We start from the raw sequence: 72,089 nt of genomic DNA, 5'->3' as shown, positions 1-72,089 counted from the left end.
TGGTATGGTGGGCTGGCAAGATTAGTCCTTGAGGTGTCTCAGCCTTTGAGTTTTCCCCTTTTTTGGCAGCTCTCTTGGTTCAATCAGCTTCGATGATCTTCTGCAGCTCTTCAGGTTGCAGCTCCTCAGGGTAGAGGTTCTTGTCTCATACCCAGGAAGAATGAGGGACACAGATATTTGGAAAGTGAGAAAGCAGGATTTATTGAGAGGACAGAGAAGCTCCCACAGTGGGAGGGGACCTGAAGATATTGCCCATCTCGAGGGTTGAAACCTGGTGCTTATATCACCCTAAGTTCAAGTCAATTGGCTAGCACTACCTGTGAACTGTAGCTGTTCTGATTGGTCAGTGTTAAGGTAGGGACCTAACCGTGAGCTGATTGGTTGCTTTTTGATCCCAGCAGTGAGTACCTAAGCTCTGGCTTGAGAGGTTTGCAGGGAGCTTGTGTAGGAATGCAGAGCCTGAGAGGCCTGCCAGGAGTTCACTACATTGCTACCAGAGGATGCGCCTGTCTGCCTAGCCTTTCTCTAGCTATATCCTGTCTCATTCCCCCTTCTGTAGTTGTAACCCTAACTGCTGTTAGGGAGTGAGGATGATGACCGGTCTGGCTACTTCCTGCTGATCATGAGTGTCTTATGGGGATGGCAGCTAGGTATCCCCAGCTTCCATACAATGTTCCATCTGCATCACCATTTGGAGTTTGATAGCCTCTAGGTGAGAAAAAACAAACCTTACTAGAAGGCAAACTATTCATGGACCAAACACAAGCAATACAACAAAAGGAGATATTAAGGGGAAAAAAAAACATGTCTATGTATTGGAAATCCCTGGAGTATAAAAAAGATTGTAACCAACTGGGTCCTGAAACTCCCTGTTCTTGTAAAGAGTCAATATTTTTACTGTTTTGTAACCTATAAAGTCTCTTCTATTTGGGAGGAAGTGTTAATACAGAAACAAGTTTCATTTAATAACATGCATATTCTTCCTCATTTAATAACATGCATGTTCCTCCACATTCCTCCGTGAGCATATCCAAGGTTTGAATAATTACCCTGCTAAGTTATGTATGTAATGGAGGGTTTTATAAGAAGCTAGTACTAATGATACTAAAAACAGGAAGCAAAATAGAGTAGGCATTTTGCTTGTTCCTGAGGGAAACTTCTAGGAAAGAAAACAATCCCATGGATGCTTAAGATTAAGGGATCCTGGGCAGAGACATTTAATGGTAAAAATCAAGATGAAAAGAAAGGCAGCAAGTATAGAGAGAACCATTAGGAGAAAATTCATAGGCAGTAAGTAGTGGTACTTATCTTTTATAATAGTTCGATTATGTATGCTCTTCCAGGTCAGCTGAGGCAACTTCTCCTGGACTCTGCTTTCACTCTAGTATGATGGACCCATGAGTCAATACCTGTAAACTTTATTGTTGATGGGGTGGAAAGAAGAACAGTGTAGGGTCCTTTCCAATCTGGGTTCAAAGAAGTGGATAGAGAAGAAAATACCAATACCAATACCAAGTCTACTGGACTGAACAGGGGTGGCTCTGAGTCCCGGGGCTGGGCTTCTGTTAGTTGTCTTAATACTTGTTGAAAGTAGGCCAAAGAAGTAACATACTTAGTTAAGTCTAAGGTCTCTTGGTCCAGCAGGAGATCAGTGATTAAGAAATGTCATCCATATATCATTTCAAAGGGGCTTAGCCCTAGTTTTGATGGAGTATTTCTAATAAGTAGTAGGGAATTGGGAAGAAGAGTGAACCAAGGTAGATGAGTCTCCTGTGACAGTTTTTGAGGTGCCTTTTGATAATGTCATTCATCTTCTCTACTTTCCTTGAGGACTGTGGTCTCTAAGAACTGTGCAGATTGTACTGTATGCTCAATGGCTTTGAGTCTCCCTGGGTGACAGTTGCTTTGAAGGAGGGACCATTGTCATTCTAGAGGTACTTAGGTAATCCAAAGTGAGGTATTATTTCATTGAGCAATCCTTTTATTATCTCAGAAGACTTCTCCATCTGACATGGAAATGCTTCTACCCAGTTAGTGAAAGTATGTACTCATACAAGGAGATACTGGATGCCTCTTACTTTTGGCGTATGTGTAAAGTCTATTTGCCAGTCCTACCCTGGGTAACGTCCTTTTCTTTGCATTTTAGGAGGAATAATTTGTCTACTGAGGGAGTTGTTTGCAAGGCAAATTTCATAAGCATTAACAACCTGTTTGACTATTTCTCATAGATTTTTTTCCTGAGAACTAACCTTTGAGTCAGTTGGAAAGTTTTATCTCTTCCAAGGTGAAAGGTCTGATGGAGGGTTTTAAGAACTTTCCGTTGGCAGAAGAAGCTTGCCATCCTCTGATTGCTGCCATTCTGAAGACTGAAAAATGTATCCCTGAGATGTATCTCATTCTATCTCTGCAGGAGAATTTTGGGGTTTTATATCTTTCAAGGGGCTCTTGCAAATTAGAGGGGCCTCAAAGGATCAGAAATCTGGGTTTTCCTTGCTGCTAACTTGGCTGTTCGATCCACTAGTCTATTTCCTCCAGCTATTTCATCTGTTCCCTTTTGATGGCCTTTACAATGTATTACTGCCTCTTCCTGAGGGAGGAAGACTGAAGACAATAGTTTGTTAATCTCCCATTGTTAGCTTGATAGTTCCTGGCACCAACAACACTACTGCTGCTATTGATTTTAGGCAGGCTGGTCATCCTTTAGACAGCAGATTAAGTTCCTTGTTTAAGTAGCCCACAGTTTGTTGGTCTGGACCCTGTGTCTGGGTCAGAATTTCCAGGGCCGTTCCTTTTTTCTCAGACACATAAAGGTTAAATGTCTTTCCCGTGGAAAGATTAAGAGCTGGTGCTGCAATTAAGGCTTGTTTTAATTGGTCAAAGGCTTTCTCAGTCTCTAATGTCCAAATTAGAAAGTGAGTTTTAGCTGATTAAGTCTCCTAAATTCCATATACCACTCTATGACATACCATTTTTCAGTATGCATGAATCCCCCCCTTTTTTGTCCTATACTTTCCTTCCTTTAAGTGACCATCCATTTTTATTGTAGGATAAAAATTTGCCTTAAAAGTTTCCTTCCTATACAAAACATTCTGTTCTTTGTATTCTTCCTAACCAAAAACACACAACCATGCTAACTTGAATTTTCTTTACATCTTTTCTGTGCTTTTCTGGCTTTTGCTTTTCAATATAACCTATATTTACTTTGAATTACCCTTAGCAACTTGAATTGCAACAAGGCTATATTCCAACAAGGATGGTCAGGACCAAATGGCTGGCATCTTTGTTAATCCAGTTATTAATTTGGGTTCCAGTGCCCTAATATTCACCTGGAGATGGTTGGGATGATGGTGAGCTATGCTAGGCACTGTAGCAGGTTTCCAGGTCTTCTCAGTGGCCATCATTCCTGAACTAGGTATTCTCTCCTCCCTTCAAAGAGAGCGTACCTGCTTTCCAGTGGCTTTCTTGCCTGTACAGTGGACAAGATCCTGGAGGTTTAGGCCTCTTTGAGGCAACCAGCCTTCTAGTGCCCCCACAGATTTTACTGTGACTATAGACTACATCCCTATAGCATGTCCTTTGTTACCAGGTCTCTGATTGGCTGCTGGAGTCTTGTCACTAAAGGTGACTACCAATTGAGATGCCTCTTTTGTCCCTCTGGTTCTGCAGCCTTCCATGTTGGCATCCTGTTACTTCTTTAATGTTTTGGCTTGCTGCATCTGTAACAGTTAGCAGTAAACCTTGGGAATTCTGGGTTGTATACACCTATAGGGTAGTTACTAGAGCTCTTGCCTTTTGTTTTGTGTCTCCTCTCTTTTTCCCATGCTGTCTCCTGAACCTGTTATAGACTGAGATGGCCATCAGGAGATTCTCTAAAGTACTATCTGGTCCTTTGGCTTGTTTTTGCAGCTTCCTCCTGATATCTGGAGCTGCCTGAGTAATGAACTTGTCTTTTAAAATTAGTTGTGCCTCAACTTACTCAGGGTCTAGGGATGTGTGTTTAATCAAAGTCTCTTTCAGTCTTTCCAGAAAATCTGAGGGATTCTCATTGACCCCTTGGTCTATCATGGCTAACTTGGAACAAATCAAAGGTTTAGTTCTCAAGCTTTCCATTATGCATATCAGGAAATGTTTCTTCCTCAATTCTTCCAAATTGCTATCAGGGTCCTATTTAGGGTCTCCCAATGGCACTGCAGACAAGCTATTGGATAGGGCTCCTTCCCTTCTCTGGCACAATATGAAATGCCAAGCTCATCTCCAAAGTTCTCTGCCACTTGCAGAGCTGCTTGTTTCTCAGTGGTCATTAGGATCTGGCCTAAGAGCAACATAACATCCTTCCACGAGAGCTCAAATACTTGTATTAAATTCTGGAGAGTATCTATATACTTGTCAGGGTCATCTGAGAATAATCCAAGATCTGCCTTGATCCATTTCACATCCCATAGGGAAAAGGGTACCTGTACCTTACTAGAGTCATATTCACCAAGCATCTCTTGTAAGGGCATAAGTAATGCTGGAGTTCTAGAATGGGGGGTTTAGAATGGGAATGGTTTTGAAGTACAAGGAGGACCTGAATAAGGAGGGCAAGATGGATCAGGTGGAGTGACCCTGTGAGATGATGCTTTCCCCAGTGGCACTTTTGGGGTCAGCATCCCTGGTCCATTGGGACCATCCCTTGAGATGACTGCTAGGAGGGCTAAATCAATCCTGCAGTGTTGACAAAGTCTGGATTTTCTCATAATGTGAAGAAAGCCTGTACATATGGGACCTCGGAGCATTTGCCCTGGCATCTACAGAAACTGTTTAGCTGCATGATTGAATTATGATTGATTCTTTCCTCTGGAGGTCAGGTTTCTCTATTCTGCAATTTATTAGCCACACTTGGGTGCAGAAGAATTTAAGATGCTGTTTTAAAGTCTGAGGATCAAAGGAGTCCCATGTCCCAGGATGCACTCTTGAGTGCACACTGCAGATAGCCAGATGGCCTGTTACCCAGCTGAATAAGAGAGAGGTGAAAAAAGGTGTCCCTAAGTTTTCCCTCCTCCAACCAGTTCACATTATGAATAACAATCGGAGAAAGAAGAGTGTCCCCTCACTTTTCTGTCCTTCTTTGCTCATGGTGTCCCCTTGGATGCATGCATGACCTCCACTCAAGTATAGCAGTAGCGACCCAGTTGGTAGGAATAGTCATACTCACCTATGCATTAATACCTGTCCTGCATGCTGTCCACTGTGCCTCTGAATTCCTCAAACCTAGTGTACCTCCTTACCAGACTAGGTTTTCAAAAAAACCTTGGAATGATTGGGTTTAGGAGCAGAATTCTGATAAAAGGAAGAGGGTTGACCTGGGACTTTCCATGAATCCCTGACCAGGAAACCCACAGTTTGAGCCAGGTTACAACATTCACATTCCTTTCCTAACAAGGCCCACAAATATGGAGACATGAAAGTACCAGTACAGAATCTTGAGACAGTCCCTGACAATCTCCTGAAAAGCCTAAGCCCACCATCAACCAAGTATTTCAACAAAAAGTCTGCACAATCATTTGATATTTGTTTACCCATAGTGTCCCCAAATGTAGGGACCTAATTTCATAGGACTTAAATTCCTTATATAATGCAGTTTCTCATTCTTGCCAATTACAATGCCGCCCAACATGATGAAAAAAGCGAAACCAAAGCTTCCTACTTTTTGTTTCATGGACCAGTGAACACACCTTGTCTTGATCTTTTATTTAACAAGGATCAACCTGGTTACCAACACTGCTCATAACACCAGTTCCCTAAGCTACAAAAATACCCACATCACCAAGCACTAAGTGGGGACAGTACCCATGGCAATCCCGAAGAGAAGAAAATGTGATAGGAAAGACTGAAAAAGTGTTATAGGAGACACTGGAAGCCTTCTGCTGACACCCTGTTGGGCTGTCGGGAATCGGGGCCAGTCAGGAAGTCTTTGGGCAACATCAAGGTGTAGCCTTGGCCAGATGCCCTCAATTACTCCCAAACTTCTTCCAATTCTATGTGATGGCTAGACGTCCATGAAAAGAAACTGGATTGGAACAGGGCCAATATTCCCAACACTTGAGAGTGATGGGGGATTAACCAAGTCCTCTCCAGTAAGCCTGACCTCTATGTATTATAGAACAGCAGCTGTGCTATTCACTTTTAAATGGCTAGCAGAATCCTGGTAATTTTTTCTTTAGATAGAGTAAAAAAAAAACTTGAGGATGAGAGTATCAGAAATGAAAATAAAGTGATAGGTCCGCTTTAACTCACCCTTCTGTCGAGCCCCATGTTGGGTGCCAAAACTGATGCAGATTTTTCAAGTCAGCCTGGGCTTTGAGAGTGACAGTTCAATGGGTCGGCTGGCCAAACCCCAAAGAGGGTCATCAAGGGGCTAGTAAGCTTAGCCCCAGAAGTGTCAGCTCTAATGGGTTGGCAAGCCAAGCCCTGAAAGTGTTGTGATTTGGTAGGCTGGCAAGTCTAACCCCTGGAGTGTCGGTCGGCTCTAATGGGCTCACAAGTCAAGCCCTGAGAATGTTGCTGGTATGGTAAGATGGCAAGCCTAACCCATGAGTTGTCTCAGTTTTGGAGTTTCACTTTCTTCTGGCAACTCTCCTGGTTCAGCCAGCTCTGACAGTCTTCTCCAGTTCTTCAGGTTGCAACTCTTCAGGGTCGAGGTTCTTGTCTCTTGCCCAGGAAGAAAGAGGGACATGGACAGTTGTAAAGTGAAAAAGCAGGATTTATTAAAAGGACAGAGACCCTTCCATAGTGGGAGGGGTCTGAAGAGTTTCCTGGTGCTTATATAGCCCTAAGTACAAGCCAATTGGCTAGCACTAGCTGTGAGCTGTATTTGTTCTGACTGGTCAGTATTAAGGTAAGGATGTAATGGTGAGCTGATTGGTTGCTTTTTGATCCTAGCCGTGAGTACCTAAGCTCTAGCTTGAGAGGCTCACAAAGAGCTTGTTTAGGAATGCTGAACCTGAGAGGCCTGCCAGTAGTTCACTACATTGTTACCAGAGGACTTGTCTGTCTGTCTGCCTAGCCTTTCTCCAGTTATCTTCTGTCTCATTAGCACAGGCTGATAGGGTTACTCTCAATGCATACTGATATGCTCACACCTTGGGTCAGATGCCCCAGGTCTACTGTGGGAGGAGGGTGGATCAGGTCTGGACTCACTTGGTTTGCAACTTGTCAAGTCTGCCATTCAAATCTGGCCTGTGTTTGATCCAGCATAGAGGAGGGCCTTCTGTCTCTCCCAGTATGATGAGATTATCTTAGGTCCCAAGTTGTAGGCTGGGTAGTGCTGGCCGGAACTGGGCAGAGCAATGCAGTTCTCTGTCTGGTCCTGGGACAGAGAAAATGGCTGCAGTTAGTGTCTCCTCACTGGGCAGGGGCTCCTCTCCATCTCTCACTGATCCTCTTTCTCCACTGATCAGATCCAGGGCTCCAGCTGTTTCACTATACCAGATGATGGGGTGGACCTGGCACCAGGTGATCTGAATCAGCTGCCTTTGGCAGGCTTTTCTCAGGAGTATCCCACACGAATAATAGCAGATGATCTTGTGCCCCGTGCTCCAATTTCAGGGTGGTGAGGGCTTGCAGTCACCCTTAAAGGGGTTCCCAGGTGCTTCAACCCAAGTCTTCCCTTAGATGGACTTTCAGTCTCCCACCAGTGCATACCTACCCACACAGAGAGTCTTTATGGACACTTGCTTTTGTGGAGACTCTCACAGTTTGACCTGTCCAGTTGTCATCTTAAGCTCTGCCCCCTCCATCTACTATTATTTTTGTCGATCTGCTTTTGAAGTATTATTTTACCCTTTGGTTTTTAGACTTTTACTGATGATATTCCTAAGCATGTTTTATTTATATTTACCTTTCTCAGGATTTACTGAACTTCTTAAATCTAAGAATTAATGTAACTTATTAAATTTGCAAAGATTTTTGCTATTATGTAATTTTTGTTTATTATTTTTCTACTTCATTTTTAGACTCAAATTACATGTCATGGCTTATCTCATATTGTCCCATTGGCCACTAAGGCTCTATTTAATTTTTTATAACCAGTTTTTTCTCTTCTTCAGTTTGTGTGACTCTATCTTCAAGTTTAATCAATAACTCTTTCTATCATTTGCATTTTGCATTTAAGCTCTCAAATAATTTATTTCAAATATTGCATTTTTAGTTCCAAAATTTATATTCAGAATGTTCACAGTTTTTATTTATTTGTTGAAATTTTCTATTATTTTCTTCATTGAAAACATATTTCTACCACCTCATTCAAAAAATAATAGCTGATACGTAATACTTGACTGCTTATTCCAATATATGGTTTACTGTGGAGTTGATCTCTATTAATTATACTTTTTTCTGAAAGTCATATTTCTCTGGCAGTCTGGTAGGTCATGTTTTACTATGTTTTGAATATTAAGTAATTGTGAATTGTGTCTTGAAATTGTGAATATTATTTTACAGAAATACTGTATTCTGTTACAGAACCTAAATAATTTTGATGTTTTCACATTAGCTGGCAATATATTCTAGCTGCAAACTCTGTTTTTTGATTAGAAAATCAAATAGAAGTTCATTTGTTTACTCCAGTTGTACTTCTTTGATTCACTGTATATTAATGGTTAAGGAGTTAGTAGTAAATTTGGCCTAATTTTGCATGCATAATTTGAGCTCCTCCACTCTAGCTTTGTTTTTTCCAGGATTTCTCTTTAAATTTCAACCATCTGCTGTTGTCTTGACATTTCTTCTGTGGTTTTCCAGATCATAAAGACTGAAGTTTTCTATCAGACTTTTGCAAACCATGTGTTGCCTAATAAACCTGTCCAGAGGCTAAAAGTCATAAATCAGTTACACTCTATGGTGATCCCTTTTTACAAGGGTTAACTTTGGGGCCAAAATAGGTCTACTTCTTCATTCTTTAGCACCTTAGAGTTTTGCTTGTTTGTTTGCTTCCTTTTTATTGAAAATATATAGTTATTATTTGAAAATGTCTGTTTTAGTTTGAACTTGCTAAGTCATCCTAGTGATAAAACCTTTTATAGAATTTATACTTCCTGAATTCAAGTTGTACTACAAACTCTACAGTAATGAGTATAATAATGAAATAAGAATAGGAAACATATCAAATAGAACACAATATAGTAACATAACCACAAATACATGATAAGTTGCTTGTCAACAAAGGATACACCTAATTCAGTATGAGAGTAGATTTTTCAACAAATAGTGCTGCAAAAACTAATATCCATACAGATAAAATTGGACATTTTGATCTACACTGCACTTTATACACCAAATAATTTGTGATTTGTTATTGATTAACATGTATAGCTAAAACTATACAGCTTTAGATTCATATTTTTATAAGTATAAATTGGCAAAAAATTTACTAGAGAAGACAAAGAAAACAGTAAAGACAAAAAAATTATAATTGCAATTTAATCAAAATGAAAAGCTTCTACCCATATCACTATGGCAATTAATAAGCTAGCCATAGGCAGAGATAAAGTATTTATTATACATATAGCTGACAAAGGACTTATATCCAGAATGCATAATGAACTCCTAACTCTCAATATTGAAAAAGACAACTATCTACAAAAAGGTAAAACAACTTGTGCTGACACTGCAAAAAGAATGATACACAAATGTTTATTATGCATATGAAAAATAATAAATATCATTATCTTTAGTCATCAGGGAAGTAAAAAAAATTAATGCAGAAAGAATTTAGACCTAGAAGAGTTGCTAAAATTAAAAATTCTTACTATGCCAAATTTGGCAAGTGAAGCAACTGGAACTCTTATACATTTCCACTGAGAGTATAAAACAACCCATCCACTTTGGAATATTGCCTAGCCACTTCTTATAAAGTTAAATATACTTAAACCCTAAGAACTAGCAATGCATTTCTAAGCAATTGCTAATAATATATTTTAAAATGTATGTTCATAACAAGACTTATTAAAAAAGTAATCATAGCAATTTCATCTATAATACAAATTTGGAAAACCCTAAATTTCCACCTATAGAAAGTGGATAAATAAACTGTGGTATATTCAAACAATGTGTCACTACTCAGGAAATAACTATCTTCTGAGTTATGTAACAATAGAAATAAATCACAAGAGCATAACTGACAGTGAACAATGCTAAGAACCAAAGAGTATATATGATTACATTGATATAGTATTCTAGAACAGGCAAAGTTATTCTATTATAAAAAAAAATCGTAAGAGGGGTATCATCTGTTTTTTAGAGGGAACCTCTAAAAAACTAGAATTTTCTTTTGAAGGGTGGGCTTCTTTAGTACAGGCTTTCCCTGTTGGAGAAATGTTCTAGGAACCCATAAGCATTAATGTACCAGCTAGCCTTGTTGCAAGATGAAGTGTTCAGCTCCAGTGATTGGTTTGTTCTTTTCTTTTCTTTTTCCTTTTTTTGAGATTCTTTCTACTCATTTGCTCATTTCACAATAGGTGATTTACGAACACACCTGCCCACAACTGCCCACACTGGTCAGCAGAATTTGACAAAAAATGGCGTGACCCCTATCCCCTACCCTTGCTATTCACCCATCACACCCTGAGCAACTTTTTTTTTCCTCTGATGAAAAAAATCTTTAAAGTGAAATGATTTGTCCATGTGCAAAAAATGGTAGAAGCACTAAAAAGCATCAGAATTTATAAATTCTAAAACTGTTTTAAGCAGTGGAAAAAGCATTTTGACAGCTGTATTGCATCAAATGGAGAGTACTTTGAAGGTGACAAGTTAAAACACGTAAGAATAAATAAGTTTTGTTTTAGATTAGGAAATATAGTTTATTTAGAAAGTAAATGAGAGAGAGAGAGAGAGAGAGAGAGAGGTGATTAACCTCCCCATACACAATGAAAAAAAAAATCAGCATACCCATATATTTTTTGAAGAATTCAGTTATAGCCTTCCAAGTCTTGTGTGATGCTGTCTGTTCCTCACTTCTTGCACACTTTGTTCTTTCAATTATATTTCAACAGTCATATGGTTCTTTCAATATTCTAAAATTGCAAAGCTCTTATTGCTTCAAGGAACACATGAAGTTGATTTCAGTCACTTTTTAAAAATTTTATTATTATGCATTCATAATAATTTAGTTGTACATATGGTGCATGTAATGTTTTCATGTAGGCATACAATGTAAAATGATCAAATAAGGGTAATTGGGGATCCATTATCTTAAGTATTTATAATTTTTTTGTCAGAAGCATTTCAATTCTACTGTTTTAGATATTTTAAAACATACAATAGGTTATTGTTAACAATACAGAGTGGATAGCTAGGCTAATGGGTACAAGCATATAGTTAGATAGGATTAATGAGATTTAGTGTTCAGCAGCACAATAGGGTGTTTTCTGTCTTTGAAATGCAATACTCTGAAACCCTAAGCCATGCCATGGCTAGGTTATATATCCTCAGACAAATGTGTGACCATCTTATTTAAGCTAAGTATCACATCTTTTTGATATCACATCTTTATTTGTTGCTTTTAAATGGATTTTTAGAAATAACTTGGGACCTACAAATTGCAACTTACAAGTACAAAAAATAGGTTTTATTTTATTTACATAATGAGTGTCATACTACTCTTAACCTATTAACTGGATGGCCATCATGGTGGTCATGGACAAAATCCTGTTTACAATTAAATAAAACCTAACTTATTTGCAAAAGCATGAAATAGAACTATATATATGTATGTGTATATATATATATAATATATAACACATATAATATATAAGGAATCCTGAAATGCATGCATTTTTACTATGAATTAAAGATGGCAGAGTAAACATATTTTAAAATTTCACCTCCTCCCTTTAAAACCTATTCAAAACAATACAAAGAATTAAACATGTAGAAAAAAGATTCCATTATTAAATCATGACAACAGCTAAACCCCCAAAGTACTGGCAATATTAATTAAATATTATGAAATATGAGGGAAAAATGAGACAGGTAAGATCTGACACTTGACTCACTAGAATTTGATGAAAATGGATTATTTTTCTGGAAGTAAAGTTCACAACTCCTGAAGTGCAAACCAGAGACACATTGGTAAATGCTATAAGATTGAGGGATATTCAGGCAATGAAGGTTGTGAAAAATATGGCCATACAGAACCACTTTTTTTTTCTGGTAGAATGAGCAGTGTATTTGAGTTGAAAGAAAAGTCAAGTGGGAGTCGCATTCAGTGTAATAAAACAAGAACAACAGGCATGTAGTTTGAAAATAAAGAAATAAGCCTCTCTATTTACAAACGGCATGAAAGTCTATGTAGAAAATCCCAAGGAATCAAATTTTGAACATCCTCATAGAAATGACATGGTAAGCAAAGTCGTGGTATATAATGCCAATACACCATAATCAGTTTTTCTCCTATATGCTAGCAATGAGCAACTGAAAACTGAATTTTTAAGTACAATTTATACTAGCTTTAAATCTGAGAGTTGCTCAAATATAAATCTAATATAATATGAGTTTCAGTGCAAGTCTTAGCCTAGAAAAGATCAGAGAATTATGTCATTTTGCTTGTTATCCCTTTTCACTACATGATTGTGCTTTTGTGAGAGTGATCTTCCTGTAGCATTACTATAATCTTTTTTCTTCCCTACTATAGAACAAATAAATTTGCCTTTCACATGAAGATTGATTTATTCAAATTCTTTCCCTTTGTGCTTTTATCTCTCCACAGTAGGGCACCAATTAATTTTTCTGCAGGATGATGTATGAGTGTTTCCACTTACAGTCTCTTCCTAACAGAAAGTGGCACCCATGCTTTGAGACAGGTTATGTCCTCTGCTTGGAATCTCATTATTACCACTTACTTGACTTAATGTAAATCTTTATAGGCAAGAAAAATATTAAAAATATTTGGCAAATATTACTTCAAAAGTATATTCTAATAAAAATGAGCAAAAGCCAGAATACTGGAGCAGGATCATAAAAGTATATCCTTTCCAGGCATAACAATTTCATTGATAGATCTTGGAAAATTTTAGAGTTTCATAGGTTAATTCAAGGCAGCTCGATGGCTGGTAAAAGGTATAATATGAGGGCTCAAGGCTACAGATTTTTGTCAAATGCAATTTCACTGTTTTGACATTGGATGGAAACTTGTGTTCATATCCTGGCTGGAGAATATTCCTCCTTGAAGGAGAAGCTGACATTCTATCAGATCTGTAAAATATACCCTTATTTTTAAAGAAGAGTGTTCTGCCTTCCTCTCATACTACATAGCATTTGATCTCTCATATGTGCAACATTTCATATAATGCCTCATATCACAGCTATTTCTGTAATGAGGACCAATCTCAGATTTAGGGAATAATGAAATAGAGGAGGATAAACCCCATGAGTACAGGGATGAAAACTTTATGCATTTTTTAAACTTCCTGTGTTCTCATAACGAAGCCTAAAACAGAAATAGGTAATAAACATTTTTGACATTGATATGACATTTATATATTGACATTATTTTGTGAGAAACTTGATTTTCCTCCTAAATTTTATGTGCTGATCTCGTTAATAATTGAATATGCATTATTTATTTATCCACTTTGAGTGCTATCCTCAGGCTACTCATGGAATTATATACTTGTGTCTAACACCTGAAAAATGTTGATATGCCTGTTATTTTTCCTAACAGACAAAATCAAGCAATCTTCTAGTTATCTCACCTTGACATGCGGTTTAAAGTCAAAATTCAAAGTATTGATAATGTCAATAGGACAACTGCCAGCCACACTAACAGAAAGTGTTATTCTCATAGTCACCTCCATTTTGACAAAAAAGACTTAACATGTTATAATCATTTCAAATATGACAATCTGTAAGTAGTATGTTAGGTTGAGATAAAGTTGTTCTTTGACTCAAAACTACCTACAGAGCAGAACACAATATGCTATTGTTTGAAAGGTACACTATATTCATATTCTCAGAGGAATTGTTTTTCTTTAAAATTTGTATTTCCAGAGAAGTAAACAGGTAAATCTCTTCTGGTTCCTAATTTCTCTTTTCATGTTTGTTCTCTTTACTACTAACTTTATGCATCTCTCGCTCTAATTCAAATTCTTACATATAATATGTTATTATATGAAAATTTATATTCAGAGTATCATAGGTGTTCATTTGATACTGGGGAAATTTGAAAAATTTTATGTAACAGAAAGCAAGCAATATTCTGTGCAATTGTGTGGTACTGTGTGTGGAAATTAGGCCTATGTAATGAGATACACATATTTTTTGTTTTTGCTTTCTTTAGAGTTGTGAGTACATGTGAGGATTTGTTACATAAGTAAATTGCATGTAAGTGAAGTTTAGGTTTTTAGCAAACTCTATCTCTCCCTGGTAGTGAGCATGATACTCAATGGTTGGTTGTGTGCCCCTTATTCCCACTCCATTCCTTCTTCTTCCAGCAGTGCCCAGCATCAATTGTTCCTATCTTTGTGCCCAATGTACACATATCTTAATTGTACATTTTTACTAGACTTGACAAATGCATGCTTTTGAACTTCTTGTTATCAACACTCGAATTATGATATACAACTTTTCCATTAATAAAGAAAATTCCCTGTGCCCCAATCTATACTTGAATTACAATATCAAAAAACTTGAAAAACAGATACTTAGAAAACATTCCATCCATCAAGAGAAGAATGCAGGTTCTATTTAAACAGCTTCATTGAAGTATAATTGATCTACAAAGAACAATATATACTTAATATGTAAATTTGATGAGTTTGGACGTATGCAAACGCCTGCAATACCCAATGTCTCTCAAAGTTTTCTTGTGTCCTTTTGATTTGCTTTTCTTTTTATATATGTGTGTCTTAAGAATATTAACATGAAATCTATCCTCTTAATTTTGAAGTGCACAATATTGTTAACTGTAGGCAGAACATTATACTGTTTAGCAGACTGCCATATTTCAATCACCTAGCATAACAGAAACTTATATCCATTGAACAACTTTCTGTTTCTTCTAATACCTAGCCTCTGGAAATCACTATGAGTGTTATAGGTAACTAATATAAGTATAATCATGAGGTATTTTTCCTTCTGTGACCAGTTTATTTTACTCAGCATGATGTTTTCTAGGTCCATCTATGTTGTAGCAAATGGCAGAATTTTATTTTAAGGCCAAATAAGATATATATGTAAATGAATGAAAGAAGACCCTCAAAAAATGGAATTATATTTTTTGAAAGTGGACCTTTTGTAGTACAGTCTTTCCCACTAGGTAAGTGTTCTAGGAACCCATTGGCATCAGGATACCAAATAGCATTGTTGTGAGAGACTGCATCTGACCTCAGTGAATTATTTTTGGAGATTCTTTCAGGTAGTTTGCCCAATTCATGATGGGTAATTGAGGAGCGCACCTACCCACATTGCATTTAGTACTCAGCAGTTTTTGTTCAAAAAATGGCATGACCCCCATACCTCACTCTCCCTAGTCACCCAGTCTTACCCTAAGAAATTTTTTTGACTCCCCAGTTAAAAAAGGTTCTCAAAGAAAAATGTATTGCTGATGTGGAAGAGTTGAAACAAAAAATGGCAGAAACACTAAAAGGAATAAAAAAAATTGATTAGTTGAAAAAAGGTCAATATCCTTGATGAACATAGATGTTAAATTCTCAGCAAGATCCTATCAAACCAAATTCAACAACACATCTCAAAAATCACCCACCATTACCAAGTAGGTTTCATCCCTGGGATGCAAGACTGGTTCAACATTCTTAAGACCATAAATGTAATTAAATACATCAGGATACATAAAAACAAAAGCCAGATGATTATATCATTAAATGGAGAAAAAGCTTTTGATAAAATCCAACACCTCTTCTTGATAAACCCTTGAACATCTAGGAATAGATGGAGCATGGCTCAAAATAGTGAGAGTCATCTATGAGAAACTCACAGCCAGCATACTGCTAAACAGACAGAAATTGGAACCATTTCTACTGAAAACTGGAACAAGACAAGGCTGCCCACTCTCACCCCTCCTGTTCAACATAGTTTTGAAAGTTCTACCTAGAGCAATCAGAGAAAAGAAGGCGATCAGGGGTATCCAAAGAGGAAAGCAAATTATTCCTCTTTGCAGATGACATGATTCTATACATCAAAACCTAAGAGAACCTGTCAAAAATCTCCTTGCGCTGATAAAGAATATTGGCAAAGTCTCAGGTATAAAATAAATGTGCAAACGATGATTGCCTTTCTATACATCAATAATAAACAAACAGAAACCCAAATAAAGGCACAATCCTATTCACAATGTTACAAAAAAATGAAATACCTTGACATCCTCCTAACTAGAGACATAAAAGACCTTTACAATGAAAATTACAAAATACTGCTCAAAGAAATCAAAGATGACAAACAAGTGGAAAAATGTTTCATGCTCATGGATTGGAAGAATCAACATTGTTAAGATGTCCATTCTACCTAAAGCAATCTACAGATTTAGTGCAATATCCATCAAATTACCAGCAGCATTCTTCTCAGACCTAGAAACAGCAATACAGGAATTCATATGGAAACATAAATTACCACGAATAGCCAAAACAATCCTCAGAAGAAAAAAAAATCACATTCCCAGATTTTAAACTTTATTAGAAAGCTAAAATAATAAAAACAGCCTGGTATTGGTACAAGAACAGGCCTATAGACCAACGGAATAGAATTGAGATTCCAGAAGCAAAACCTTAATTTCTCAACCAACTCCTCTTTGACAAAGCCTCCACCACCAACCACTGGGGAGAGGGGAACCTATTAAGTAAATGGTATGGGGAAAACTGGTTGATCACATGCAGAAGATTAAAACAAAGCCCTTACCTATCACCATACACAAAAATTAATTCTAAATGAATCAATGACCTAAATGTAAAACCTCAAACTATAAGAACCTTAGAAAATGCAGGCAATACCATTATGGAAATTGGTACTGACAACCAATTCCAGATCAAAACCCCAAGTGCCCATGCCGTAAGAGATAAGATATAAAAGCGGGACCTCATCAAACTGACAAACTTCTACAAAGCCAAAGAAATCATTAAGAGAGCAGGAAGACAGCTCACAGACTGGGAAAAAAATATTTGCCAACTGCATGTCTGACAAAGGACTGACATCTGAGATCTACAGGGAACTCAAACATGCTGAAAATAAAAATAAAAAAAACAGCCCCATTACAAAGTGGGCAAACGATATGAATAGACAGTTCTCAAAAGAAGACTTATAAGCTTCAGATATATGAATAAATGTTCAGTTTCACTAGTCATAAATGCAAATTAAAACTACACTAAGATGCCACCTAACTCCAGTCAGAATGGCCATTATCAATAACTCAAAAAATAACAGATGTTGGAGAGGATGTGGCAAAAAGGGAATACTTTTACACTGTTAGTGGGCATGTAAACTAGTACAGCCTCTGTGGAAAACAGTGTGATGATTCCTAAATGTTCTAAAAATTGACCTTCCATATTACCTCACAATCCCCCTACTGGGAATATACCCAGAAGAACTCAAATCACTCTGTAAAAAAGACACTTGCACACATATGTTTATTGCAGCATTGTTCACAGTAGCAAGAACAAGGAACCAATCGTGCTGCCCATTAAAAGAAGACTGGATTTTTAAAATGTGGTACATATACCAGTGAAATATTATGCAGCCATAAAGAAGAACAAAATCATGAACTTCACAGCAACCTGGATGGACGTAGAGTCTATAATACTGAGTGATCTTTCACAGAAACAAAGAACTGGGTATCACATGTTCTTACTCCTAAGTGGACCTTGAACAACTATCGTAATACTGTAACAAAAGGATTGACAGTAGTGGGAAATGTGGGGGTGGAGGGTGAGGAGGGTATGGAGGTGGAATTGGCAGTAGTTGGAATCTGCCTGGGGAAGAGGGCATGCACCTCATCAATAAGGGTATCTGCATAATGAATATTTGTATACCTAAACCTGAATTGTATCCCATAATTTTAAAATATAAAAGTTAAAAAAAGAAGAGAAACTGTTTTGAGCAGTGGAAAGGGTGTTTCCATAAATGAATTGCATCAAATGAAGAGTACTTTGAAGGTGACTGAAGTTTAAACATATAGGAAAAGATACATAATATTTTTATAAACGAATTTTGTCTTTCAGAAGATCCCCCCCATGTGTGTGTGTGTGTGTGTGTGTGTGTGTGTGTGTGTGTGTGTATGTAGCCCATATTTTATGTATCTAATTATCTTTCAGTATGCACAGGCATTGTTTTCATATCCCAGCTATTGTGAATAATACTGCAATGAATATGAGAGTGCAGATATCTCTTCAAAATATGAATTTTATTTTTTTGGGATATATATCTAGAAGTAACATTACTAGATCACTTAGTAGTTCTCTTTTAATTTTTTTGCGGACTCTCCATACTGTTTTCTATAGAAACTATACCATTTTATGTTCCCACCAACAGGGTACAACTGTTTGAATTTATCTAGAACCTCACTAACACTTGCTATATTTTGATTTTATTTTGTATAATAGAAAGCCTAGAAGATGTGAGGTGCTGTCTCATCACAGAAAAAATAAAATAAACATTAGAGCAAACATCAATGAAATATGAAATAAAAACAATAGAGAAAAATCAATAAGAGATTTGCTAAATCTTTTCCTAAGCTAACCAAGAAAAAATAAACATAGGCAAAATACAAAAAATGTGAAGTTAAACAAAGGGACACCACAAGCAACCCTACAAAAATTAAATAGATTACAAAATAATATGAAGAACATTTTGACAACATATTATGCAAATAAAATGAAATGGATAAAGTCCAGGAAAGTCATAGACTTACAAAAATCAGTTTTAAAAACCTATGCAAAGTAAATATATTGAATCTGTACTTTAAATACATTTCTCTCATAAAAAAGCCATTCCAAGATTATTTCATAGGTAAATCCTATCAAATATTTAAACAGCAAGGAATAACAGTCCTATACAAACCCTTTCAGAATGAAAAAATAAAATGAGAGAGTGAAGCACTTTTCACAAACCCTTTCAAAATAAAAAAAAATGAGAGAGCATTTCTCAATTTATAAAAAGAGATCAGTATTATCCTGATAAAAAAGCCAGTCAAATTGCAGACCGATGTCCTCATGAGTGTAGATGCATAATTCTTAACAAAATAATAACAAATACAATACCAAAACAAAATATAAAATTATAAGCAAGTAAGATGTATAGCAGGAAAACCAGATAAAGTGACCATCCCCCACTCAATCTGTGTAATACACTATATTAATACAATAAAGGATGAAACAACACAGTGAGCTCAGTAAATGCAAAAAAAAAAAAAAAATAGAAAGAAAAATTTTTTACCAAATCTTACATCTCTCACAATAAATTGAGAATGAGGAAAACTTCCTTACTATGATAAAGAACAAATATGAAAACACTACAACTTACATCATACTTATTGATGAAAGACTAAATTACTTTTCTCTAAAATCAGAATATAGTAAATACTTCCAAACTCACCAGTTCTTTTCAGCATATTTCTAAATCAATGCAAAAATTCCAGAAAATAAAATGAATGTATCTGAATAATACATTTAACAAAAAATCCTCTTGTTACTTATAAATGAGTGGGCCTTTATGTAGAAAGTCCTGAGGAGTCTACACAATAACTACTATAACTAGTAAATAAAGTTCAGCAAGTTGACTCATGTCTATAATCCAAGGACTTTGGGAGGCAGAGGTAAGAGGATTGCCTGAGTCCAGGGGTTCAAGACAAGCCTGGGCAACTAGATGAGACATCATCTCTACAATAAATAAAAAATTAGCTGGGTGTGGTAGCATGCACCTGTAGCTCCAGATACTTGGAAGGCTGAGGCTGCAGTAGCCATGAGCATGTCACTGCATTACAGCCTGGGCAACATAGTGAGATCTTGATTCAAAAATAAATAAATAAATGAATAAATAAATACATAAATACATGTTTTAAAAAGTTAACAGGGCCAAGCCGGGCTCGGTGGCTCAGCCTGTAATCCCGCGCCTTGGGAGGCTGAGGTGAGTGGATTGCCTGAGCCCGCGGGTTCGAGACCTGCCTGGGCAACTTGGTGAGACCTCATCTCTACAATAAATCAAAAAATTAGCCGGGTGTGGTAACGCGTGCCTGTAGTTCCAGCTACTTGGAAGGCTAAGGCGGAAGGATCGCCGGAGCCTAGCAGGTCGAGGCTGGGGTGACCAGGAGTGGCCACTGCACTCCAGTCTCGGCGACAGAGTGAGACTCCGACTCAAAAAAAAAAAAAAAAAATTAACAGGGCCAAGAATTCACAGTCTATATAAAATCAATAATATTTATTTGACTATTCAAAAATATCATTAAAAATATAATTTAATTAAAGCAGTACAACAAAGAATAAAATACCTAGAAATAAACTAAACACAAGAAACTGAAACCTGTAAACTAAAATGCAAGCATTATTGAGAAAAATTAGATAATATCTAACTAAATATGGAGGCATTTCTTGTTAACGTGTAGAAAAATTCTATGATGTTTTAAAATGACAATTCTCTTCAAACTGATTTCAGAAGATTAATAAAATTTTTGGCCAAAGTCCCAAAAGGTTTTGTAAATTAAAAATGAAAAATTACTGATAAAATTGATATGGAAATGAAAATAACTAAGATTGACCTCAGCTATTTATCCAAAGAACTAAGTTGGAAGATTTTTACAACCTAACCTGACTTAAGATATATCTCAAGCCAGCCTCAGTGGCTCAGCCTGTAATCCCACGCCTTTGGGAGGCTGAGGTGAGTGGATTGCCTGAGCTCGCGGGTTCGTGACCCACCTGGGCAGTGAGACCTCATCTCTACAATAAAATAAAAAAATCAGCCGGGCGTGGTAGTGCGTGCCTGTAATTCCGGCTACTCGGAAGGCTGAGGCGGAAGGATCGCTGGAGCCCAGCAGGTTGAGGCTGCGGTGGCCGGGAGTGGCCACTGCACTCCAGTCTGGGCGACAGAGTGAGACTCCAACTCAAAAAAAAAGATATATCTCAAATCCTAGCATAAAGCAGCCATAATCTACAATGTGGTATCATAAAAACAGGCATATATAGACCAATGGAACAAAACTGAAAACCAAAAATAAATCCTTACTTTTTTCCAACTGACTTTCGACAAAGCTATCAAGAAATTCAATGGTGAGAATATCATTTAAAAATTCCTTTGGGATAATTAGGTAATCATGCAGAAAGAAAAAACCCAACAAGTTAAGATCCTACCTTATAACACTCAGAAAAAAAATTCTGGAAATAATTAGTTCAGGTTTACACGGTGATCTTTGAATACATCCAGACAGAACTGTCAATGCTATGCAAATTTTTAGAGAATGACTAGTAGATCTTGCTGAATAACAATCGTTAGATATTTAAATTTCTGAAAAGCTAAGCTAAACACAGAACACATAAATGAAGGGGCAGTCTTATTTTCATTCATGCACATGAGATTAATACTATGCTTTAATTGCTGGAATACTGAGGAAGTTAAATGGGCAGAATGTCAGTTTCAGATGGGGAAGTTGATTATGCCATCCTAGTCAGTAACAATGAGCTTAATTGGACTGTAAAATTATTTGGCAAATGAAATGTTTTTACCACTGTTAAAGTGTGGACAGAGACTATAATTTATTCACCTGAATAAGTTATATGGTTCTATGCTTCAATAATAAAGGCCTCTCTGATGTAAATTTGGTTTATTCTGATATTACCAGAGCATTCTATTTTTTCTTCTTGTGCTATTATATATCAGCAGGTAATTAATTGAGGAAAGCATAGTATTTTAATGTGTATAGTCTTGCCTGGTCAGACTCTTTTCTCATCTGAATCTAGACATTCTGATTCCATCTATAATGACTGATACACAGCACAGGAAGTACAAATCATTTCACCTAAGAGACATGTGGAGGAAGTTCAGAAAGATTCTTAAATAGTTTAGATTGTAAAATTGTTCATCAAAATCGAATGTAATTTTGGAGGCTGCATTTTTTTTCCCAAGTGGTGACTGGCATTGTTTGTGCTCTGGAGTTTCATTGGAACCCACCTGTATGGCACTGTTTATTTTAATCAGCACAAGTCCAGCTGTAGAATAAGTCTTCCCACTCCAGTCCTTTGACTTAAATTTCTACAGTATTATTATTTCCTAGTCACAGTATCCTCTTAGCAACCCATGAGGTATATGTTGTACCTGCAATTTTACAGATAAAAACTCTGAGGTTTAGACAAAGTAGCATACGTGACTTAAATTTAATAGCTAAATACACGGCACAGCTGGGCTTCAATCACAGTCTGTTCCACATCAAAATTTGAAACAATATGCAATCCCACCTTTTACGAATGGTTATTAAATCCAGATAAAGGGACACTTGGCAAGGTGGTGACAGGACAAGTTGAACTGTGAAGATCTCCACAAAAGATGGCTCCGGGAGGCAGTTCCATGTGCCCCTGCAGCCTCCACCTACATGGGGGTTGGCTGCTATAGCCAGTCCCATGTGGCAAACTGCCTTCATCACACTACGACCTCCACAAGAGATTACTGTTGTGGCTGCTGTGGTTACTCTCAGGGGCTGAATAGCTGCTGATGCTGTGGCTCTTGGCTCTGGCCCTGGGGAATTCCCGGCTCCCTCTTCCACCCCAAGCCACCCCAGGCAAACCAAACTGCAGCACCCAGCTATTTTGCTGGTTCCCAGTGCCTGATGCTGGACGCACACCATCGCCCATCATAGCAGATCAACTGGGGCCCCAGACCAGTGGAGAGAGAGGATCAGTGAAAAAGGAGTCGCCCACTGGAGCCATTTTTCAGGCAGAGATTTGCATTGCCCCAGCCATCTCCACGCAGCCTCCCCCTTGTTTTCTAAGGTAACCCTGCCAAAACAGGAGATAGAAGCCCTTCCCTTATGCTGAATCAGACACAGACAACTCAGTTCTGGGTGGCAGACCTGTCAGGCAGCAAGCCTAGGGAACTGACCCAAGCTATGAATAACCCTATCTGCCTGAATTGAATGCAAAGGTGAGGGGCTAGAGATCAGAGCTGAAGAGACTTTAGACACTCAGGAATGACCCAGAGGTAGTCTTGTTTTTTACTTTGATTTTTTATTTTATTGTTTTGACTATTTGTTTTGTTCACTTTTGTTTTCTTTTTGATTTATACTACCTGTTTGTGTTGGGGAATAACACATTAAAAGGCATGATTTTATTGGACTGTTTTTGTGTGATTACCAGTGTGCTTTAGGAAATTTTGTTTGTTTGTTTTTTACTCTTTTTTGACCTTGTGTCTTTTTTCATTTGTTAGTTGGTATGTATGTCTGTTTTCCCTCTCACTCTTCTCTTTCTCCAACTTCCTCTTGACCCCCACTTCTTCCATTATTTTGCTTTCTTTTACCTCCTTTTGTTCCAGGAGCAAACCTAAACCCACTGCATGGACATATTGTAAGGCAGTGGGAAGTGGGTTCCAGGGTGCCCATATGCCTGTCAGTGGGTACTGGGATCTGCAGATAGATTCTGAATTACAGCTTCCCCCTCAATTAAATTTCAAAACTACAAAAAGGACAGCCCCCAACTCACAGTCCAGCCTCAAAAGTGAACAAAGCCAGAGGATCCTCATAAGGAAGAACAAGAGATTGAACAAAAAGAAGTAAAAGCAACCCCACCTTCCTGAAAAACAGAATTAAAGAAGGGGAGTGAAAGGAGGAGAGAAAAATCTACACAAATAAAGAAAAAACAAAAGAAGAATATGGGTCTCTCACAGACCTCTGGGGGGTCAGACACTGAGAAAACAGACTTTGGAATGCAAACAATGAAGAGCCCCCAGAATGACTGGTCTCAACCTACAAACCCAGATATCAAGACATTAATGGAGAGATTAAAAAGAATTGAGGAGAGACAAGAGGAAAATAGGAAGGGGCTGATAACTGAGATAACAGGAGTAAAGAATATTGTGAATGAAATAAATAGCAAACTGATAAGCATGGAAAGCAGAATTAGCCAAGCAGAAGAAAGAATCTCAAACTTGAGGATCAAATTATAGAACTAACTCAAACTGTCAGAAACATAGAAAAGAAGCTTAAAAAGGCAAAAAAAAACTTCAAGAGATGAGTCATTACTTAAAGAGACCAAACCTAAGAGTGATTGAATTTTCTAAGGCAGAAAGAGAGACAGAGACCACCCTGGAACAAACATTCCATAAAATTATTCAAGAAAACTTCCCTCATCCCATCAGTGATGCAAAAATTCAAACCAAGAGATTCAGAGAACCCCTGCAAGACAACAAATGAGAAGACCAACTTCTAGGCACAAAATAATTGGCCTAAACAAAGTAGGTATAAAAGAAAAAATCCTAAAGGCAGCAACATAAAAAGGTCAGATTGCCTGCCATAGAAGATCAATTAGAATAGCAGCAGATTTATCAACAGAAACCCTTCAGGCTAGGAGAGCTTGGAGCCCTATCTTCAAAGTTCTCAAAGATAAACAATTTCAACAAAGAATAACTTACCCAGCCAAGCTAAGCTTCATCATTGAGGGAGAATTAAAATCTTTCCCAGATATCCAATCCCTAAGAACTTACACTGTTACTAGACCACCTCTACAAGAAACACTTATGAAAGTATTAAACACAGAAGAAAAGGAAAAAAGAACAACAAAGTTCTTCACAAGAGTACAGGAAAAAGATTAAAAACACACACGAACCAACCCCAAAACCAAAAGAAAGACAACAAACAAACGGGAACAACAACTCTATAAGAATCACATGACAGTGATAAACTCTCACATTTCAATAATTAACCTGAATGTAAAAGGACTAAATGCACCACTGAAAAGACATAGAATGGCAAAATGGATAAAATATCACCAGTCAACAATATATTGTCTCCAAGAGTCTCATCTCACTGGAAAGGACACACACAGACTGAAAGTAAGAGGATGGGAAGCAAAATTTCAGGTGAACAGAACATACAAAAAAGGAGAAATCACGATCTTAATCTCAGACAAAATACCCTTTAAGCTATAAAAAATCAAAAAAGATACAGAAGGCCACTACATAATAATAAAAGGTTCAATCCATCAACAAGAAATACCCATCCTAAACATATGTGCACCCAACATAGGAGCACCAACTATCATAAAGCAGCTTCTAGGTAAACTCAAAAAAGATATTGTCTCTAACATTACCATAACTGGGGACTTTAATACTCCACTCAAAACCCTAGACAGATCATCAGGACAAAAAATCATCAACAAGATTCGGAACCTCAATGTGACTCTTGACCAAATGGACTTAATGTCCACCCTACGACAACAGAATACACATTCTACTCATCACCATATGGAACATATTATAACATTGACCACATCCTTGGCCATAAATCAAGCATCAATAAATTTCAAAAGATTGAAATTTTGCCATGCACCTTCTCAGACCACAGTGGAATAAAAATAAACATCAACAACAACAAGGCTCTCCCAAAACCCACAAAGACATGGACACTAAACAGCATGATGCTAAACAAATCAAAACAGAGATTAAAAGATACCTGGAAAAAAATGAAATTGAAGAAACATCTTACCAAAATCTCTGGGAGGCCATGAAGGCTATAGTAAAAGGAGAATTCATATCTCTACAAATACACATGAAAAAAATGGAAGGATCACAAATTAACAGCCTAACAAGTCACCTAAGGAAGCTGGAAAAGCAAGACTACAAAACCCTAACTTCAGCAGAAGAATCCAGATCACCAAACTAAAAGCCTAAATCCGGGACATAGAAAACAAAAAGATAATACAAAGAATCAATGAAACAAAAAGCTGGATCTTTGAAAGGATAAACAAGATCGATGGTCCCCTAGCTAGACTGACTAAGAAAAAGAAAAAGCCCAAATAAACACAATAAGAAACACAAAAGATGATGTCACATCCGAACCTGAAGAAATACAAAAGATCATTAGAGACTACTATGTACACTTGTATGGAAACAAACTTGAAAACCTTAAGGAAATGGAGGATTTCTGACATCTTATAACCTACCTAGGTTGAAACAAGAATAAATGGAGACCCTAAATAGATCAATAACAATCAAGGAAATTGACTAAATAGATCAATAACAATCAAGGAAATTCATAAGAAAACAACCTACAAAAAAAGCACTGGACCAGACTTTCCAGCAGAATTCTTTTTTGTTTTTTTTTGAGTTGGAGTCTCACTCTGTCGCCCAGACTGGAGCACAGTGGCCGCTCCCGGCCACTGCAGCCTCGATCTGCTGGGCTCCGGCGATCCTTCCACCTCAGCCTTCCACATAGCTGGAACTACAGGTGTGCGCTACCACGCCCAGCCTATTTTTTGATTTTATTGTAGAGATGAGGTCTCGCCTGCCCAGGTGGGTCTCAAACCCGCGGGCTCAGGCAATCCATTCACCTCAGACTCCCAAGGGTGCAGGATTATAGGCTGAGCCACTGAGCCCAGCTCCAGCAGAATTCTACAAGACATTTAAGGAGGAACTGATACCAATCCTACTGAAAGTAGTCCAGGCAATTGAGAAAGATGGAACTCTCTCCAAATCATTTTATGAAGCTAAATCACATGGATACCCAAGCCAGGTAAAGACCCCAAAAAGAAAGAGAACTACAGACCAATATCTTTGATGAACATGAATGCTAAAATTCTCAACAGTATCCTAACAAACCAGATTCAACAACACATCTCAAAAATCATCCATCATGACCAAATAGGCTTCATTCCCAGGATGCAAGTCTGGTTCAACATTCATAAGACCATAAGTGTAATTAAATACATCAACAGATGTCAAAAAAAAAAAAGCCCCACATGATTATATCATCAGATGCAGAAAAAGCTTTTGATATAATCTAGCATCCCTTCTTGATAAAAAACCCTTGAACATCTACCTATACATGGAACATACCTCAAAATAGCAAAAGCCATCTATGAGAAACCCACAGTCAGCATACTCCTAAACAGACAAAAATTGGAACCATTCCCCCTGAAAACTGGAACAAGACAAGGATGCCCACTCTCGCCCCTCCTGTTCAATATAATATTGGAAATCCTGGCTAGTGCAGTCAGAAAAAACAATGAAATCAGGGCTATCCAAATAGGAAAAGAGGAAGTCAAGTTATCTCTCTTTGCAGATTACATGATTGTATACCTTGAAAATCCAGGAGAATCTGTCAAAAACCACCTTGCACTGATAAAGGACTTTGGCAAAGTCTCAGGGTATAAAATAAATGTGCAAAAGACAGTCACATTTCTTTACACCAATAATAAACAAACAAATAAAAAGTACAATCCCATTCACAATAGCCACACATAAAAAAATGAAATACCTTGGCATCTTCCTAACCAGAGACGTGAAAGACCTTTACAATCAAAACTACAAAACACTGCTCAAAGAAATCAAAAATGACACAAACAAGTGGAAAAATTTTTCATGGTCATGGATTGGAAGAATCAACATTGTTAAGATGTCCATCTTACCTAAGGCAATTTACAGATTTAACGCAATACCCATCAAATTACCAGCAACATTCTTCTCAGATCTAGAAAAAAATAACACAGAAATTCATATGGAAACACAAACAACCAAGAATAGCCAGAAAAATCCTCAGCAAAAAAAAAAAAAAAGAAAAGCAGGAGGTATCACACTACCAGACTATAAACTTTATTATCAAAACAGCCTGGTATTGGTACAAGAACAGGCATATAGACCGATGGAATACAATTGAGAATCTGGAAGCAAAACCTCAATTTCTCAACCAACTCATCTTCAACAAAGCCTCCACCACCCACCACTGGGGAGAGGCGAACCTATTCAGTAAATGGTGCTGGGAAAACTGGCTCACCACATACAGAAGATTCAAACAGTACCCCTATCTATCCCCATACACAAAAATTAACTCTAAATAGATCAGAGACCTAAATGTAAAATCTCAAACCATAAGAACTTTAGAAAATACAGGACACATCCTTATGGAGGTAGGAACTGGCGTTCAATTTCTGAGCAAAACCCAAAATGCATGGGCCATAAGAGATAAGATAGAGAAGTGGGACTTCATTAAACTTACAATCTTCTGCAAAGCCAAAGAAACCATCAAGGGAGCAGGGAGTCAGCTCACAGACTGGGAAAAAGTATTTGCCAACTCCATGTCTGACAAAGGCCTAACATCAAGAATCTACAAGGAACTCAAACGTGCTGAAAAGAAAAAAACAACCCATTACAAACTGGGCAAAACATATGAACAGACACTTCTCATATGAAGACATATGAGTGACCAACAGATACATGAAGAAATGTTCAACCTCACTAGTCATCAAGGAGATGCAAACTAAAACTACACTGAGATACTACCTAACTCCAGTCAGGATGGTCATCATCAATAACTCAGAAAACATCAGATGTTGGAGAGGATGCAGTGAAAGGGAATACTTCTACACTGCTGGTAGGAGTGTAAACTAGTATAGCCCCTGTGGAAAACAGTGTGGGGATTCCTAAATGATCTGAAAATCAACCTTCCATATGACCCTGCGATCCCCCTACTGGGAATATACCCTGAAGAACTCAAATCACTCTATAAAAAAGCTATCTGCACACATATATTTATTGCAGCATTGTTCACAGTAGCAAGATCATGGAACCAACCATGCTGTCCATCAAAAGAGGACTGGATTAAAAAAATGTGGTACATATACCCAATGGAGTATTACACAGCCATAAAAAAGAACAAAATCATGAATTTCACAGTAACCTGGATGGAATTAGAGTTTGTAATACTGAGTGATTTCTCACAGAAACATTGATCTGAGTATCACATGTTCTCACTCATAAATGGACCTTGAACAACTACCGTAATACTATAAGAAAAGGACAACTGGTGGTGGGAAACTATGGGGGCCAGGAGCAGGGAGGTGGGATTAACGGTATTCAATATCTGTCTGGGAAAGGAGGGCACACCTCATCAATAAGTGTACCTGCACACTGAATATTTGTATACCTAACCCTTAACTGTATCCCACAATTTTAAAATAAAAAATATATTTAAAATATCCAGATGAATTTTATGTATAATGTACGTATTAAACTTCACCTTTGAAATGCATATGGAAAGAAACATAGTGAGACTAACTGGGTCTGCTACTTTTATTTAAGTTATTTATTTTTATTTTTTAATTTATTTCTTTTAAAGATGTGGGATACAATTCAGGGTTAGGTATACAAACGTTGATTATGCAGGTACCCTTGTTGATGAGGTATGCCCCTCCCACCCTAGCAGTTTCCCTCAGCTGCCAATCCCACCCCCACCCCTGACAGTTTCCCACTACTGCCAATCTCTTTCTTATAGTATTATAGTTATTCAAGGTCCACTTATGAGTGAGAACATATGGTACTCAGTTCTTTGTTTCTGTGATAGATCACTGAGTATGATCGACTCCAAATCCATGCTTCTATTCCTGCAGCTATTTCTTACATTTTAATATTGTCAGTTTCCAACTCCTAAATACCTCTCCAGATATTAGAGCTGCTTGACAATATTCTTATTTTCCAATCCAATTAGTTAAGAAAAGATCTTGATCATTCAGATATTCAGCTGTCAACTTTTCTGAAATTGTCCATTTTTCTTAGACTGCTCATTTGCAATGTTTTCCAGAGTCTCTTTAAAATTGCTATGTTGGCTTAAAACCAAGAGATTTATAGAACAGAGTCATGATAAAAGCTAATGTTGAACAGAATATTGTTTAAGTCAACTTATCTAGAAAGAAAACACAGAATTGACATTTGGATAATTTGGTTATAAAAATTATCTTAAATATATCAACACAAAAATTGTTCAATTTCCACATCTTGTAGCATAAGTAATTTTTGAAAGGAAGAAAAAATTCTCCTTGTAGAACTTCAACATAGAATTACAATAATCAATCATCCAATTTCTGTTCTTATTTATAAGAAACCCCTGAAATTAATTGGATACAAAATTGATAGCTATTTTAGTAACAATCGTAGGTGTCATCAGAAATTAAAGTTTCTATACAATGTATTAATTATACATTTTATTCTTTTTTTTTTTTTTTTTTTGAGTTGGAGTCTCACTCTGTCGCCCAGACTGGAGTACAGTGCTGCTCCCAGCCACCGCAGCCTCGACCTGCTGGGCTCAGGCGATCCTTCCGTCTCAGCCTTCCAAGTAGCTGGATCTACAGGCACGCGCTACCATGCCCAGCTAATTTTTGATTTATTGTAGAGATGAGGTCTCGCCAAGTTGCCCATGTGGGTCTCAAGTCTGCAGGCTCAGGCTATCCACTCACCTCAGCCTCCCCAAGAGAGGGATTACAGGCTGAGCCACCAAGCCCGGCTTATACATTTTATTCTAATTTAGGAGTATTTTATGTTCAGAGTGTGCAGGAATTGATTCAATAACCATCTATATTTGAACCCCCAAAATAGCAGTTTCAGAAATATCTTAAACTTAGAAACGAATTCAAGTTTGAAGTTTCAAAATAGTAATTGATGTGAAATTATGTTAGTTATAAGATACCTCTGGCAACCAACATTTGGTTTTGACGTTAAAACATTTTTGTGGTTATTTGATTAATTGTCCTAAATTGTGAAAACTTGACAGCAACAATGGAAAGGAAAGACAGTGGTAAGGGAAGGAACTTGTATGCAAACATTTACAAGTGGATAGTAAAGGTTTTCATTTTTTTTTACTTGTTTTTAAGATATAGAATCATATCCACAAAGAGAGATAGTTTAACTTCCTCTTTTCCTATTTTGATACCTCTGATTTCCTTCTGTTGCCTGATTGCTCTAGCAAGGACTTCCAGTACTATGTGGAACAGGAGGGGTGAGAGTGGACAACCTTGTCTTGTTTCCATTTTCAGGGGGAATGTTTCTAACTTCTTTTTCTTGAGCAGTATGTTGACTGTGGGTTTAGCATAGATGGCTCTTACTGTTTTGAGGAATGCTCCTTCTATGTCTAGGTGTTCAAGGGGTTTTATCAAGAAGGGATGCTGGATTTTGTCAAAAGCTTCTAATAATAAGTTCATGTGGTTTTTGTTTTTACATCTGTTAATGTATTGAATTGCACTTCTATAAGCCTACAGTAATAAAAACAGCCAGGTACTGGTCCAAGAACAGGCATATAGACCAATAGAACAGGACAGAGATTCCAGAAGAAAAAACTCGATCTCTCAACCAACTGATCTTTGAGAAAGTTACCAACAACAACCACTGAGAAGACCCTATCTAGCAAATGGTGCTGGGAAAACTGGCAGACCACATGCAGAAAAATGAAACAGGATCTCTACCTATCACCAGAAAGAAAAATAAACTTTAAATGTATCTAAGACCTAAACATAAAACCTTAAACTGTAAGAATCTTAGAGGAAATGCTAGAGATATCCTCACGTACATTGGAGTAGGCAACCAATTCTTGATCCAATCCCCAGAAGCATAGGCCATACAAGACAAGATAGACAAGTAGGACTTCATCAAACTGAAAATGTTTGCACAGCAAATGAAACCATAAAGAGAGTGGGGAGGCAGCCCACACAATGGGGAAAAAAATTGCAAATTGTGTTATCTGACAAAAGTCTAACATTGAGGATCTATAAGGAACTTAAGCCAAAAGGAATAAAAAGCAGTCCTATTTAAAAAATGGGAACTAAAATCATTCTAGGAAAAAGATAATTGCACACACGTTTATTGCAGCATTGTTCACAATAGCAAAAACATAAAACCAACTGTGCTGCCCATCGAAAGAGGACTAGATTTAAAAAAATGTATACATATACATGATGGAATATTGCGCAGTGATAAAAAAGGACAAAATTGTGAACTTCACAGCAACTTGGACTTAAAGTCTATAATACTGAGAAACAAAGAACTGTGTATCACATGTCTTCTCATTATCATAAGTGGACCTTGAACAATTATCATAATTCTATAAGAAAAGGATTGTGAGTAGTGGAAAATTGCTGGGGGGTGGGGTGGGTGGAATTGGCAGTAGTGGGATTCTGCCTGGGGAGAGGGGGCATACCACATAAACTAGGGTATATGAATAATGAACATTTATATACTTAACTCTGAATTGTATCCCACATTTTTAAATATTAAAAATTTTAAAAAATAGGCAAAGGGCATGAATAGATACTTCTCAAAAGAAGACATACAAGGAGCCAACAAATCAATGGAAAAATGCTCAGCCTCACTAATCATCAGATAAATGCAAATTGAAACCAAACTGAGATATCACCTTACCCCAGTAATGATGGTCATCACTAATAAATCAAAAAACAATAGATGCTGTCATGTGTGTAGAGAAAAGCTTCTACACTGTTGGTGAGAGTACAAGTTAGTTCAACCTCTATGAAAAATAATGTGGTGATAGCTAAAGAAATTAACCTTTCATATAATCCAGCAATTTCCCTCTGGGAATACACCTGGAGGAAGAACACAGAACATTCTACAAGAAAAGACACTTGCACATGCATGTTTATTGCTACACTATTCACAATAGCCAAAACATGGAAAAACGCTTATGCCCATTGAAATTAGACTGGATAAAGAAAAATATGGTACATATACCCAATGGAATATTACACCGCCATAAAAAAGAATACAATCATGAAAGGAATTGGAGACAATCTACAAATTGGAAGGAATTGGAGACAATCATTCTTAGTGGTCTATCACAGAAAAAAAGAACTGAATACCACATGTTCTTGCTCATAAGTGGGACCTGAACATTGATCATGAAAGCACAAAGGAGAGTTAAGCAGTCATAGGACACTGCCAGAGGAGGGAGGAAGTGGGGACACATAACAACACGATGAGTACCTGATCCTAAACTAGAGGAAGTGAGGACCAGTTAGAAGACCACACTTCATTTGCACAGACATTACTTATGTAAATAATCCTGATTTGTACCCCACATCTTTATAATAAAATAAAGTACCAAAAAATGCGGCTGTTGTTAAAAGTGCTGTCATCAGACAGCTTTCAGTTGTCAACCCTGTGCTAATTGCTTAACCTTAGAAACATCTCATTCAAGGTTGGGCCTTTTCCTAGAAGGACCTCCTTCAGTGATTAGTTGTTGGGAGGGTGGAAAATGACATTAATGACTGTCATTTTGATCCACTGGGAAAAATTCTAACAAGCTCTTTTAATTTCAGAACTTCCTGTGATTAAGGTCAGACCTGCACCAATATCTGATTTGTTTTCTACTCAATGTTGTTGTTGTTGTTTTAATTTTTGTTTTGTTTGCTTGCTTTGGTTTTCCTGCTTCTTCCTACAGGGCATCTTCTAAGGGGCTCACAAGTAAACTTCCCGCACATCAAGCTTCTGTTTTTGTTTTTGAATTTTTTTGTCAAAGATGCGAAGAAGCAACACTCATATATATATTAAGAAAATTTAATTTATTTATTTAATTAATTTATTTTTTGAGTTGGAGTCTCACTTTGTCACCCAGATTGGAGTGTAGTGGCATGCTTACAGCCACCACTGCCTCGACCTGCTGGGCTCAGGTGATCCTTCTGCCTCGACCTTCCAAGTAGCTGGAACTACAGTCACACACCACCATGCCTGACTAGAAAACTGAATTCATTTTTATTGAACAAAACTTTCTACAAGAAAAATTTCAGTGCAGTTGGTTTCATTTGTAAATTCTGCCATGTAATTAAAAATAATTAATACCAATCTGATGTAAACTCTTCAAGAAAATAAAAGACTAGAAAATAAATCCTAGCTTGTTTCATGTGACCCAAATAAAAGAAGAAAATTATAGGCTAACATCTCTATTGAAAATAGATTATTTAATCAAATATACATAAGTCAAATCTATATTACATTACATTATATTCATGTGGCATTTATAATAACAATGTGAGATTAGTTTGTTGTTTGAAAATCAATTAATAAAACTCATTGTATTAATAATTGAAAATAACTGATCATCAAAATGGATGCCGTAAAAGCATTGCAGAAAATTTAATAACCATGAAGGATGTATATTTCATAATTATATAGCTACACTTTTCAACACTGTGTGGTAGTAGCATAATAACAGACAATTATAAAGATGGAACAGAATAAAGAATCCAAATGTAGGCTCACAGTTCTATAATGTTTGATATTTTATTAATCGATCCAGATAAACCCTATGAACAAAGAAAAGTCTTATTCAAGTAATGTTTGAAAAATTGGATATTTGTATGACAAAAAAATAAAACATTGTATATATCACACCATAAACAAAAAAATAATTAGAACTACATCATTGGTATAAGATATAAAAGTTGAAGTTATAAAGCTTCTAGAATAAATTAACGAATGTCCTTGTAACTTGAGTGAAGGTAACATTTTATTTAAAGAGTTAAAAACACTATAAAATAAGAAATATTAAATTAGGCTTAATAAAAGATTAAAAGTTCTGTTCATCTGTTCACTGAGAGATAACATTAATACAATTAACAGGAAAAACATATATCAAGGTTAATATTGACAATTCATATATCTGCCAAAAGAATTGTATCTGGGATATAAAAAGAACTCAGAACTCAATAACAAAAAGACAAACCGTCCAATAAATAAAGAGGTAAAGGAATTGAACAAATACTGACAAAGAATTTATATGGACTTTCAATAAGTAAATGAAAAAAATGTTGAATATTATTACTCACCACAGAAAAACAGATTAAAACAACAATGAAGTACCACTACACAAACATCAGAATAGCTTATAATAAAAAGTGACATCACATGTTGACAAGTATGTGCAATAGTTCTTTCCAATTGCAGTTTCCACAATAAAGAAAATGTCTGTGTCTATGTTCCTAATAGAATAGTCATTGGTTACATGTGGCTATTTAGCACTTGAAATGTGTCCAGTGTGACTATAGAACCACATATTTAATGTGACTTGATTAAAATTAATGTAGATTTTAAAAAACCATATGTAAATAATGTAACAATTAGGATTCTTATACACAGCTTATGAAAAAGAAAAATTAAATGACAAATTTGGTAAATTTCTGACAGTTTCTTATAAAATACCCCTATATATTTACTCAATATAAATAAGAATGTAAGTTTACAAGATGACCCCAAGAGGATTTAGTCAAGAATGCTTATATCAACTTTGTAGGTAATAATCCCAAACTGGAAATAACTCAAATGCCTACCAACTCGTAAATGACTAAGGATTTTGGTGTATTCTTGCAATGAAATATCATTTAGTAAGACAGAGAAATGCAGAACAACATATATGAATTTCAGAAACATTACAATTGCATTTATATAAACTCCTAGAATTGACAAGACTAATCCATGACAAAAATAAATAAATAAATGAAGCAAAGATTGTCTTTGGACAATGGGGGCAGAGTTACTGAAAAGGTGCTTGAGGGAATTATCTGAAGGGATGACAAGTTTCTGTACGTTTATAGATTTTTTTGGTTGCACACGTGTGCGTTTTTCAAAACTTATCAAATTATACACTTAAGATTATGAAACTTTACCTCAAAAGATTTTAAAAATTAGAGTTAACTAATAGGATACTAGTTAATTACATGTGTATGTAAGTACTTTGGTTGAAATTTATTTACTGTTACCTGTAGTTTATTTTAAAAACATATAAATATTGATAAATGATTAAAGAGATAAACATATGGATAGATATATGATAAAACAAGAGTAAAATGTTATTTATAGAATCGAGGTATAAGGACATGGATGTTTGATGTGAGACTCTTTAATGTTTTTATGTATGTTTGAATATTTTCGAAGTAAAAAAAGCCCATTATATATATGTATATTCGTATATATAGTGTATAAATATATGTATATTTTGTGTGTGTATACATCACTATATATGTAAATCACACTATTATTTTCTGATAATATTACAAATGTTGTTACTCCAAAACCAAAAGTGCCTTCTAATCTGTAAGATATTTTTTGATTAAATTTTCTTTAAGGATTGTCTTTTTTTTTTTTTTTTTGAATTGGAGTCTCACTGTCACCCAGACTGGAGTGCAGTGGCTGCTCCACTGCACTCCACTGTAGCCTTGACTTGTTGGGCCCCAGCCATCCTTCCGCCTCAGCCTTCCGAGTAGCTGGAACTACAGCCGGGTGCTACCACACCCGGCTACTTTTTTTGATTTGTTGTAGAGATGAGGTCTCGCCAAGTTGTTAGGCGGGTCTTGAACCCACAGGCTCAGGCAATTCACTCACCTCGGCCTCCCAAAGCACAGGATTACAGGCTGAGCCACCGAGCCCAGCAGGACTATCTTTAAAAAAATATTATTTGAGGATATAAAAAACTTAGATTGTGATGCCTTCCACTTACCTTTGATTGCATATATGCCAAGGGTCCCCAAACCCCAGTCCATGGCCACCTAGGATATTGGGAATCGGTGAGAAAGCAACGCTTCATCTGTATCTACATCTGCACCCCATCGCTTGCATTCCTGCCTGAGCTCCACCTCCTGTCAGATCAGCAGAGGCATTAGATTCTCATAGGAACACAAACCCTATTGTGAACTTCCCATGTGAAGGGTCTAGTTTGCATGCTCCTTATGAGAATCTAACACCTGATGATCTGAGTTGGAGCTGAGGCAGTGATGCTAGCACTGGGAAGTGTCTACAAAAACAGATTAACATTAGCACAGACTGCACAGAACCATAATAAAGCAATTGCTTGCAGACTCATAGCAAAACCCTGTTAGTGAGTGGCAAAGGCATTGATGTACCTCATTGTAGAGCTGCATCTGGTGGTAGGCTTTAAGTCAGAATCTGACACTTATTTTAGTCTGCATATGGCCCGCCCATTATCTTATTTACTACTTCCAACTACACCTTTTATCTTGTGTAATTATTTCATTATATATTACAACGTAATAATAATGTAAATAAAGTGCACAATAAATGTTATGTGCTGGAATTATTCCGAATCCATCCCACTTCTCCCCCAGTTCATGGAAGAATCTTCCTTCACAAAACTGGTTCCTGATGCCAAAAAGATTGGGGACAACTGATCTATGTCAAGAAATATAATATGAAAGAGGATATTTCTCACAATGGGTTGACATGCTAATTAAATAGATTGCACATTGCTCAACAAACATGAGAGTAAACATTATGAACAGTAAACATAGAATAAAATTCTGGTAGATGTTTGACTATCTTGATTATTTCAGTTTACAAAATATAAAATTATGCATTACCATGAAATTCAGCTACTTAATACAAACACTTCTAAGGAGGAATATTTTAAGAGAATAAATACTGGATTTTTCTTGCTTGAAAGTGGTAGATTAAAAAAATTGCATCTGAAAATATTATTTTTAGAAATAAAGGAGAGTAGATGTTCAATCTTAGCTAATATATGATAAAGTTTTTTATAATAAAATAACTTATTGGAAAAAATGCATTTACAATTGATACTAGCCAGAAATACTTTATTTGATAGATAATAAGACCTTGAGTAGCATATAAATAAAAAGCAAATAGATAAAAACTCAGAACTCATTAAAAATAATTGATTGAACCAAATTATCTTTATTTAAACAACTAAATTACCTCCTCCAGTGAATGTTTTAACAGTCTTGATAATAGAGTGACTTATTGAAAAAAGTTACTGTATATTTTATCATGTTAAGTGGGCTAGTGCATCCTTCTGCAATATAAATGAAAGCACTGTAAGTCAAATACAGCATGTTTAATTTGTGAAAGGTCTCAAAGAATTCCTAGAATAAAACATTGCTATGTCATATTCTCAAAGCTCTCCAACAATCCATTTATGTGGCTAGAGTTTAAAAACTAAAAGCTTTTATCTTTTTTTTTCCCTCAGAGTGAAATCATTGGGTCATGATGCATAATGTAATGAAAGACATTTCCAAACACAATAGGCTTAGACAGTAAATGCCAGAACATTATTATACTAATTCTGCACAAAGCATGAATGTCTAGTGGTGCCGCTCTAATTACAATAATTGAATACACATAAATATAGAGTGGACTCTGTCAACAAGATATATTTTCTAGATAAGAGTACATAACTACAATTTAGTTTGATTGCATTAATAAAATAGATGCTTTGATGTATAAATAAACTTATAAACACACTATGATTTTAGTTGCTAAGAATTCCTAGACACTACACCACAAATTTGAGATAAAATGCTAATTTTTCTATGCATTTTAGAAACAACATCTAATATAACTTTATAAAAGATATGCCAAATGTTTATTTTCAGATAATGATCTACTTGGAAAATAGATAAATAATAGAAAATCCATTTCTTCTGCAAAACCTATGAATGATTTTAAGGTTCAGAAAGAAACTTATTTTTCCCCCTGAAAATTTCCTAATATAATCTTAAATTTTAAGTCTTGCCAAATCTCAACGTGGGAAGACATAAAGAATAAACATTTTGGACTACTGAACTCAAAGGACATTGACAAATCAGTTTTTCCAAAAATAGGGGAAAAAAGGTTGTTGAAACTAAGATATAAATTCAACAGTTCCTTTGTAGACATTGTAGGAGAAGCAGTTCCAGCTATTGATAGAATCTCCCTGGACCTCACTTGGCATCCTGGAGCAATATATAAAAGGAACAAAGATAAAATAATCATGAAAAAATAAATTGGATGAAGAATGTTCATCCACGCCAAAATGTTTCAACTAAGCCAAAAAGAGTATATTTAAACATGTTTCTATATAATAAGTAACACAATATACAGAGGAACATTTAAGTGTTGAGAAAAAAGTTTAAGGTCACATAAGGAGTTGAAACAAAAACTGGCAATGTTCAAACAAAGTTAGAAAAAGATAAATTATCAAAGATATTTCCACACTGGAAGCAGCCTAAAGAGGTTAAATAATGCTGAAAACAATGATGCAGGTGGAAAAGTTGATGTTATGAAATGAGAAAAATGTTTTGGGATTTATCATATTGCTAGTAAGCTTACTTTAAAATGACACCTGCGAAGTGTAATATTAGAGAATCAATTTTTCATAAGTGCTTCTGCTAAATGAAAAAATTAAAAATTATGTAAACATTTTAAAAGTTTACATTAAAAATGAATCAATATTTTGTCTCACTCCTCCCCCCAAAAGAATTTTTTGTCACCTAGGCAAAATGTAAACAATCAAGGTGGCCAAAATATTTTCCACAACAGCACTTTTCTCTAGGAAACAGTGGAATCATGCCCACAATGACTTCAGGGAAAGAAAAATGTGATCCAAGATATTATAACCTATAAATATTACATTGGAGTATAAAGACCATAAACAAAATTTTCAAATTAGCAAACATTCTTCTAAAATTATATTCACACAAGCAATAATATCCTACTTGACTATGATATCTTGTGTTAAGCTGTTATATAATTTTATAAACCATGGCAAATAAAAACTTCTGTAACAAAAAGGAGGAAAAAATGGAAAAAAAATTGATAGGTATTTAAAGCATGCCAATTTCTTCATTAAAAATGTTAAGAAAGCTGAGCTCGATGGCTCAGCCTGTAACCCGCGCCTTTGGGAGGCTGAGATGTGTGCATTGCCTGAGCCCGTGGGTTTAAGACCCGCCTGGGCACCGGGACTTCATCTCTACAATAAATCAAAAAAAAAAAAAATCAACCAGGCGTGGTAGCACATGCCTGTAATTCCGGCTACTTGGAAGGCTGAAGCAGAAGGATCGCCAGCAGGTCGAGGCTGCGGTGGCCGGGAGTGGCCACTGCACTCCAGTCTGGGAGACAGAGTGGGACTCCAACTCAAAAAAAAAAAAAAGTTAAGAAATAATATAGCTATAATTTAAAGCTGATGATTCAATTAATAAATATATTAGCATGCTTAAAGGTATAAATTTAAAAACCAGATCTTTTAATTGACAAATAATCATATATATTTATGGGCTACCCTGTGATATTTTGATACATATGTCATTGTGCAATGATGAACACAGTCTGATTGCCATAATCACCTCACATATTTATATTTTGTGGCAATAACATTTAATATCTATTATTTTGGGAACCAAATAACATTAATTATCTATTATTTTGTCAACATCTTCCTTCCAGCTATTTGAAACTATATAATATATTATTGCTAGCTATAGTTATACTACATGGTTTGGAACAGTGTAATTTATTACTCATACCTAGCTGTAATTTTATATCCTTTAACAATTTGTTATTTTGAAAATTAATACATAATATGTTATTTTTAACCATAGTCACGATACTATAAAATAGATCTCTGCAACTTATTTCTTCAGTTCAACTGAAAACCTCTACTCTTTCACCAACACCTCTCCATTTCACATTGCCCAGCCCAGCCTTCTCCCACCAGCCTCTAATAAACCCCATTTTATTCTCTTCTCCTATGAGTTTGACATTTATCCACATATAGAAGGGATAGTGCAGTATCTGTCTTTCTTTGCCTGACTTATTTCACTTGTATAAGTATAATATCCTCCAGGTCCATTTTCTTTACTTTTTTTTAAAGGTTGAATCATATTCTTTTGTGTATACATACCACATTTAAAAAATATATTCATGGATAGACATTTAAGTTGTTATGGCATTTTAGCTATTATGAATAATGTTACAATGAACATGGGAATGTAAGTATCTCTTTGACATAATATGAAGAAAAGTAGCCAAAGGTTCCGGATAGATACCTGCTAAATAAAGACATACAAATGGCAACTGATATATAATAAATGCTCACTGAGACACACACACACACACACACACACACACACACACACACACACACACACAGAGAGAGAGAGAGAGAGAGAGAGAGAGAGAGAGAGAGAGCAAAACAAGGAAAACAGTCATACTGTTACATTGCCTCTCGATGGAGACATGTTGTTTCCTCTTTTTAAGTTTATATATTTTTAATTTTCCAAATTTCTTTAGTGAACATGTGAACACATATTATGCTTTTTAGATAATACAATTTTATAAACAAAGTCAGGTACTGTAAAAGAACCAAATGAATAGCGAAGAACTGGTAGTGACTAAGCACAAAGTGTGAGTAAGTTACAGAAAAGGAACCACATGTTTAGTAGACCCCCATCTTATAAAGAGACTACTTACAAACCTGTACAACATCCATCCTTCTTTCTAGAGAGAGAGAGAGAGAGAGAGAGAAAGGAGATTTTTTGTAGGTCTAAAATAGAAACAAATATATCTGTCAGAGAAGATGCAGGGATGTCTCTAAATGTCACTAGAAGTCGCTGTCATTATCTTATCTAGGAATGTAGATAAGTTTTCTTCAGAAAGATTTCCTATTTCTATCATTCCAGGGTTGTTTCTACAAACATTTCTGAAAATATAGTTCCAGAAACCAATGACATTTAATATCCAGACATGTAGGCATGCCACAGATTCATGGAATGATTTCACAATAATTGACCAATTTTGAAAGACTGTTTTTTCTTTCCATTATCGTTTTTCAAGAGAAATTATTCTCTTTTAAAATGAGTGGATAAAATTGTAAATATAGTTTTACTGCATTTGAAAGTTGTTTAATTGAAGAAAACTAGTGGCAGAAACAGCACCTGAAAACTCCCCTCCATGTCACACTGTCTATAGGTGGGAGTGGATAATCACTCTGAACATCCAAATATTTGGAAGAGGTTTAAGGTGATCCCCAGACATGGTTGTCTGCCCATCTCCATTATATTCCCAATTGTTGGCCAGGCTAGAGTAAGTGCCTGAGGCAAATACCACTAGTATTTCATTCTTCAGGTAATTGATATTATATTTCAGAATCTGTGCTATGACTGCCAGGTATCTGTGAAATTATTACTAATAACATGAATCAAGAAGCAGGATCTTGGATGTTCTGTATAACTAGAAACAGCCTTTTTTTTTTTTACTCTTGCCCTCACTTTTTATCAACATTATTTAAATTTCCTACTTGTTTACAATTTCAAACATGAACCAAAGAGAAGCATTATATATTTGTGTGTCATGCTTCAAATGGTAATTTCTAACTGAAAAAGTAGAAAGAATTCTGGTGAAATATACACAATTTACTGATACAGAGGTAACTTGCAGCAGTGGAAACATACAGCATGCTTATCATTTCTGAGATTGTTATTTGACCACACACTGTTCCTCAAACCTGCTCTCCAAAGCTCACAAAACATATACTGTTCTTCCCAAGCTTTTGAGTATCTCATGTGCTTCTTGGATCTCTAGATCCTAAGGATGATTCATTATGCTAAACTCTAAATTAAGAGTCTGTATACTTTTTCAGAAAAGAAACAGAAAGTAAATATTTTAGGCTTTGAAGGCCATACTGTTTCCATCACAATTAGTCATATCTGCCTTTTCAGTGTCAGCAGCCATATACAACATGTAAATAAGTGAGCATGGCTGTCTTCCAACAAAACTTTATTTATGTATACTACATTCGTTTTCTAGAACTGCCTGAACAAATTTCAAAAAAATGAGTGACTTTAAATAACAGAAATTTATTTTCTCACAGTTCTTAAGGCCATAACACTGAGATCGGTATTCTGGCTGGTCCATGCTCATTTGAAGGCTCTAGAGAATATTTTTTGTCTCTCCCCTGGCTTCTGGTAGTTGCATATGCTTGGCATTTCTTGACTAGCAGCTATATCACTCCAATTGCTGTCTCCATTTTCACATTTGTCTCTTCCCTCTGTGTTTGTCCTCAGAACTCCCCTACTTAAAAGTACAGGAGTCATTGAATTTAGGGCACACCCAAATTCAGTGTGACAATCTTATTTATGAATATCTAGATGACTATTTCCAAATAAGGTCACATTTATAAATATCAAGGATTGAGACTTCAACATATTTTGTGGGAGGAACACAATTCAATCCAAAACAGATATGAATTTCTATTATTTTCACACGTCATAAAATACTATATCTTTTTGATATTTTTTGACTATATAAGCTGTAAAAACCATTCTTAAGTTGCAGGCCATCAACAAAAAGGGGACAAGTCAGATCTGGCTTAGAAGTTATAGTTTGCCAACCCCTTCTCTGGATCAAAAAGGCAATCCCATTTTTTTTGTTTTTGTTTAACAGTGTTTAATTTAAAGAGGAGAAGATAAGCTGGTCAGTGATTTAAAAACCCTAACTCTATAGAATCTGATTGAGTCTAGTGTGAGTCCTAGAGTTCTTTCTGGAAGACTTGAAAGTGCTCCAAGTGATTCTAATAATCAGGCAAGTTTTGCAATGAATGTCTCCATCTCAAATTTTATTGTGTGTACAAATCACCTGAACTGAGTCTTAGATTCTCACATGTTCTGAAGTGATGCTAATTCATAAGATCTGCATGTTACACTTGGAATGGCAAGGGCCAGAGAAAAAGTTTTTAAGTAACAAGTGCCTGAGATCTGAGATGATGTATATTGCTCAATTATATTATAAATATCTGTTGCCAACCAAGCAGAACATCCAAATTACTATTTGGTTTTTTGCTATTTCTGTCCTGTTAACTATTAACAAACCATTGTATAGGCAGTTCCACATGAATCTCTTAACATTGGTCTTCTCCAAAATCTTGACAATATCAGTCTCAGATGTGGACTTCAGTTTTAAATTTGGCAAATTCTTATGACTTTTATTTTATAACTTTGTCTTTTATTTTATAAACTAAAAAACTATTTTGAAAAATGATACCACCTTTACATATTTTCAGGTTGACATCAAAATATTATCATAAGGCTATAATGGTTATAAAGAACATAATCTCTGAACAATTCGAAATGGTGACAATTTTACATAAAATGGTGACATTGCTTTTTTTTTTTTTTTTTGAGTTGGAGTCTCACTCTGTCGCCCAGACTGGAGTGCAGTGGCCGCTCCCGGCCACCACAGCCTCGACCTGCTGGGCTCCGGCGATCCTTCCGCCTCAGCCTTCCAAGTAGCCGGAATTACAGGCATGCGCTACCATGCCCGGCTGATTTTTTGATTTATTGGGAGAGATAAAGTCTTGCTGCCCAGGCGGGTCTTGAACCCACGGGCTCATGCAATCCACTCACCTCAGCCTCCCAAAGGCGGGGGATTACAGGCTGAGCCACCGAGCCTGGCTTGACATTGCTCTTTTAAGAATATAAAATAGAACATAAATACCATAGTGATTTGAAACCTATAATTAAAATGAAGTAACAAATTCTTACTTAGCTGAAAAATTTACATTGTTTATTTTTCTCATTGAAATAACTTCAATTGTACATCTAGCACAGAATTTTATCTCAATTATATGCTATATTTTAAAGTCATTAACAGATATTCTCAGCATACTTCACTGAAAACAAAAGTACATTAGTTAAAATGCATTTTAAAATGTTCTTATAGCTATAAAACCCTAAGTATTGAATTCCCTTTGAATTAAGTTATGACAATTGAGCAAAGATATTATACCAATTTACAAAAATAATCTTTAAACACAAAATTGTAGTGTATTGTAAATGTACCTTTTTAAGAGATGAAATAAGGTAGAAGATAAGTATTACAAGGCTTGAATTGAGCAAAATTGGCTGCTATTAATAATTGTATGTATGTTTTTGTTTTTATTGTCTGGACTTTTTTTATATTTGAGAAAATGCATTATAGGACATCAGGATTGATGATATGTATGGCAATTTTTTTTAAAAAGTAGAAAATCAGTGAAAGGAGAAGTTTTAAAAAGTGTGTTTCCTTGCAATATCTGTTTTTAAAAAGAAAATGTGGGCAACTTTTAGTTTTAGCAACATGTGAACAGCTTGAGCGCCATAAACCCCAACCTTACAACAAGAAAAAGCTGAGAAAAGTGGAAATCAATTGTATTTATTGGATTCTTCAGAGAACAGAGGTTGCAGGACAAACCACCATGCTCAAATCTAGAATGATAGACAAATCCAGAGGCACAGAAGCAGAAACCATTGACTGGCAGGAACACTTAAGTGGTAATTTTGATGAATTGCTGGAGGCTGAGTGTGGACTAGTATTAGAGAAAGATAATCCTGGGAGCTGCAGTCCTAAGGAGAACCTCATGCATTCATGAGTTTTTACTCCAGAAATTTAACTGACCATATTTTCACAGAGGTAATCTGAGAGAGAGGTATTTGGGACTCTTCCAGAGGAAGAAAAAAAGTTATCATTGTGAAATGCACACCCAGGCTTCTTCATAAGGGAGGTCTGCTATCCAGAGGCAAAGATAGTGATAAAGCTTTTACCTAGTTGGGCAAAGGACATTTCTCTCTCATTCCACATCATATAGTTTTCCTGTCTTATTGATTGGGAAAAAAACATAGTCATTAATAGGGCTTCTAAAAAATACATGACTAATGTAACAGCGAGTAATGTGTGTAAGGGCAGAGGGGGGAAAAGTTATACCTATAGGTTAACACTTAAGAAGATCATAGGCCCAAAAATAGGCCCCCAAAATTCTAAAACTAAATTGGCAAATTAAAGATTTTTTCCCTTTATGCCACACATTTTACCACCACTTCAACAGGTTCAATATAATCCCAGCAGATTATAGCTGAAGGAGATGCAATACACAGATTCTTCCTGAAGAAGACTACTTAGGAAAGCCTAAAGCCAACAAGGGAGACAAAAGCAAGAACACAAGAAAAATGTGAAGCCTTTGGTAACTTTAGGTACAAAAGGCAATAAACATAGCTCAACTTCTAAACCATAAGATACAGTAAAGAACTGGAGAAAAATGTGAACATTTGTGATGTGCACAATTAGAAAATCAAAAATAGAAAAGAAAAAAATGGAACAGGATGAATATTAGAATTATTGATAAAGCTATGCCTTGAAGACTTATGAGTTAACCATTGATATTACTCTTCATGTATAATGGAATTTAGTAATAAAATAAAGTCTTAATGAATGGTGGGGGTCAGGTTTCTCATTGTTGCAATGGAAATTTACAGATAAGCAAAGAGGCTAGAATAATCTTTATGATAATGAGTTAATATTGGGAGCATCAGTATAAACTCATGATTAGTTTAACATAAACACAGGTGGCTACCTGTGAAAATATGTGTTTATATATCTATATAAGGAATATTATGCACACATAAATTTTATTGTTCTGATAGCCGTGAGGGCCTGAAGAAAATGACTCCCTCATAGCAGCCAGCACGCAGATCTTAGTTTCTAGTCCTATACTCCAATAAATAAAATCAGAACTCCTTGGAGAAATGGCTCAACCTGAATTGGAGCAAGAAGTCTACTAGATGAGCATGGAACATCTTGTGGTGCCAAGAAGTGAGGACATACTCAAAACAAATAAACATTGGGAGAGTTATGTCAAAGGGGAACCGAAGTCAATTGAAAGGTACAGAAATTAGAATAGGCAACCAATTCCTTATCAAAACACCAAAAGTCAATGCCATAAGAGATAAGATAAACAAATGGGACCTCATCAAACTGAAAAGCTTCTGGAAAGCAAAGAAACCATCAAGAGAATAGGAGATAGCCCACAAAATGGGAAAAAAGTATTTGCCAAATGCATATCTGACAAAGACGTAGCCTCCAGGGTCTACAAAGAAATCAAATGTGACAAAAGGAAAAAACCAAAAAAACAACCCCATTAAAAAGTAAGCAAAAGACATGAACAGATACTTCTCAATAGAAGACATATGAGCAGCCAATAGACACATGACAAAATGCTCAGCCTCACTAATCATCAAAGAAATGCAAATCAAAACCACACTGAGATACCACCTAACTCCATCATCAGTAACTCAAAAAAAAAAAAAAAAGATGCTGACTAGGATGTGAAGAAAAGAGAATGCTTCTGTACTGTTGGTGGGAGTGTAAGTTAGTACAATCTCCATGGAAAATAGTGTGATGATTCCTAAAAGATCTAAAAACCAACCTTCCATATGGCCCAGCAATCCCCGCTCTGGGAATATACCTGAAGGAACTCAAATCATTCTACAAAAAAGATGCCTGCACACATATGTTTATCACAGCATTATTCACAATAGTAAAAGCATCTGTGCTGCCCATTGAAACTGGACTGGATAAAAAAAATATGGTTCATATATATATAATGGAATATTATGTAGCCATAAAGAAGGAGAAAATTATGGACTTTGCAACAACTTAGATGGATTTAGAGTCTATAATATTCAGTGATCTATCCTAGAAACAAAAAACTGAGTACTAATTGTTCTCATTCATAAGCAGACACTGAACATTTACCATAATACTATAAGAAAGGAATCGGCAGTAGTGGAACACCGTCACAGGAGGAGAGGGACACGTAGCATCAATAAGGCTAACTAATCTCAAACCAGGTGAAGTGGGGCCCAAACTTTACCAGTATTATGACCTCTTATCTATCTGATACTGAATTGTACCCCACATTTTTAAATAAAATTAAATATATATATGAATGTGCCACATTCGAAAATCTTAAAATGATTCACTGGGATGGTTGAGAGAAATGTTGTGTCTTATCAATGTATGCCTTAACTCATGCCTACTAGTCCCAATATTCTATTGGTTTTTAAATGTTTTGTTAATTTGTAAATGACAAAAGATTCTATTACAAATAAAAGTATTAAAATGAAAAAAGAAGAAAGAAAGGCCTCTCGATGGCTGAAACTGAAAAAACGATTGAGCAACAAAATAAATTAATATTGGCCTGTAAAATCCAAAGTGAAAACAAACACATATACATAAGTCCATACTTGCCAAAATAAATTGTTGAATAATTAAATAAATATGAGAGGATAGGTAGACATTTCATACAAAATAATTCTAAGTCAATTCTGTAGATAGTCTGCTCTCAAAGAGGTGGAACTAACTCCCATCCCTTAAGTGTTGGCTGAGAATAGTGACCTCCTTCCAAAGGATACATTATTAAAAAATGGGAGGAAAAAAGTAAGCTAAAGAAGCTGAAACCTGATAAGCACTACCTCAGCAAGGTGATCAAGGTCAACATCAACAGAGGTGAGTTATATATCTTCTGGTAAGATTTGGTAAGAATGACACTTAACCGCTATTGTCTTGCTCCTGAAGTCCATAATTCTAATTTAATCATGAGAAAAATATCAGATAAATCTAAACAGATTTTTACAAAATACCTGAGCAGTACTTCTTAAAACTGTCAAGATCATCCAAAACAAGCAAAGTCTGAAAAACTCAACCAAGAAGAGACTCAAAAGATAAAAGGAGTAAATGTGATATGATAGCCTGGAGTGAGATCCTGGAAAAAAAGTACAAAGTAAAAGTCATTTCATAAAGATAGTTATGGCAAGAAAGCCTTCATTTTTCAAGAAATTAATTTGCAACCACTTTTTCTTTACTTGGAAAAATTACTCAAACCTTTATGTTCCACTGAAAAATAGCTCATAATGTACAGTTTTGTGTGGTAGTGGGGCACAGAAATTCAAGCTAGAAAATACAGGTTCCAATTATAGTGCTTTCCCTCTTCTTGAATAGTGCATTCTTTGAAAATCAGCTCCCTTACTGTTGTTAGAAAAAGTATCCAAGTCTTAGAAATACAACAAAAAGGTGAGCAGCATGCTCTTTAATGTCATATGGGGAGACAGGTATCCAAGATTATCATTGAGTCTTGGTATATGTTTTTAATGAAATGTATTGTTCACTCTTGATTTTAGGTCCCAGACTTGGTAAAGTCACATGCCTATTAGATATGCAAATAGTTGCTTTTTAGTGCACATATCAAGTTATGGCCCAGATTGGCATTAACCAGCTTTTTTTAAAAAATCAAATTGGGAAATGCTATTGTATATAACCAAGTTTCTGAAATGCTCTTTCACCTGGTCATTGCATCTTACTGTTTTCCATTTTTATTAATACATTAAATAAAATATTTGACATGTGTTTATTTTCTATTAGTATGAGTCATGATATTATTTATTCTTTATAGGTTAATATCTATAAGATGAGATTAAAAAGAAATTTCAAGTTTTAGTCTTAAGAACTCAAGGAAATTGTATTAGGGTTACTGATCCAAATGCCTACAGGAATTAGGCAAATAATTTAAGTGAGTTGCTTACTGTCTAAGTGAGAGATCTTCTTCTGTGAAATTAGTAAAAAATAAAATCCCATAGACATCTGGAGAACAGATGGGAGTACCTGTGGAAAATTATGCAGAGAAAATGGGTAACAACTATCCTCACATAACATTTCAACCTTCCTTTCAATTCTTTCTAATGCCAGTTGAGTTTTGTCTCCACCTTAAGTTAAACAAAATGAAAAATAAAGTCTGAGACTAGAATAAATGCTCAGGGTACCAAATTAAAGTGTGCATTGATATTTAGAGTTTTAATATGTATTGGGAGGATCTTGCTTATATAATATTAAATTTCTCTAAATACAATGTTTGATTTTAGAAAAGACAATTTTACTATTCTAAGCAAAAGTCGATCACACAGGAAACAATCTCTCACACATGCTCCATTAACATTTTATTTACCAAATGTATGCTGACCAGAATGCTACGTAAACATATGCAACAGTGTTGGACAATTTAGTGCTGAAATGTTGTTGATTTCTCTTTCCAGATTTCTGAGCAGCTGACAGAAGAAGAATACAGTTTACAGTTTAAAACCCCTTGGTAACTGGAAATGAGAGCTTTGTTGCTCTTGTCATTGGAGCAAGCAGTTTTGGAGCCATCTGGGGCCTCACATTCATCCATTTGACAACAAATTGCTGGATGGAAATTCCCAACAGTGCTACTCCCGAACTTCTTCCTTGCTGCCCTAGGCTGTAGTCAAGTTTCTCAGCACTCGACAGGTAGAAACTTTCTTTAGTATTGACATTTGTGGTAGCATAATTTATTTATATGAAATGAGAACCAATTTCTCACTTAGGATTGCTCATGTAAAATGAGCAAGTCAAATGTTAGATCCTTCGCTTAAATTACATGGAATGACGCCAGGGTATTAGATGTTCTGCACTTATAAAAAGCACACAAAAAGGCTTTACAAGATCTTATCTCTGCTCACCTGCTCGGCACGACATGTCTCTAAGCACTTTCACCATCGACTATGCAGTTTGAACGCTATTTAAAGAAGATCTGGTCTTGAAACACTTTGACTAGTAGAAGAAAATATCATTTTAAAAAAGATATGTATTTCTTCCTGTTCAAAGCCTCAAACTTTCATTAGAGAAACACTTAGAAAGATAGTCATTCAATCAAATAAGTGAAATAGCATTTAGTTAAGTAATTTTAATTTAATGTGGTATAGTACTTACTGGAGGAAAATCTCTACTGGTATCCTCAGCATCCTCATAAGCGGCATTGTTAAAATGTTCATCAAATATGCATAATATACAAAGTTGGAAGGAGAAGTAATTGGTCAAACGACTGAAGTAGGTAGTAACCTATCCTGTTCACCTAGAAAGATAAGTGGAATTTAATAAGACAGAATGTACATGAGCTATAGTATCTATATTTATTCATGTAGATATAAATATATATTGCATATATAAATATGTATGTGTGTATATACATACTTCATATTTCTTATTCCATATATACATATGTCTATGTATGTATATATTCTATGTATACAGAATATTCTAAGGTAGCAATAGTAAATAACAGCAAATATTTCTTCATAAGTATGAATGAAGCAAAATGTAAATAGATTGATGTGATATTTTTTCCTTTATTCATCACACTAATCTTGTGAGACTTCATTTATATCAATAAATCTAATTTTAGGGTCTCTGTGCTATGAAGAACTTAACCCATTTGAGTAAATTGTAATTACTGTTTCATAAGTTAAAAATGATTCCACAAAATTAGTTTTGAGTATATGTTAACTTTTGATTTTTAGTTTTAATGTTATATAAAAAAATTTCTAGTATATCAATTGGAAGAATTTTTTGTAGATATTTTTACAAGAAAAAGATAATTGTTATATAATCATTTTTGGACTGAATACATCCAAAAAGAATGCTGGCTAAAAACTATTAGAAAGTTAACTGTCATTCAGCTAAGTGAGTGCATAGTTGGTTTCCCAGAGAAGTTCTTAATTTCTTTAAAGTTTAGATAGAAATTGCTTAAGTATTTTATTATGAATATCAATTTCTTTCTAGAAAGAGTTTGTGAACTGCATCTCTAAGAATCTGTTCATGATCGTGTTTGGAATGACCCTGTAATAATATTTCTTGATTATTTAATAATGCTTTGGGGGTTGTTATTCCTTAAATTATTATTATTTCTGTTCTCACTACTTTCTAATTATTTCATTTGGTCATCTTGCAATTTACCTGTTTAGTTGGTAGGAAAAACTTTAATTTGCTGATTTGAATATCAAGTGTTTTATATAGGTTTATACATATATATTTCATGAAGTTAACTGTAAATTAAAACCCATACTTCTGCTGCAGTTACATTGTCTTTCTGAAAACAAAATTTACCTAGCAATTTCTATGATCTTCATCCTCACCTGTGACCCATGACTTTGCCAGTGGAATTTTTCTGAATCACAAATTAATGTGTCAGAAAAGTGCATTCTTATGCCAAATATGGTATCTTTAAATTCCAAAGAGAAGTCGGGTTTGGTGGCTCAGCCTGTGATCCCAGCTCTTTGGAAGGCCGAATTGAATTAATTGCCTGAGCCTGCGGGTTCAAGACCAGCCTGGGAAACTTAGAGAGACCTAGTCTTTACAATAAATAAATTTTAAAAATTAGCTGGGCATGGTAGTGAATGCCTATGGTTCTGGTTATTTGGAAGACTGAGGCAGAAGGATCACTGGAGCCCAGCAGGTGGACCCTGGGGTGATCATGGGCATGCCACTGCACTCTAGCCTGGGTGCCAGAGTGAGATTCCAATTAAAAAAAAAAGAAAAACAAATCAAAAGAGATAGACCTTTTGCAGTATCTCTTCTTAAGTGGTAGGGGGTGAAAACTGTACCCTCAGTTGTAGTGGGAATTACAGAATGTTCCTTATTGCTGGACTCCTAAACACATTACCCAGAGGACAACTCTAAAACTGAAACTTCCATCCTTGGATATGCATGTATCTTATTTGACAACTTAAGGTATATGTTATTTTATTTTCAACAAGTTGACTGTCTTGTGTTGGCATTTTTTAAAAACAATTAATAAAAGCCAACAATCATCATACTGCTTATATTAATCATTGCTTCTGTACTATCTAAGAGCTATAGCATGTGTTCATCACAGGTCATGGTGATGCTATTGCATACTAGGGGTTACCACCACCCTTGTTTATCACCAGCATGGGGGACATTGTTGCCATCTGAGTATTACATATTTCAAAAATTCCATTCTGTAGGACAAATTTTTAGTGTCATTTGTGATCCAATGAAGCCTCCCTGAAAGCAGCACTTAGACAAAGATTTGCAAGTAGGCTATTTATTTGAAAAGTGATTCCAGGGAGTAAAAGCCCCTAGTAGTGGAACAGAATTGGAGAAAAAAGCAATACAAGAATACATTCTCCATATGCCCTGTGTTATAGACGACTAAAATTGAAATTCCCAGAACATTCTGGAAAGCCTTCTGGAATGTGTTTCAGAACTATATACCTGAGAAATCAAAGGCAGAAGCATCAGTTTCTTGGTTATTATCCTCAGCTGGTCAAAACTAGCACAATGAGCATTAACATCTCTACATTTTAGGGTTGCGTATTGGTGAGCACTTTATGAGTTTTCACCAGGTATTCCTTGCTATAGCATCTGAGTGGTTGGGTGCAATAGTAAACAACTTATCTCTTTTTTTCAAAATATAAGTGAGAAACTTTCTAGAAGTGTCTGCTTTATATTCTTTTGTTGACTCATATGAGAGTTTTTCTTCTTTTGCATCATAGTGTTTTTTTTTTTATTCTAGCAATATTTGCAGGGAAAATTTCTCACATTTACTTATTTTAATAAGAATGATCATATGGGCATTTATCTACTTGACTACTATTGGCTTATAGGTCATAAAAGTTTATGTTTGAGCTTGTTTCATGATACTTCATAATTTATCTTTATTCAGTTAAAAAGGGACTGGAAAAGACAAAAAGTATGTGCATATATTGTTATAAAAGGATATCCTGATTCAGCTGCTCAGTGTGGAAATATGGGAAGGGACAGCAGACAAATTTTGACAGGTATTTTTAAATACTGTGTATGAAATCAACATTAAAGATAGCAAGTACTACATACAAAGTATAATCTTTAATTATATGAATTATCAGTTTTTTTCTCCAGTCCTATGTTGTATAATATGTTAGTGGGAATCTCTCAAAAAATGAGTTTGCTTATAATGTTGTTTTTCCTACGGAAATAAAGAAGTTGCACTTTTGAGGCTATCATCAAACTGCCCCCATATGTATTATGTCTTGGTATTTTTGGCATGTAGATGACATGGTTCCCTAGCTGTTCATAATAACAAGGATTATTGCCCTTGTGATTATCTATCATTAGTTATTTCAGTAGTAATCCTTGGGTTAGCAGTTGTTTTAAGCCTGGGATCTTAAAAAGGTTCTCTCCATCAATTTATTGTCAAGAAAATGTATTTCTCTTTGCAATCAATCAAAGAAATAATAGCTAAGTTTATACTTGCCAAAATGATAGATGTGAATGTTGGTACTTACATCTATTTTTAATAATTCAATTTAGGACTGTAACAAAAATAAAAAAATTCTCAAAATTTAGAATTCTATTATATGAACAATACATTTTTTAAAAGGGGCTCAAGAAGATGGAAGTCTTACTGAGCAAACCAAATGACTGAAAAGCTGCAAAAATACAATCTTACTCATAGATGCTTCTCTTGGGATAAGAGAATTTGACTTCCTGAAGAGTTCCATTTATTGCTTCTACTTCATGTTTAGGAGGGATGTTTTATTCATCTGTATAATAATAATATTCATCTATATAATAATAATAATATATCTGAGTTTCGTGTACTTTTTGTAAAACCAAGCACCACTGAAATATAGCCACCATTTGGTCTTTTTTCATAAATAAATATTTTTGCACTTTTCTTTAAGTGTATTTAGATTTATGAGTCTAAATATTAAAAATAAAGCTAACAAAATATTAAATAATGTATATTTTATTATTTTGCATAGATAAATATATTGCCATGTGTTTGCACAGTCCTGGAAAGCTAAAACTGAATTTGAAATTCTCAGTATCCCAAAATTTTATGCTGGAATATAATATAACAAAGAGATTCGGTTCCAGCTTTAGTCCTGTAGCCAGCACTTGTCTCTGAGTTTTCAAATTTGGTTTCATCATACACTAGAAAGATCTTGTGCATATTGATACCTTGGGATACTATTCAATCAGCCTCTGCTTAAACTCCCTGCAACCACTTATTCTTTGTTCATTTCTCAGAACTAGAAATATAGGGACTACCAATATTATAATCTATCATGAAAGGACATACCCAGAGATCTGTGTCTTCAGATCCACACTAAAATTAGAAGACTTGGGACCCTTAAGGGAATTCCTACATCTTGTGGACTTAGACTTTGGTCTAAAAGAGAAAGCACAAACTTTTGATGAATCCATCATCTTAGCACTATGAATTATTTGTGATGAGTAGGGATTTCACTAGAAGAAAGTCAAATAGCGAATCTATTGCATGGGGTGCAAGTAAGGGTCTTACTATGTACACTGGATAACTGTATTGATAATTTTGCAATAATACATTCTTATTTAGTCATCATGATGTCATTTGTATTGTTTTCATTAATTTGTTTGTCTATCATTCTCTTGCATCGTTTTGCACTAAGGTTAAATTTGATAAACATTTTATCTTTTATTACATTAGTTTGTCTTTTTTTGTTTTTGGTCAGAATCTTAGGTGTAATATCATTAAAGAGTTTATGGCCGAAGAACATGAGAGCAAAATCAGACATATGATGTCAGGAGCGGATGTGATGTGGGGAGCAGACGAGCACTGTCACTGTAGCAGGCCTTGAGTAAAGGCCCAAGTAATGGCAAATTCTCGCTTAATGGTCCCAAGTTCGTAGGCAAGGTCTCGCCTGGAAGCTCTGCATCCTAGTCAAAGGCAGGCTGTGAAGGATGCAGTCTGCTACACGAAACAGTATCTCAGATGCCCACATATCTGGGTATACATAGTACAGATAAAGTCTTAACTACAATGAAGTCTTAGCTACAAGAAGATAACTGCAGAACAGCTTGCCTTTTAGGTAGCAACATAACTCAGCTGTGGCTCCCTCACAGACCTTGAATCCCTTCCAACTTCCCTTGTGCTTGATTATAAAATAAACATGCTGAGCTAGTTCGGGGCCACTTCTCCTCCATCAGAGGAAAGTGTCCCACCTGGCCCCAGCTTTTCTTTATGTCTTTGCGTCTATGTCTTTCTTAATCTCTCCCTGCGCTCTCTCAGGACCTTTAAGGCAGCTGCGCGGGCCGCAGCAATATTGCAGAATAATTAATAAAGCAATATTACATATTCTGATAGCAAATACTATTTTTAAAAGCAATTGTTTTATTGTGAGAGTATATAAGCCCCATGAAGACAAATATTTTTCTCTCCTTTATTTTACTGATGGATAGTGATTAGCCTAGAACAGGACCTGTCTCATGATGGTTGCTACATACATATTTGTTTAATGAAGTTTCGGGTTCAAAAATGCTAGAAATGTTTTCTCACAACAATTTACAGTTTTTCAGGAACGAATGAAACTTGTAAAAAAAAAGAAATTACTTGAATTTTATTTTAGAAAACTTGAAAGATATTTTCAGGCCAGGCGCAGTGGTTCCATGCCAATAATTCTAGCACTTTGGGAGACTGAGATGGGAGGATCGCTTGAGTTCAGGAACGTCACACCAGCCTAAACAACATACCAAGACCTTGAATCTACCAAAAAGTCAAAAAAGTTAGCCAGGCTTAGTGGCACATGCCTATAGTCTCAACTACTTAGGAGGCTGAGGAGGTAGGATAACCTGAGCCAGGAGGTTGAGGCAACAGTGAGCGGTGATTGTATCACTGTACTCCAGTCTGGGTGACAGCGTGAGATTCCAGCTCAAATAAATAGATAGAATAAAACAAATTTTAAAAAAGGACTTTCCAGAAGAAAGCACCTTTATAAAGGGTAAGGAAGAACCTTTGTTATAAATGAATTTGTTAAACTTGAACAACTTAGAAATAAGTTTTTTGTATATAATGCTTTTTAATGTAGTTTAAACTTTTTCTCTAATTTACAATATGTTTTCATGTCTAGATATATTTAGTTTAAAAGACACTTTGATTTTCTTCCCTAAATAATTGAATTGTGAAAGTCACCGCTAATACAAAAAAAAAAAAAAAAAATCGGAGAAAGTTTGATATCTCTAAAATCACTTCCTGCCTGAAATAGTTCAGGGATCTACAGCATCCAAAGAAGAGTTGAAAGACATAAAAAAATAATAATTAGAAAAATGAAATATGCTAAGGATAAATAAGAAAATAATTTTCTACTTAATGTCTGATTTTGCTTAATGTTAGATTTCCCAAGGTCAGTAAAATTCTTGGGACTAAGAAGAAGTGAATTCACCTTAAAGAGCAGAAATAATTTCTACACCAAATAATAGTAACAAGTACATTATCTGAAAGAGATGTCAGTATGTTTGATACGGAAGGACATTGTTGCTATCCTTGACATTAAGTACAGCCATAAGGGAATTGCCTTTATTTCTATTCACCTTAATCAATACCACACAAAATTTTGGCTACATGACATCTAAGTTTTTTTAAAAGAATATTTAATGTGCCTTAGAAAAAAGAAACTTAAAGTAGGTAGATTTCTATTACTTTTTACTGTTTCAAGTAAAAATATCCACAGATATTGCAAATCATAGTTTTAAAATCATTGGATAGTTGTGGGGGAAAGCAGGATCGCATAAACCAAAATTTTACAGAAAGAAGAGCCTTTCCCATGTGTACAATTTGTCATAACTATTTTATTTTGTGGACTTATTTGCTGTTTTTAAATGTGGGCTGCATGTGACAGAGCTATGTGACATGCTACAACTTAGAAACTTAAAAAGTTCTAGATGTGCCATCTATTTTCCTATGGTGTATTTATTTTGTCAGAATCTCTAGTGACTGCCTCCTCAAGAAATTTATAAAATTGGAGGTGGGGAGAAATGAGAGACCAGTGAGTAAAAGTATAAAACTCTGAAGGGTTGAAAAGACTAAGGAGAGAAAGTTGCCACGCTGTCAATGCCAGGCAATAGTGACACATCATTAAGGCACAAGAAATAAATGGGGACAGATAAAATCTCAACGAACCTGCAAGACAGTCACAAACTATCCTAGTCCCTCACTGAATTGAGGTGATCACCCTCATATTTATCTGCATATCCAAGTAAAAAGAAGTCTTATCTACTAGAAAATAAAATTATCCAAAGTCTTTACAGTTTTCTTATATAGAATGTCTAACATACAATTAAAAATTATTAGTTAACATTTAAAGAAGAAAATATGACTTAAAATAGCTGTCATTAATATATTAAAGAGAATAGAAGAAAAAGTACAAAATGTAGAAAAAAATGAAGATTTTCAACAGATACTTGAGAACTATAAAATTGTTGATATTCATTGTATGAATTTAACAACAAACTACACATGCTTACAAAAAGCTTGAGATTTTAGCAAAAGATAAAAAAGCATAAAAAATGGAATTTAAAAAAGAATCCAACATTAACAGGATAAGTAGAAAATCTATGCTGTCATCTCAATATACACAAGAATTAATTTCAAATATTTCAGCAGTTTTTTCATTCAAAAACTTTCACAAAAAACTAGAAAAATAAATAAATTTTTAAAAATCGAGTACAGCATCTATAAAGAACTCTACAGTTAACATCAAACATAATGTTGAAATTTTAAGCATTGAATTTTTCTCCTGTGGACAAGAATAATACAATAATTTCACTATCTCTCCATTCAAGTTAATATTTTACTGGAAATGCTAACCAGTGCAATAAGGCAGATAAAAAAAAAATACACGGAGAGCTGAAAGGAAGAATAAAAAAATCCTAAAATATTCATTAATTACATGATTGTGCAGCTGGAAAATCTATCTCCAAACTTTTAAAATTAAACATGCGAATTTAGCAAGGTTGCTGCTTACTGGACCAACACACAAAAGTGAATTATATTTCTGTACATGAACAGCAAGCAATTGGGACATGAAAATTTAAAGATTTTTCTTTACTATATCATGAAACAGCTTCTAGTATCTAGAATGATAATGAAAGTCATGCAATACCTCTACAATGAAAAGTACAAAATATCACAGAAAGAAGTGGAGGTATACCATGCTTGTAATTTACAAGACCCAAGATGTCAAGTTGCTCAAACTTGTAGTATAGATTTTATTCAAATCTAACCAAAATCCTAACAAAAATTTTTGTTAAAATTAACAACCTTTTCCCAGAATGTCTATGGAAATGAAAGGCAATTCTGAAGAGAGCTGCAAAGGAAATCTTGAAAATGAGAAAAGCTGGAGAATTTATATTACTGTATAATAAGACATAAAAAAAGATACTGTAAAATAGTAACTATTGGTGTAAAGGTAGACATTATAAACCAATAAAATGTATTCTCATAGAGTCCAGAAACAGTCTGTTCCCTGCTATATTGCTAGTTTTTTTATTTACCAATGATAATGATAATAATAATAATAATAATTCAGTGGGAGAAAATATCATTTTCAACAAATAATGCCAGAGCAATTAGGTATTCATTACAAAACAATGTGTCTAGACTTGCTCCACATAAAAAATAATTTGAGCTGAAAAATAAATCTAGTATAAAATGTAAAATTAAAAGAGCTTTTAGAAGGAAAAAGAAGAAAAGAGAATATATTTTTGCACTTGAGGTAAGCAAACATTTCTTAACTAGGACACAAAAGTCAGTAAATTAATGTTTTAAAATTAAAAGATGATAAATTGGTTTTCACTAATATTAACATGTATGCTTGTCAAAGACAATATTAAGAATAAAAGCAAGACTCTGAGAGAAGAGATTGGTCATACAAATATAAAAATAATAACTCAATTTTAATATAAATAATTTTTTAAAATTCATAAAAGGACAGAAAATTTTAAAAAATGATGGACAAAAATCCTGGGCAGGTACGTTGCAATGAACATACAAAATAACAATTAACATAGAAGTTAATTTAGCCATGAAAGAAATACAAACTAAAGTCATACCATTTTTCCACTACACACCTATCAGAATTATAAATATAATCTTATAACAAATTTCTGATTAGAACATGGGCAGTTGGGATTCTCCTGTATTGCTGGTATGAATGTAAATTGGTACGTACATTCTGGGAAACTGTTTGGCAGCATCTATTTATGTATGCCTATATCTAACATATAAAACAGAAATTTTAATTCATGGGCATATACCCTACAAAAATAAAAGCATAAACCCATGAAAGACTTGTACATATACTTTTGTACCAAAATTATTTACAGTAGCCCCAAACTGAAAAATAGTTCAAATAACCTTGAATTATGCAATCTTTTTGCATAACTGAGATTCTTCTACTTTTCTTCTGGGGGAATGGGGGAGGACTTCTCAAAAAAAATGAATTCTTCAGAGTCCCATCCAAGGCTGACATGCCTTTGGATCTAACTGCTACCAACTGAGTTAGTGTCACTAGATCTGGTTTCAACAATTTCACCAATTGGTTTAAATAATAGAATAATCCTTTTTATTCAGTGGGGTAAATAAATGAGAGTTTTATAATCAAACAAAATGTTCTTAAATACATTAAGTTGAGTTACTTAAATTATGCCAAAAAAATGTTCAGTTTTCTGAAATTTAGGTTCTGAAAATAAATTACTAAAAATGAAGTGTATCAAATGAACCTGCAGCTTTTTAGGAAAATCTAAATTTATCACTAACTTGTAACTTTATCAACAAAAACAGGAAGAAAAGAAACATTTTAATGTACTTATGCCTGCTGCTTTAAAAATAGTGTTGGCACATTACAGACAAAATTATGCTAAAACACTAAACTTCAACCCATATCAGCAAGGACAAAAATTATAGTAACAAACAACAAAGTAATCATTTTTCTCTATAAATTGTATTCTAATATTACACAAACAAAACATAATTCATAAGAGCAAAATATGAGGGATACTCAAGAATGAACAATAGATATTTAAAAATAATAAACTGAATTTTCTACATTTTTTCCCAGAACATTTAATCTAATAATGAAGAAACAGTATTTTTCTAGGGGAACTAAGTAATTGTATGCTCACTAATGTAATACAAAAGCTCTTCGGTATTAAAGCTCTTTGTGGCTAAATATTATTATTTAAGGGGGGAAATGCTAATTAAATTAGATTATGCTGAGATGTAATATCCATCTTAATGTTCGTATATTCTCTTTGAGTACTTCTCTCCATGTTGCATATTAAATATACAATATGTTTAGTTATATAATTTGTATTGCAAAAATACATTAAAATGTATGTACACACACATTTTATGTACACACATGCGCGTCTCTAGATCTTTTTAATTTGTAAATGAGGACACGTTTACTTATTCAAATGCTACTTATTGAGAACATTTTATATGCCAAAGATAATAGAGGACTCTTAGGGCACAGCAGTGAGCAAAAGATGAAATAGCATGTAAAGCTGTGTCTTTTTTTTTTTAATCAATATTTTTTATTATGATATTGTGGGGTACAGTTAAGGGTTAGGTATACAAATACGTTTCATTCAGGCACCCTGTTGATAAGAGGTGTTTTCCCGTCCCCAGACAGATATTTGCTACTATTAATCCCATCTTCCTCACCCCCCCATTGTTTCCCACTACTGTCAGTCATTTTCTTATAGGATTACATTGGATGTTCATGGTCCATTATATGAGTGAGAACATGTGATACTCGCATCTTTGTTTCTGTGAGAGGTCACTCAGTATTATAGACTCTAGTTCCATCCAGGTTGCTGCGAAATTCATGATTTTGTTCTTTTTTATGGCTGCATAGTATTCCATTGTGTATATGTACCACATTTTTTTAATCCAGTCCCCTTTTGATGGGCAGCATGATTGCTTCCAGGTTCTTGCTATTGTGAACAATGCTGCGATAAACATACATGTGCAGGTATCTTTTTTATAGAGTGATTTGAGTTCTTCAGGATATATTCCCAGTAGGGGGATTGCGGGGTAATATGGGAGGTTGATATTTAGAGCTTTTAGGAATCGCCACACTGCTTTCCACAGAGATTGCACTAGTTTATACTCCCACCAACAGTGTAGATGTGTTCCCTTTTCGCCACACCCTCTCTAGCAGCTGTTAATTGCCATTCTGAATGGAGTTAGGTGGTATCTCAGTGTGATTTTGATTTGTATCTCCCTGATGATTAGTGAGGTTGAACATTTCTTCATGTGTCTGTTGGCTGCTCAGATGTCTTTCTTTGTGAAGTGTCTGTTCATATCTTTTGCCCATTTTATAATGGGGTTGTTTGTTTTTTTCTTTTCAGCACGTTTGAGTTCCTTGTAGATCCAAGATGTTAAGCCTTTGTCAGACCTGGTGTTGGCAAATACTTTTTCCCAGTCTGTAGGCTGTCTCCCTGCTGTCTTGATGGTTTCTTTGGCTTTGCAGAAGCTTGTCAGTTTAATAAGGTCCCACTTGGCTATCTTCTCTCTTATGACCTGTGGGTTTCGGGAAAGCTGTGTCTTAATCTAAGAAAATTTTGTAAGAAGTAATGCAGAAAGTAAAGGATTCAAATTCTCACACTCGTTTTTATCCTGTGGATTTTGTTTTCACATTTCAACTTAACTTAAACATATGTACATAACAAAAACAATACATTAAAAATAGCAAGATTAGTATAAGATATATGTGTATGTTTGTGTGTGATTATATATATACTCCATACATATGAAGCAAAGTGTATATAAAATGTTATATTTTAATTTTATCTAAATGAATACAAAAATTATCATTGATCTTCAAAATAAATACATTTTTTGTAGTAATCAATAATTGTGAGGGCTATATAATTTTTACTTAACTCATATCTTGCTTAATTGATTTTGAAAGTTCAAATTTCCTAACTACTATCTTTGCCTTTTAGCAAAAAGTCAGATCTTATATTATTTTCTTACTGATTATCTTCAGTACTGTTATAATAGGGGCACATAATCAAATTAAACTTGTACATTTCTATGAACAAAATATATGCTTAAATCTTCACCAATACTCAGTTTAATCTTTTCAGTGTTCAATCTCTAGTATGGTTACCTAATATTTTAATATGTGTGACAATAGTCAAACAATGTCTGACTTTTTGACATAATCTTCTTCATGGTAGGCCTATTTCATTTCCAGACTGCACCTAAGAAAATATGTGTATTTGGTAATTATTTTAGGACAAGATATTAAAACTACTAAAATTGAGCCTAATTGCTAATTTTCACACATATGGCTCTCCCATTATAAAATAATATGTTTCTCTTTTTAAAATCTATGCCAGTTTTTATTTTATTAAATTTCATTTTATGATAGAGTTGTGGGGTACAAATGAGGATTAACTACATAAGGAGGTGCCATACGGTGAAGTTTGGGCTTCTAGGTGACCCTCACTCACCCTGGTAATGAACCAGATATCTTTTTTTTTTTTTTTTTTTGAGTTGGAGTCTCACTCTGTCACCCAGACTAGAGTGCAGTGGCCACTCCCGGCCACCGCAGCCTCGACCTGCTGGGTTCCGGCAATCCTTCCACCTCAGCCTTCCGAGTAGCCAGAATTACAGGTATGCGCTACCACACCCGGTTGATTTTTTGATTTATTATAGAGATGAGGTCTCGCTGCCCCGGCGGGTCTCGAACCCGCGGGCTCAGGCAATCCACTCACCTCAGTCTCCCAGGACCAGATATCTTTTATGTTGTCAAGTGCACCATCCTCTTTTCCTCTCTCACCTACCTGTGCCCAGTCCCTCCCTAATGCTAGTGTGACTGGTGTTCAGGGCCCACTTATAAGTGAGGATATGCAGTATTCAGTTATTTGTTTCTGTGATAGTTCATTTAGTATGATGGACTTCAACTGCATCCAATTTGCTGTAAAGTCATGATTTTGTTCTTCTTTGTGGCTGTGTAATACTCCATGGTGTGTGTGTGTGTGTGTGTGTGTGTGTGTGTGTGTGTGTGTGTGTGTGTGTGTGTGTGGTGTGTGTTTTCTTTCTCCAGTTCACTTTTGTTGGGCATCTGGGTTGGTTTTCTTTTTCCAGTCCACTTTTGCTGGGCATCTGGGTTGGTTCTATGTTTTTTGCTATTATGAACAGTGCTGCAATAAATACACATGTGCAGATGTTTTTTGGTTTTTTTCTTTTCTTTTCTTTCTTTTTTTTTTTTTTTTTTTTGCAGAATGATTTGTGTTCCTCCAGGTATATTCCCAGGAGATGAATTGCTTGATTGTATGAAAGGTAAATTTTTCATTCTTTTAAAAATCATCACACTGCTTTCCATAGAGCTTGAATTAGCTTGCACTCCCACTAACAGTGTAGATCATTACCATTACTTCACACCCATGCCAGCATCTGTTGTTTTTTGGTTTATTCATTATAGCCACCCTTACTGGGGTTAGGTGGTGTCTCATTATAGTTTTAATTTGCATTTCTCTCATGATTAGTGAGGCTGAGCATGTACTCAGTTACAAGACTGCTTGTATGTTGTCTCTTGAGAATTGTCTGTTCATGCATTTGCTCACTTTTTAATAGGGGTTTCATTTTTTCCTTTTCACTTCATTTGAATTCCTTGTAGATTCTGGATGCTAGTCTTTTCCAGATACATAATTTGAAAGTATTTTTGTGGACCGTCTCTTTACTCTCCTAATGGCTTCTTTTGCTGTGTAAAAGTCTTTCAGTTTTATAAGGACCCACTCATTTATCTTAACTTTTATGGCATTCACTTTTGGGGACTTGGTCAATATTTAGCTGTCTACTTCAAATGTGCATAAGGGTGTTTCCTAAATTTTCTTTTAAAATTCTCATAGTTTGAAGGGTTATATTTAGGTCTTTGATTTATTTTTAGTTGATTTTTGTATATAGTAATAGGTTGGGGTCCAGTTTCATTCTTCTGCATGTGTTCAGTCAGTTATCCCAGAAGTATTTGCTAAATATAGTTTTCTTTCCCCAGTGGTTGTTATTGGTGGCTTTGTCAAGGATAAGTTGGTTTGGTTGAGAGATTTTGTTTTTGCTTCTTGAATCTCTGTTCTAATCTGTTGGTTTGTGTATTTATTTCTGTACCCAAATCAGACTATTTTTGTTATTGTAGCCTTGTAATAAAGCATAAAGTCTGGAAGTTTAATACCTCTTACTGTGTTCCTTTTGCTATGGTTTGTTTTGACTATCCACACTCTTTTTTGTTTCCATACACATTTCTGTACTGTTGTTTCCAGGTCTGAGAAAAAATGATGTTGATAATTTGATGCATGTTGCATTGAATCTGTAGATCGCCTTGGGTAGAATGGACATCAGGACAATATTGATTCTTCCAATCAATGAGCATGGAATGTTTGTCCATTTGTTTGTGTCATTCTTGATTTATTTGAGCAGCATTGTGTAGTTTCCATTGTAAAGATCTTTCACTTCTCTGGTTAGGTGGATTCCAAGGTATTTCTCCCCCCCCCCCTTGGCTACTGTGAATTAAATTTTGGGGTTTTTTTTTGATGTTGTTGTTGTTTTGTTTTTTGTTTTATTTTGTTTTGTTTTTGGTCTTCTGCCTGCTTATTGTTGGTGTACAGATATGTAACTGTGTTTGCTCACTGATTTTGTAACCTGAGTTGTAACCAAAGTTGATAATCAGTGTGAGGAGGTTTTTGATAAACTCCTCAGTGTTTTCAAGATATAGAATCATATTGTCCACAAAGAGAAATAGCTTAACTTCATCTTTTTCTATTTGTTGACCCAGAAATCATTCAACAGCATGTGTATTGTCCCTGTCTTTGTGTGCTGTGGGGTGATCATGCTAGTGTTGATATTTATTTTTATTCCACTGTAATCTGAGAAGATGCATGGTATATTTTGATCTTTTGAAATTTTTTCATGCTTGATATATGTCTAGGAATGTGATTGATTCTGGAGTATGCTCCATGTGCTGTTATATAGAATGTATACTCAATAGATGTTGGGTGAGGTGCTAGGTAGATGTCTATTAAATTCATTTGATTGAGTATCAAGTTGAGGTTCAGGATCTTATTATTGTTGTTGTTGGTGGTGGTTTTTTGGTTTCCCGGATAATCTATCTAAATCTGTTAGTGGAGAATTTGGGTCTCCAACTTTGTGTGAGAGTTAATGTCCTCTCTTAATTTACTTAGTAGTTGTTTTATAAAAACTGGTTATCCTGTGTTGGGTGCATGTATATTTAGGATAGATACGTCTTACTGGTGGTTACAGCCTTTTATGTAGTGTCTTTCTATGTACTTTTTAACTTTTGATGGGTTGAAGACTGCTTTGTCTGATACCAGAATAGGTACACCTGTCCTCTTTTGTTTTCTATTCACCTGAAAGATTATTTTCCACCAACTATGAGTCTGTGGGTGTTCTCTGCAGTGAGATGAGTTTCCTAAAGACAGAAGAGTGTTAGATTGGAGATGTTCTTCTCATATGATACCTTGTAAAGATTATTTGAATTTTGTGTGCTAGGATGGCCTCTTCCTTGTGAGATGTGAGAAATTTTCTTGAATGACCTCATGGAATGCTTGTGCCATGATTTTCTCCATTTTCCTTTCTGCCTCAAGGATACCAAAAAGTTGTATACTTGGCTTTCTGACATAGTTCCACATCTCTCAGAGGCTTTGCTCCTTATTTTTAAGCTTTTTGTGTATGTTTTTGATAGACTAAGTTAATTGCATATTTTGGTCTTCAGGCTTTTAGATTCTTTCTTCTGTCTGGTTGACTCTACTTCTTATGCTTGTTATTGTGTTTTTAATATCCAGGATACAGTTTTTTATTTCACTATTTTAGAATGGGATTTTTTGAAATTAGCCAATTTTCCTTTTACTTCCTGTACTACTTCAGTAAGTTTTGTTTCTTATTTCTCTTGGCTCATGTTCATTCTTTAGCATCCAATCTCTGATTTCTGTAGCAATTATCTGGGGTAGGTTGCTCTAGGGTTTTTTATTATTTGTGCTCTAAGAGTTGCGTTTTCCAGTGCTCTTTAGTACTCTGAGGGCTGCCTGTGTTTTTTCATTGATTTTTTTTCTCATCTGTGGCAGGTTTTTCTTTGGTGCATATCAGCCAGGTTCACTCTGCAGGTGGGCCCTTCCCTGTTCGTATGCCACCAGCCCCGTGGAAAGCCTTGCTCGGGGAGGCAGACCCAGCATGGGTTGTTTTCCTGTTCCTCTTGGGCTGTGGTTGCCTGCCACTGTGTCCCACCCCGATCTCCTCCCTCATAGAACCTATGACCCATGCATGACTGAGAGAGGTTAAACTATTCCATAAACTATACTAAGTAATTTGATTCCTCATCCTACTTTTAATTTTTTATTGTATATATTTATGTATATTTTATTTGTATATATGTATATGTATCTGCTATACATATACATAATAAAATGATTTCTGCAATCAAACAAGGAAACATATACATCACCTTGGATGGATTTAGATTCTATCACACTCAGTGATCGATCACAGAATCAAAGAACAGAGTACCACATGTTCTCACTCATAAGTGAACCCTGAACAATTAACATAATACTGTAAGAAAGGGATTGGCAGTAGAGGGATAATGCTGGGGTGGAGGGAGCACAACATCAATAAGGGTAGCTGATATCAAACCAGGCAAAGTGGAGACCAAAGGGAGGCCCAAACTTTGCCTGTATGATAACCACTTGTATACCTAATCCTGAATTGTACCCCACATCTTTTTAAAAAATACCGTATTATAAGTTGAAAATTCACTAAGAGTAGATTATAGGTGCTCTTACCACAAAAAGAAAAGGTAGATTCTCTTTTCTAAGTACTCAATAAGCTGTATTTAAAAACAAAAACAAACAAACAAAAAATCTACACTTTGGAATAAGTTTGAATTCCTAGCCATTAAAAATATTTGATTATCTGTTATGTTCTAGGCAGTATTATGTGTGATAGGTGTAGTGGAATAAGACATGGGGCCTTAGTATGGGCTGAGAGTATTTTTTTTTTTTGAGTTGGAGTCTCACTCAGTAGCCCAGACTGGAGTGCAGTGGCCACTACCGGCCACCGCAGCCTCGACCTGCTGGGCTCCAGTGATCCTTCCGCCTCAGCCTTCCAAGTAGCCGGAATTACAGGCATGTACTACCACGCTCGGCTGATTTTTTGATTTATTGTAGAGGTGAGGTCTCGCTGCCCAGGTGGGTCTCAAACCCATGGGCTCAGGCGATTCACTCACCTCAGCCTCCCAAAGGTGCAGGATTACAGGCTGAACCACCGAGCCCGGCTCTGAGAGTATTTTTATGTGGAAAAATATATGAATCATTAGGTACCAAAGGGAAGACAGTGGTAGACAGCCTTCAGGTAAGAACCTAATAATCTTTCTTCTCGGTATTTGCATCCTTGTGTAGGTTCTTTCCACATTGTATCAGAGGTGCTTCTCTATTTGATCAATAGACTATTTTTAATTGATAACATGCCACTTCTGGGATTATGTGATAAGACATTGTAGTTTTTGTCTTGTTTACTGTTACTCTTGGGTTTTTCTTGTACTTAGGGAAGCTGGCTATCACAACATGAGCAAGCCCATGTGATAGGAACTGAAATCTGCTACCAACAGCCACAGGAGTCAAGCTTTTAAATGACTGAAACTAGCTTACAACTTGACTGCAGCATCATGAGAAACCCAGAGCCAGAACCATTGAGTTAAACTATTTTAAAATTTCTGACCCTCAGAGACTATATAAAGTAATAAGTGTTTGTGGTTTTAACCTGTTGGGAGCCGGCCATTGAGGCCCATTGAGCATTAGGGATCAGGAAGGGCCGTTGACCCCGAGACCACTAGGATGCGTTCGGGAGCTATTGACCCCATTTCCTCCCCCTTTCTACTCAGCACTAACCAGATTAAGCTCCTGTGAGCTCAAAACATAGAAACTCTGAGATCGGGACGAACACAAGCTAACTTTAGAAGCTCATTGCTCCCATTCTTCCACAAACTGCAGTTTTGGCTTTCACACAACTTATAATTCAAACTCGTGTCACATCTAAGAGCCTTAGTATTGGTCATAGGCTTCTGGGTCATTATCTTAGGATTTATTGAAGGTGTAAATTGTAGAATATAGTTTTAGAAGATAGTCATTTTGTTGAAAGAATGTGGCTGGGTTACTTGCAGGTAGCCCACTGTGATCTTTAGACTGGGCCACATTCCAAACATTCTGGGATGGGCAACTTTCGTTTGTAAAGTAAATACTTAAGCTTCTATAGAATTGTTTAACTTGGCATAAATCAATCAGCTTAGGATGAAAAAGTTTTATAGAATATATCAGTCACGGATTAGGTTATCCTTTGTTATGAGATTTTAAGATTATCATATGAAAAGGGTTAAAGGCAATCATTGATTAAGTTTTCATGGATTAAGGTTTCTGGTGGGTGGGGGACACCCCACCCACATGTGATTTTGTGTATAAAAGACCCGTTGTAATTCCCAATAACACACATCTCTTCTGCACTAGACTGGAGTCCAGTCTCTTTCTTTCTCTCTCTCTTTCTCTCTTCTTCCCCCCCCAATCACCAACGCCGTCTCCACCTTTGGGGTACCTGGAACCTGGCTGGAGCTGGTCCCTGGCATTAATTTTGGTTTGAAATTGTTATGCAACAACAGATAGCTAATAAAATGGGTATTCAGTGGCAAAAAAAACCACACATTATTTAACCATGGCACACTATAATAAATAATTGGTGAAATAATATAATTCTTCCACCCAGGACAAATCCTATGTTATGGTTCTGGAAATTCTCTCATTGTAGTTTTAAATAAGTTACAAAATTTATATATTGCAAAGTCATTTGTCCAAGGCTAATTCTTGCAGGCTTGATTTTTAGATGATAAATTACTCTGTTCCAAATATCTATGGAAGATGACTAAGACCTAGTGTTTCAGAAAATCATTACTCAGTCAGTTAAAATACTTAAACTCCAGCCTCTCAGAATACTGAGAAAGAAATCTTGTTTCACCAACAATAAATGCTGATGTGGTCAGTTCTGCCACTGACTTGGCACATTACATACTGGAACTTTAAAATCTTTCCCCCATGATCCTGATTACAGAAGAGAAGGTATACTTGTTTCTTACAACTCAATCTTGCAGGAAGAGAGTGAAGCAGAGGCTTTGCCATATTATATTAATATGAACATCCTGGATTCTAATAAAGGCAAGTAGGCAAGGAAGGCCTGTTATTTTCCTAATTATGTATCCTAAAAATTCTTTTGCCCAGTGGTTGAGTTATTTTTCCCCTTGTCTGTGTCTCTTTTTGATAGATTTTTGGGTCCCTTTGTAAAATACAATGGGTACAATTCTACTATATTTGTGAATAACAGAAACTGATCTGGAGAACAAAAAGATTTATGAACCGTATTTTCATATTTTGTACAACAGAGAGTCTAGAACTGTGAATCTAAGAATAGAAAAACAAACAAGGTGACACCTATTATCCACTCTAGCTTCTAAGTGAGGCAATTTTCAGAATATAAATGCAGGAATGAGGAAGCCATACAAAGCAGAATGAGCTTGTGTTTGGGAAGTCCAAGATGTTAGAATATGTGGGACAGAATAACAGAGATGTGGAGTTATACATAGGGGGAAAAAAACAACTCTAGAAACTGGCATTTGGAACAGCTTCAATCTTTAGCTTAATATATATATAGACATAATGAAAATCCATGAAGTTATAGCAAAATTCTCTTTCAAGAAAGGAAAAAATTTCTTGGTAGACATCATCTAAAAAATTTCTAAACCATACAAATGACAGTGAATAATTCAAACTCTCACACTCCAAAACTGAGAAATCGTGAGTCAAGTGTTTTCTGGTAATAATCCCAGAAATATAATATCACTTTAGTAAGACTAAAGTGCCATAGGATAAAAACTTCTGAAGACCTTCCACCTTTACACATTTTCCCACCAAAATAAAATAAAGTACCAGATAAAAAATGAGTTCAAAACTGACTTACCTATCTTCAGAGACAAAGATCAACACTCTTGAAAAGGGTAAAAAATGGTCAGTAGAAACAATAGCATTTATAATGGCTCATTTCTGATAAAAGCTTAATACATATATGAAGAGGCAGGAAAATATGAACAAGGAAAAATATCAGTAAATACAAGTAGACACACACAAAAAAGAGATGATAAAATTGGCAAAGATGTTGCAAAAGCTATTACAAAATACATGCTCAATACTCAAAGATAATTTAAAGATAAATGCAAACATAAGAAGGACAAGAATGAAAGATTTTTTTAAAAAACCAGCTACATTCAAAGATAGCAAATATATATAGTATATAAGATTGGCATTTCATGGCCTTAAATAAAAGTGCACTAGAGACTTTTGAAAAAATAGTAGTGAACTTGGGTAAATAACAATATAATAAAAATAAAGTACAGAAAGATAAAAAACTGAAGTAAAAAGAATAGACACAATAATTTATTGTATTACACAAACAGTGGAACGTATGTACACTTGAAGTCCAAAAGTGCCATTGCATTCAAAAGATTTGTATAGCAATACATTTCCCAATATGATGAAAAATATAAATCCACAATTCAAAATGCTATAAAAACTCAAGCGTGATAGAGTCAAAGAAGGTTACAATCACATCAAAATAAAATTGCTCAAAACTAATTATGTAAAAAGTACTAATAGCACCAACTGTAAAAAACACACTATTAAAAAAAAATAACACTAGCATAAATTTTATCAGAACATAGTTAGTCCTGAAGACAGCAAAACATAACGGTGGTGGGGATGGGAAGCAATGTATTGATACAATTTTAAAGTTACTTAAACATTTCCAAAAATTACGGCATAGTAAAGCTTTTTCATACAACAATTAGTGAGCAAATCTATTGTCAGCAGATGTATTAAAAATGAGTTAAAATACATACCTCAGTCATTAAGAATCCCCCTCAAATCCCCCTCAAATCCACAAAAAGGAATGAAGAACTCCAGGAAAAGTACATTGGTCAATATATAGGTAAAGGTATAGAATTTTTTTCTAATTTAAAAGGCATTTACTAAAAATAAATTTAAATACAGTGTATTGTGGAATTTGTTACAATTGTGAACATTAAGATGAGGAAAATAGCATAAAAAATTGGATACTAGGGGAGAGGTATAGTGGTATCAAATGATACGTTATGTAAGATGTGATACAATATTATTTGAAAGTAGATTCTAGTTAAAAATTATAAATCATATGAAGGACACATATTACTAAAACTCAGTCACAAAATAATACACATATGAATAGGCATATAAAAAGTAATCAAAGCCAGGCTCGGTGGCTCAGCCTGTAATGCCGCGCCTTTGGGAGGCTGGGGTGAGTGGATTGCCTGAGCCCGCGGGTTCGAGACCTGCCTGGGCAGTGAGACCTCATCTCTACATTAAATCAAAAAATCAGCCAGGCGTGGTAGCGCATGCCTGTAATTCCAGCTACTTGGAAGGCTGAGGTGGAAGGATCGCCGGAGCCCAGCAGGTCAAGGCTGCAGTGGCCGGGAGCGGCCACTGCACTCCAGTCTGGGTGACAGAGTGAGACTCCAATTAAAAAAAAAAGTAATCAAATTATATTCACATATACTTTTTTTTACTATAAAGAATACTTATTTTCGATGGTTTAGCATTGAAGTCTTTAAATTTTTTAGAAAATACTGTAACATCATTGTTACATAATCTCTTTCATGAAACATGGGAGAGAGATATACTTTCTAGCTCATTTTTTTTATGTCAGTATTACATTACACTAAAAACTAAATAAAGACATTACAAGAACAAAAAAATAGCTGGATATTATATATAATCATCAGTCATATCCT

This window comes from Carlito syrichta, unplaced genomic scaffold (genome assembly GCF_000164805.1).
Source record: "Carlito syrichta isolate Samal-C Ts95f unplaced genomic scaffold, Tarsius_syrichta-2.0.1 Scaffold310846, whole genome shotgun sequence".
Lineage (NCBI taxonomy): Eukaryota > Metazoa > Chordata > Mammalia > Primates > Tarsiidae > Carlito > Carlito syrichta.
Note: the sequence above shows the minus strand (reverse complement) of the source record.